Below are 72,089 nucleotides of genomic sequence, written 5' to 3' on the forward strand. Positions count from 1 at the left end.
CGAAACTGCCGAGCACATGGAGGTGCTAGCCACTGCCGCTTTAGTTGACCAGTTCACCGAGCACCAAGAAGCGCTCGGATAAAAATGCCGACGAAGGGCATACCGAGCACCTAAAGTACTCGTGAAGTGCTCGGTAAAGTGGGATATGCCGAGCAAATTTCCCTTTTTGCCGTGCACTTTGGTGCTCGGGAAACCGCTCTTTTTTTGTAGTGTTAATTAAGTGTACCTATATTACACTTTTAAAATGTTGATTTAATAATACTAGTTAGTCATTTCAAATTTACGTGTCAAAATGAAACAGTACGGAGGGAGTAAAAAATAAGGAATTTTACCTTCATGAATTACTTCATGAAATTCAATTCTATAAATTTCCTGGTCTTCAATTCTTGTAATATATTAACAACTAAATTTTTCTATATAAATACCATTGGCCAATGAGAATTCCATGTATTCTTCATATTCACTTTACTCGAAACATTAATCTTCAAAATACTAAATATTACTATTTGAGAAAACCTGAAGTCGTATCTTAAATATAATTCGAAGTAATAACAACAACTAAGCCTTGTTCATATCACCACAATTCGTTGGACATTTATCCAAACACTCTTCAAACTTCAAACCATCTGTCAAATAATAAATCAAAATTATCACACAATAAATATATAAAATCATACATGTAAAAAAATCAATTACATAGTTACAATATTACCTGATGCAAATTTTGTGCACTAAGAATTTGCACATTTATTTGTACATTGGAAATCAATCTCTAAGATTTTTGGTATATGACATTTCTTCAAGCATTCAACCACACATGGAGGACACCTCCTAAATTTACATTTCGATTCACAAGATTTTGCCTCAACTCTTGATAGAAGAATCATTATCAATATTATCCCAACATAAATTTTCGAACTCATTTTAGTTTCCTTCCTCTAGATCTATTTTTACTAATTTGTACAACTATCTAACTTTTCTCTCTATTGCTTTTTTCTTTGTGATGGGGTTTATATAAAGTTTTTGTCACAATTTATAGAGAAAAATTATAGTAATTGTTTTTACTCAGAAAGTGTTGAGACGATCTTCACTCACTCACACAATTTTCTCTAATTAAAACCTCTGATTTGGTTGATAAGATTAGAGAATATTGAGTAATTAATTATTGTAACACAAATAAAAATAGGAAAAACGCATTTTTTTGTCATGTTTATAAGTTTATTACTTCATTCGTTAAAAAAAAGACTAATTTTACTATTTTACGACGTCCATCAAATTAAATAGGCTAGTTCTAAGGTTTAAATAACTAATAAGGACCCCACAATCCACTAACACTATTTTCACTACATTTTCCCCATCTCTTACTTTATCAATTGCGTATCAAAAATCATTGTCATTTACAAATTGGTCTATGTATTGTGGACGAATGGAGTACTTTTTTAATTTTTTATCTATAGTTGTTATAGAACTGATTTTATATTTGGATAGATGAGGCCCGATAGGCCGATACATATAAAATCCGTTTTTCATTTATTGATACACTGATTATTTTTACGTACTCGATCTTGTATTAAAAAAAATACACTGAATATTTATTGAAAATAGCAATTTTCGGAAAATTTATAGAGCTTAATCAAACTTTGGGTGAAAACGATTCTAATGCATCTGTCAAAATTATTATTGTTAGCAATTTTTCCACATACTTAGAATTGAACAAACAATTTATGTATAAGAACATATATCCACTATAAACATACAAAATGAGCAAAACAAAAACCTGAAAGAAAGAGTGGGGCGGTAATGAATTAGGCTCTGAATTCTTCTATTTGTTTGTTTTTTTAAAATCTTGTTTTATATAAGATTTCAGTTGTTTGTTAAATTTCCCCAACGACAATGTTGTGAAACGTGGGTTGTTATTGACTTAAGGGCCCAAAAGGCTATCAATTTTTTTTTCAATACTTTAGTATTAAGAGAAGGAAAAATATTTACGGGCGCAAAATATAGCACAATCTGTAAGATTGAAAATCTTTGGGAACAAATTAGCGGGCAAATTATAAAATCATTTTATAATGAAAAAATTTAATTTTGTCAAAATAGGATCTCTATTAGAGTAGTTATCTATACAATATAAAAAGGCGAGTTTTGGGCTGTTATTGAATATTTTAAAATATTGGCCACAATTTTAGATAATTATGAATTTTGGGCAAAATTTAAAATATTTTATAGTTAGTTGGGCATGATAATATATATTCCTACATAGTAGCATTTATAATTCATATTAATGCTTTAATAATCGACGAAGGTGGGAATCTAGTTAGGTTAATTATGCCTAATTAAAGTGGATTGAAGGTGTAAACGTGGGAATCACAATTAATTTATTTAGGCAATCTTATTTGACCATATACAATATACATACTATAAAAATTTTATAAAAGAAATAAACTGAAATTAATGGGGTTGTGACTAGGAAATATAAATCACATTTAATGTCATTATGAATAATATAATCAAATAAAAAATAGCTAGCTTCCACTAGATAAAAAATATCAATATCATCGGTATGATCTTCATTGTAATGTTAATGCTATTAACATAGTATCAATTTTCTCTTTACTCTACCATCAATGTTCATTAAAAGGCAGGTTTTGGGCCGTGTTTTTAAATCTTGGCCATAGTTTAAAATAATTATGTGTTTTGGGCAAAATTTAAAATATTTCTTAGTTAGTTGGGCATGATAATCAATACACCTACATAGTAGCATTTATAATCCATATTAATGCTTTAATAATGAACGAAGGTGGGAATCTAATTAGGTTAATTAAAGTGGATTGAAGGTGTAAACGAGGGTATCACAATTAAGTTATTTAGGCAATCTTATTTGACCATATATCATATACATACTATAAATATTTTATAAAAGAAATAAACTAAAATTAATGGGGCAGTTACTAGGACATACAAATCGCATTTAATGTCATTATGAATAATAAAATCAAATAAAAAATAGCTAGCTACCACTGGAAGAAATATCGATTGGTATGGTCTTCATTGTAACGTTAATGCTATTAACATATCAATTTTCTCTTTAGTCTACCATCAGTGTTCATTAAAAGGCGAATTTTGGGCCGTTATTGAATATTTTTAAATCTTGGCCATAGTTTTAAATAGTTATGAGTTTTGGAAAAAATTTAAAATATTTCATAGTTAGTTGGGCATGATAATCCGACGAAGGTGGGAATCTAATTAGGTTAATTATGCCTAATTAAAGTGGATTTAAGGTGTAAACGTTGGAATCACAATTAAGTTATTTAGGAAATCTTATTTGACCATATATCATATACATACTATAAATATTTTATAAAAAATAAACTAAAATTTATGGGGCAGTTACTAGGACATACAAATCGCATTTAATGTCATTATGAAAAATAAAATTAAATAAAAAATAGCTAGCTACCACTGGAAGAAATATCGATTGGTATGGTCTTCATTGTAACGTTAATGCTATTAACATATCAATTTTCTCTTTCTACCATCCGTGTTCATTAAAAGGCGAATTTTGGGCCGTTATTGAATATTTTTAAATCTTGGCCATAGTTTTAAATAGTTATGAGTTTTGGGAAAAATTTAAAATATTTCCTAGTTAGTTGGGCATGATAATCAATACTTCTACATAGTAGCATTTATAATTCATATTAATGCTTTAATAATCGACGAAGGTGGGAATCTAATTAGGTTAATTATTGATGCACTATTTATTAGCACTATAAATACCTGCATGTATATAGAGTAGGAATAGTATAGCTAAAGGTCAGTACTGAGATATCGAACACGGGGAATATAATTGCAACTGGCTATTATGTACTAAGCGTCAAATACTATCTAGAGAAATAAGAGAATTTTGGAGTTTTGAAAATTAAAACAATTAAAAGCAATCAAACAACTAAATGCAATTAAATCACGAAGATAAAATATAAGAGATAAGAGAATTCCATGAATGTGCGTTCCCAATTATGGTTATGCAAATTCCAACTACAATACCCTAGCACAGTTTATACTTTGAAAGGACGAGTCACTTAGCTTATGCTCATGCGATGCAAACGTTGATTACTAACATTAGGGTTGTCAATCCAATCCTAACACGTAACTCCGAAAAGCTCCTAAGACCCTTAAAAAGTCCTAATTCTCAATTAACAGTGCCGTTTTAAAGGAAACTAATTGTAGTGTCTACTAAGTGGACCTAACTCGCTAGAACTCTCTCACAGTTATGAAGCAAATTATGGTGGATTAACACAGAATGTGTCACCCAGACGTGAAGCGTCAAGAATAACTTAGGGAAGAAACAAAGTAAAAACAAAACGGATATTAAATAGAAAATGGAATTGTATAACCAAAGTCGTTACTAACACATCCAAAGAATCCTATGAATTTAGTTAAACATAATTGAATAAGCTAATTACATAGATTGAAGTGAAGACAAAATAAACATGAGTGCTAAAGCAAATAAAACCCAAAGGTTGAATCCTTGTAACTCTTTGGTGATCTATTGCTTCGTTCTCCAACCCCTTGCTCAATGAAGAACTCTCAAATTTATGCGCTATGGAAGTAATTGGAAAAAATATGATGAAGAATTAGGGTTGGAGAAGGAGCTATGAAAGCTCCCCTTTTTGGGGGCTATGGAAGGTTGAATTCTATGAATGAATTAGGTTATGGGGTATATATATATATATATATATTCTAATATTATGTTCTATTGTCCTTTTTAATCTTGGCCTTCCATTTTAGAGATCTAATGGCCCAAAATAGAGGCTGATTTATTTATTTTTAATCATTGAATTTGACGAAAAGGGCTGATTAGGAATACACAATATAGTTAGTTATGGTAAGTCCTTGATTTTCTCTTCTCATGATTGTATCGGTTTTTTCTACAGAAATAAACGATTCTACCCAAATTTTCTTTGCAATCTTTTCTCCCTTCTTCTCCGTTGAAGATATTTCATCGTCCAGAAAAAACGCTGTTGAAACATTAGTACGTAAATTGCATTTGCGCGTTTACGTCATTGCATTAAATATTAAATTCTATGCATCATTCGTTTTATTTATTCCATTACTGGAGTCATTTGTTAATGTGCATTACCATGTTTATATTATTGCATCAAATATTATATTCTATGCATCATTCCCTTTATTTATTCCATTACTGGAGTCATTTGTTAATGTGCATTACCGCGTTTATATCATTGCATTAAATATTATATTATATGCATCAATTCCTTTATTCATTCCATTATTGCATAAATTTGTCAATGTTCATTACCGCGTTTATATCATTGCATTAAATATTATATCCTATGCATCTTTCGCTTTATATATTCCATTACTGGATAAATTTGTTAATGTGCATTACCACGTTTATATCAATGCATTAAATATTATATTTTATGCATCATTCACTTTGCCGGGAAGTCAGCTTCTGTCTACATGAAATGAACTCGGTGGGGTTCTGTCGACAATACAGGTGGTCGGCTTTCTTCACCCTCGGTTTCTTTTTATCCACGTCTTCATTGCGTAAACTTGTTCCAGCTTCTTCCGCGGCTAACCTTTGTCGAAGTTTCTGAGCTAATGCTAAGGGAATAACATCGTCAACTGCTTGCTCGAACTCAATCCGATGGTGCTTAGACCCTGTCCAGAAAAGGAAAAACAATGGTTAACAACAAATAATCTATGCGTTACAGTAAGTAATGCATAGATCTGAAGATGTAATGTACAAATCTAGTTATACTACTCAATTATTTGCTACAGAACAGAACAATCACCTACCAAAAATGTTGGAATGATGCATAGCCTAAGCTAAAGACAAGTGATGCACGACCTCTATTCAACAATGCACAGATCTGAAGATTTAATGTACAAACCTAGTTATACTACTCAATTACTAGCTACAGAAAATGAACACCTTTTCCAACCAATAAAATGAACAATAACCTACAGAACAGAACAATCACCTACAAAAAATGTTGGAATGATGCATAACCTTGATTGGGTTCTGGCTGGCTTTTGTAGGCGCGAGCTCTTTTATTCATTCTATATCTGCGCGACGAGAGTGCCAAAATCGGTTAGTTTTCAACCATATATCAGTGTGGTATCGCCCAAAAAAAATGACCAACAGTGTACATATTGGCCAGAAATCAAGCATTCAGTACATAGAAATGCTCACAATATCGACTTCTCCAACAAAAAAACAACAACTTTTGTGCATTACACCAACTGTAAATTAAATCGATGAAACCCAGATCCAACTGGGTTTTCACGAATTTTTATAGCAAGTATGAGCAAAACCTTAACTCTAATAACCACAAATTCATCTTTTCCAACAAAATCGCGCCAAACACTTTTGTGAATTATTACGATTATAAACTATAAATCGCTGTTTAAGAGTGTTTCTGACTTCAATCGATGTTTAGGAGTGTTTTTGCCTACCAAACAAAAAAAACAGAACCAAACCTTTTTTTTGGAAGGCGACGCTTCGCTTTTCAACAGAGAGCGCGTAGTGATTTGACGGCGGGAATCGTCCACCGACGTAGATTCCACGGCGGGAATGGTCCACCAACGGAGATTTCGCGGCAGGCAGCGTTGGTAGAACTTGATTTCAACTTGATTTCGCGGCGGCGGCTAGGGTTTTGTGGAATTGGGGGAGAATTTTTGAGAAGAGAGAGTTGATGGGATGGAGTGAGAGAAAGGGGAGTTGAGAGGTCGATGAAAATGCTGCATAAATTTCGGACCTGCCGTTTCGAAACTGATTGTGTAGTGTGTTATTTTACTGCTTTATCCTTTTAATGCACGAAAATGCACAAATAATGCAATACGGGATCAGATTGGCCCTTTTAATCTAGTCCATCCATTCCATCAATCTAATGGTTGATATTAAGAAGAGGAAAGACTCTAAGAGTGTAATAGGACCCTAATGCAACCATATATAGGGATGTACTAATATGCTAACTAATTTTAAAGTGCTAACGTACATCCAATCACGTGCTGCCACGTGGCACGAAAAATGCAATATTATATACAGAAAAATGCAATACGAATTTCGACAGATTGCATTTTTGTTATATGAAGATTGCATTTTTTATTGTTGAGTTTTGCATTTTCGATATTGACTGTTTAATTTGCATTTTATATCTATACGGATTGCATTTATATATGTGAAAATGCAAAACTTAACAATATAAAATGCAATTTTGTGAAAATGCAAAACTTAACAATTAAAAATGCAATTTTCCTATAACCAAAATGCAATCTGCGGAAATGCATGAACAACTTCACAAATGTGTATTGCATTTTTATATATACAATATTGCATTTTTCGTGCCACATGGCAGCACGTGGTTGGATGTATGTTAGCACTCTAATTAAGGATGCGCCCTAGTGCTCCCCTATATATATATATATATATATATAGGCTTGAGAAGGATTTAAATTTGGTAAAAAGTTTCCTCCAAGCAATAGGAAAGATGGAATTTTCGTTCCCCATAGTAGAAAGAAACGATTTAGGTTCACAATGTAATATCATCTTTCCTTCTTTAAATTTCCGCCTAGACTGCAGTTGACAGCTTTGCGCGACTTTGGTAGAACGGCTATAACTTTCTCCACACAACTCCAATTGAGATGATCTTTGTACCAACGTGAAGCTCTTTCAAAGACAAAGAGAATGACATGTAGAACGCTCTGATCAGACTTCAGGATCTCCAGAAAATTGAGTTTGAACACAGCTGTCGTGCACCGCGTTTCTGTGGGCGGGCCGCCGCACCTTGGCCGACGGTCGCTGCGCGTTAATTAGAAGCTTCTGGGTCTTTTGTGGCGGTCTCCACGCACTCCCCGGCGGTCTGTGAGCTCCGGCGGTCGCCAGACGCCACCTGAAGCTACAGATTTTCAGATTTTGCGTTTTGACTCCGTTTTTAGACTCAAATATGCACATTTCTCACAAAACACGTCAAGATATCAAAATATATAAAATATGCAAATAAAGGACATGTAATGCAACTTTGACATTAAAAACTGACCAAATAATGGCCTTAAAACAATGCAAAATCCGAGCGTATCAATTAGGTCTAATTAAAGTGGATTAAAGGTGTAAACGTGAGAATCACAATTAAGTTATTTATGCAAACTTATTTGACCATATATCATGTACATACTATAAATATATTATAAAAGAAATAAACTAAAATTAATGGGCAGTGACTAGGACATATAAATCACATTTAATATCATATTGGTATGGTCTTCATTGTAACGTTAATGCTATAAACATATCAATTTTCTCTTTACTCTATCATCAATGTGCATAGAATGAATACGCGCTCGACAACCGCCGGGAAAGGTGTGGAGACCGCCACCCAAGAGTCAGAGAGTTTCAGACCATTGTCTAGCGACCGCCAGCCAAGGTGCGGCGGTCCGCCACAAAAGAGCGACGAGCAGATTTGTTCTAGACTTCTCTCCAAGATTTACCATATTTTGCAGTCCTTTTCCTTCTAGGAGAGAGGCAATTTTCACTCTATAAATAGGCCCTTAAGCTTCATTAGAATAATCACCTTTTTGCAACATATTTTCTAGAGATTAAAAGTTAGAGTGCTTCATTGTGCAAGGAGTTAAAGAAGGAGTCAAGAGCATCAAAGCTACTAGGATTCAACCTTTGGGTTTATTTGCTTTAGTTTTATGTTCTAATTGTTTTCCCTTCAATCTATGTCTTCAGATTATTACATTATGTGCAACTAAAATTCATAGGATTCTAGGGATGTGTTAGTAACGACTTTGGTTATACAATTCATTTTCTTTTTAATATCCGTTTTGTTTTTACTTTGTTTCTACCCTAAGCGAATGAATGATGCTTCATAATTGAGTGACACAATTATGGATGATTTAATATAACTTGCTACATAGTCGTGATAGGAGGTTGACGAGTTAGATGTACCTAATTGAGTAGTTTTTTTTATGAGATCCGCTGATGTGTAAATTATTTCGGTCTTCATTACAAACTCATTTTACTTCATTGTAGAAGGTTTATTACTTCATTCTGGTACGTAGTAGTGATGCACTTTTTATTAGCCCTAAAAATACCTGCAAGTACACATGGTAGATCTAGTATAGCTAAAGGTCAGTACTGAGATATCGAACACGGGGAATATAATTGCAACTGGCTATTATGTACTAAGCGTCAAATACTATCTAGAGAAATAAGAGAATTTTGGAGTTTTGAAAATTAAAACAATTAAAAGCAATCAAACAACTAAATGCAATTAAATCACGAAGATAAAATATAAGAGATAAGAGAATTCCATGAATGTGCGTTCACAATTATGGTTATGCAAATTCCAACTACAATACCCTAGCACAGTTTATACTTTGAAAGGACGAGTCACTTAGCTTATGCTCATGCGATGCAAACGTTGATTACTAACATTAGGGTTGTCAATCCAATCCTAACACGTAACTCCGACAAGCTCCTAAGACCCTTAAAAAGTCCTAATTCTCAATTAACAGTGCCGTTTTAAAGGAAACTAATTGTAGTGTCTACTAAGTGGACCTAACTCGCTAGAACTCTCTCACAGTTATGAAGCAAATTATGGTGGATTAACACAGAATGTGTCACCCAGACGTGAAGCGTCAAGAATAACTTAGGGAAGAAACAAAGTAAAAACAAAACGAATATTAAATAGAAAATGGAATTGTATAACCAAAGTCGTTACTAACACATCCAAAGAATCCTATGAATTTAGTTAAACATAATTGAATAAGCTAATTACATAGATTGAAGTGAAGACAAAATAAACATGAGTGCTAAAGCAAATAAAACCCAAAGGTTGAATCCTTGTAGCTCTTTGATGATCTATTGCTTCGTTTTCCAACCCCTTGCACAATGAAGAACTCTCAAATTTATGCGCTATGGAAGTAATTGGAAAAAATATGATGAAGAATTAGGGTTGGAGAAGGAGCTATGAAAGCTCCCCTTTTTGGGGGCTATGGAAGGTTGAATTCTATGAATGAATTAGGTTATGGGGTTATATATATATATATATAGGCTTGAGAAGGATTTAAATTCCAGGGATGTACGTTCACAGTTGTTTTTTTTTTTTTTTTTTTAATTTATTTTATCAAACACCTTTACGGTGGAGGGTGAAGTAGGCCCCTCCTCCCCTTTATATTATCAAACGAAAGAGTACAAAAGACCATCCCAAAACTGGACTGTCCTACAACCAAACACCGACTATTACAAAACTAAATTCAACAAAACAAAAGGTTGAACTATCACCAGACCAATGGCAAAAAGGAACTAACACTCAGAATCGAAAATTTGGCAGTCCCAATTGATCCAGCCTGCACAGCGCCTTCACACGCGCAGGGGCCGAACTCCTTGTGTAAACGGTCATTCCCCAAGATGCCACTCCTACCCCAGCAAGGAAATCCGCCAGTTTATTTCCCTCTCTGAAAATATGAGTTACTTTCCAATCAACCTCATCCAGCTCTCTCCTGATTTTGGCCAGCTCCAAGGAGACTGAAGCAGCCCCCAGCTGATCTGTAGCTAGCCATCGCGCAACTAACTCCGCATTGATCTCTATCCAAATAAAATTGCCATGTTGTTTAGCCAACCAGATGCCCATTAGCACAGCTGACACTTCCGCCTCCAACCCCGAGCTACCCTCCAAACCTGCCGAGAACGCAGCCAAGATCTCCCCTCGTGATCTCTCACCACACCCCCCCACCAGCACTCTGCGTCGATAGCAAGAAGGCTCCATCGACATTTAGTTTAATCCAATGCTGATCTGGTGGCCTCCACAGAACCCTCCCAACATTCCTTTTTCGAACCTCTCGAGCTGGCCTGTTCCTAAAATCCAGTTTTGGGCAACAATCCCTCCACTGGTCAGGTCCTATCACCAAGTTCCTCACTTGTGAAGTCACCCTCTTGATTATATTCTCCGATTTGAACGCCTTATCCCAATGAACACTACCATTCCTTTCTGACCAAATAAACCAGAGGATCAAGCAAGGCAAAATAACACAAAGATGATGGCTCATCCGAGCGCCAAAATGTGTATGCCACCATCTAAATCTACGTTCCATATTCTCCCCTACTTCCTCAAACCGCGGCACTTGAGGGAACCAACTCGCAAAGTGTTGCCAAACCCTTCGCGCCGCCTTTCCATTCATAAACAGATGCAATCTAGATTCAACTTGCGGCTTCAAACAACACCTACATTTCGAAGCTAAATAAATCCCCCTCCACTGCATCTTTGTATCCACCGGAATTCTGTTGGCCAAAAGCCGCCAGAGGAACATAGAAACCGACGGGCTGATACATTTACCCCATATAAGCTCATATATCAATCATTTCTCAGATCTATTTCTCACCAAGTCACAGGCTGACGCTAAAGAGAAATTACCAGATCCGGTTAGCTTCCACCTAGCCCTGTCCTTCATACTCCTGTCAAAGGGAACCTGAAGAATCATCTCCACCATCTCATTCGGCAGGCCCACCTCGTCTTCTAGAAGCCACAGCTCCATCTCGTTCCATTGATTTCCCTCCCATAAATCCTTTACTTTTATCGCCGGAAGTGCTGTTCCTGGACTACACATATTTGCCAAAGGGGAATTTGCCACCCAAGAATCATGCCAGAAACTTATATTCCCATCCCCAACCACCCATCTAACCTGTTCTCGACATAGACTACCAAGCTTGAACATCCTCCTCCACATCGGGCTAAAACGATTGGAATGGTATGCCACCATAGGGAAGGAGACCGAAAAATATTTCTGATGCATATATTGAGCCCACAAGGACCCCTGTTCCCGAAACCTCCACCACATTTTAATACCAAAAGCCTGAACCGAATCTGCCAAACTTCTTATACCCAAGCCACCCTCATCCGTGGGAAGGCAGATCCGCTGTCATTTGATCCAGTGAGTCTTCTTTGAGGAGTCACAAGACCCCCACAAAAAGCGAGCAAACATCTTTTCAATCTGCATCAAGGCTCCTTTTGTAGGATCTAATACCTGAAATATATGAATAGGGAGAGCTCCAAGCACACTTCTTATCAAAGTCAACCGTCCTCCAAAGGACAAATGCCTATGGCTCCAGCTGTGAATCCAAGCCGAAATCTTGTCCCGAATGAACATAAACAGGCTTGTTTTCTTTGGACCCCGAAAGACTGGGACTCCGAGATACATGAATGGAAGGGATCCATGTTGAAAACCACTAACTTCCTTAACCTCCCTAGCCCATGAAAAATGTTTCTTATCAAGATAAAAACAACTCTTTCCCACATTAACTTTCTGCCCCGAAACCTCCATGTAGTGTTCTAAACATTCGGTTAGGCTGAGTAAAGCTGATCTCTGTGCCTGCGAGAAAATAATGATATCATCCGCGTACGCCAGGTGAGACACCCCCATTGTGTATCTCGTTGTACGGTACATCAACTCCTTACGCCCCAGAATAAGGCGATCTAAAAGCCTCGATAAATAATCTGCCGCCAATATGAACAGGGATAGGGAAATAGGATCACCTTGTCTAAGCCCCCTTGACGATTTGAAAAATCCAGCTGGGCATCCATTAATTAACAGCGAGAACCAGCAAGGAGATATACAGTTCTCAATAAGACTCACCCATTTTTCTGAGAAGCCCATTCGCCTTAAAACTTTAAGCAGGAACGGCCATTGCACTCGATCATAAGCTTTTTCCATGTCCAACTTGAGGACCATGTTTGGTGACGTCACTCATTTCCAGATTTCATGAAACATCTCCTTTGCCAATAGCACATTGTCGCTTAAGAGACGCCCTCTGACAAAGCCACTTTGGTTTGGAACTATTAGCAAAGGTAAAAGAGGCGCCAGCCTCACAGCCAAAAGCTTAGAAATTATTTTGTTCATCACGTTGCATAAACTGATCGGCCTATATTCAGCCCAACTCGAAGGATTTTCCTTTTTCGGCACAAGCACAATTAAAGTTGCTGCAATACCTATCGGGATGGGAGCACCTATAAAAAACTCCAACACAACAGCCACAACATCTTCCCCAACTATATTCCAACACGCCTGAAAAAACAAAGCAGAGTACCCATCCGGACCAGCCGCCCCCTCTGCATTGATGCTAAAAACGATCTGCCTAACCTCCTCTGCTGTCGAAGCCTTATCCAGCAGCTCCATATTCACATGTGGGGGAAGAGATGCAAGAATATCCAGGTCTGGATCTCTCAGAGGGCCCACATCTTCAGTCAATAATCTCCGGAAGAAGCTCTCGGCTGAATTCCTAATATCCAACTCCTTAGTAAAGGTCTGCCCTCCATCCTCAATCATATGGATTCTTGACTTAACTCTCTTTTGTTTCACCCAACCTTGAAAAAACTTTGTGTTCCTCTCCCCCTCGACCACCCACTTTATGGCAGCTTTTTGTCTCCAGAAATCCTCCTCCATTTTTAGCATCAAGATGAATTAAGCTGTTGTTCTGTTCATATCAGATCGCCGCCTCGGAGAAGGGTCTTGTTCATATTTTTCCAAAGCTTCCTTAGCCTCTGTCTCAGCTCTGTTTAGTCTTTCGAAAACATTTCCAAAGACCACAAGATTCCAAAATCCTTAGACTCTTCTTTAGCCAGCTCAGCTTAATCTGTATATTAATCATCCCCCTCGTGCTTGTTTCTACACTCCAGCATCTTTCAACTTCTTTCAGGAAAAGGTGATGTCTCACCCACAAAAACCAAAAGAAGGCCTAATTCGTGGCCCCGGAACTCGGCAGGATATAAGAAGGGGGCAGTGATTGGATAAAATTCTCGAAAGGTTTGTCATTCTGGTGTCTTCGAACAGATTCATCCACCCTTCACCAAGAAGACCTTTATCCAGCCTTTCAAAAATATCCCCTTTGGCCCACGTAAATTTAGGGCTATATGCTCCTACATCTAAGAGCTGACAATCGTTAATAACCTCAGCAAAATCTGCCATCTCCCTGGTTCTTTTCTTGTTACTCCCTTGTCTCTCTTCCTCTGACACAAAGATATTAAAATCCCCTCCCACGAGCCAAGGCACCATCCATCCTTGCTGCCAGCTCACGAAGCTTATCCCATATCACAACCCTTCCTGCTCTACTACATTTTCCATAGGCTACCGAAATAAAAAAGGAAGCCGGTAAAAGAGGTGAAGCAAACCGGGCGTGTAAGATCTGTTCTGAATCGTCCCACTCATCCACCTCTATTCCTTCCGCTGCGGAAATCCAAATCTAACCATTGAAATTATTTCCCCCGAACTGGAGTCTGAAGATCTTGCTAAAGAAATCCAGCTTCGGTGTTATTAGTTGCTCAATTATTGCTAACACCGCAATCTTGTTATCTCTGACCATTCGTTTGATGATGCTCTGGGTATTCATATTAGCAACACCCCGAGCATTCCAAATTAAAAGATTTAGGGACATTTAGACAGCAGCAGGTGAAGTCACCCCCTCAAGCCTTCCCTTCTTCAACCTAGGATCCACCTCTACAGACATTATCAGATCCGAAGAAGCCTCTCTTTTCTCCACATTATGTTCAATCAGAATCCTAGCTTCACCCTCCATTTCCTCCTCACAACCCTAGTCCTTTTCGTCCTCATAAACTTCGGGATCAAAGTCCCCATTAGGCAACATCTTCATGTAGCGAAGGCGAGAGATAGCCTCCATTGCAAGATCCCCAAGCGAGCCCTCAAGCGGTTCTAAGGATAACGAACTCAACACAGCGAACCTATTTTCAGAAGGACTTCGAAACGGCTCCCCACCTCCTTTTCCCTCCAAAGAACCACCCGGAACCCCCTTAACCCCAACCCTTGCAGGACCCCCAGCAGACCCGCCCCATTCTTAGCCCCTTTTCCCAGGCTCCCACGTCTCTTACCTTGCACCTGAAACTCCCCTTCCTCCATCTCCAGAGACCCCAGCAGATTCGACTCAAACCCCTCCCCACCAGAAGGCCCAGAAGAATTAAGCCCAGACACCACCAAATCCTCCTTCAGCGATACCCCTCCCAACTCCTGACCCACGCAGCCATCATTCAGGCCCACAATCCCACCCTCAGAGCCCAGCCCCACCTCTCCAGCCCGAGAGCCAGAACCAGCAGCCGGCTTATAATCTCTTCTTGCAGGTTTCTCCCTTAGACCATTTGCATAACAGACATCCCTAGAGTGCCCAACATGTTTACACTCTTGACAGTATAAGGGAATGCGATCCCATTTTACCATCTGCCTTATCTCCCTCCCCGGTAAATCTAAGATAATATCCCCAACTGGGGTTTTGGAAATATCAATCTCGATACACAACCTGGCAAAAGACAATCTAGACCGTGAAATGGTCGCATAATCCACCATCAAAGGCTCACCAAGCAGACGTCCAATTGCAAACAAAGCTGATTTTTCAAACAAGTGAATTAGAAGTCCGATAAGGTTACACCACACCGCTGCAATAGGCGACCCAAAAAAAGGATCAAAGTCCGGAGTCCACTTGAAAACTCTCATTGGGTGACGATTAATAAACCATACAGGCATACCATTAGGTCCACTTAATAGCTTTGCATAATCATCAATTAAATGAAATTGAACTAGAACATGTTTAGCATTTATATATTTCCACGAAAATTCACCCAAGAACTTCATACCCATAAACGCCCTTTGAAGATGTAGTGAGGAAAGAATGGAATGGGAGAATTTACCAACCACAGCATACCCCATCTTCTCAGCCAAGAAGGAAGTTTCCAAACCCGAGAAATGGATTGAAGGGAGCCCAGAGCTCTCACCCGCTACGCCCATCTTTCTGATCTTCTCTGGTTCAAAGCTCACCGACAGATTTCCTCTTGTAAAACCACCATCTGCCAAAGATTCCTTATAGTTCATGCTCCCAGACCCTTTGTTCCCTTCAATTCTAGTGCCTTGTGTGCCTTTTTTCCCAACTTTGCTCTTCTCCAAAATTCCCCTAAACAAAAAGTTCGGCCCTTTTATCCCCTCTTTTTCCCATGACCCCCTATTTCTTTCCTTCTCCTTAGCAGACTTCAAAATCACTTTATTCAGCTCAGGAAACTCCTCACCCGTTCCAGACCCCATGGCACAATCTTCCCCACTTCCCTCCACCTAGTTTAACTCCAACATCATGGAATCTTTCTTTCCCTCCCTCCCAAAATCAAACGGGCTGATTTGTTCTCCGATAAAGTCCATCTCCTGAAGGGGTTGTGAGGCCACAAGGTCCAGCACTAGGTCCAAAGAAGTCCATGGCTGAACCGGCTCCTTCTGCCATGCTTGCTCAGAGCAGCTCCCCTCTCGATCTCCAGCATTCCTTACAACTACCACCTCCACGCTAGCGTCCTCCGGAAGTCCCTCATCTGACCCAACTCCAGAAGACATCTCCCCAACACCAGAAAACACCAAAGAGCTACCAGACCCCAGCACTCCAGCGCCAGCACCATCTCCAGCAAGCCCTTCCATCCCCACACCACCCAGAGACCCATCTCCAACCTCCAAGCCTTCCTGAATAACATCCAACACGCTCGACCCTTTTTCCCCAAAACCTCTCTCCCCCCCTCCCTTTTTATGATCAGACCCGCCGAACCCCTTCTTCCCCGGATGCCTCAACGCCCCACCCCTTAAACCCCCCCTTCCTCATCTCCGCCATTCGCATAAGAGGAGATTTAGGGCTCGATTTGGCTGGGCATCCCCGAGATGATAGAGATTTCGCCGGACATCCCCTTCTCCTCGGGGAAGGCCTCCCATCCGGCGCATCAGCTTTGCAATCGTCAGTTGAAACCGCCAAGTCCTTCTCTAAGACACCCATAGCCAACGGGGCCTCCTCTGACTCTCCTGACATTCTGACCCTGTTGCAGAGAACCCTACCCACCAAAGACGGAGCTCCCAAACAACACCTCACTAAGGAAATCCGCAGAATTCAGCAACGAAACAACAATCTGCAGCAATAACCGCCAAGACCAACACTCCGCAGCAGAAAACGACAAAGAAATAGCCGAAGAAAAACGCAGATCAGCCACTGTGTGAGAATCGCCCCTACACTATGTGTAAATCGCACACAGTGAAGGTGAAAAGGAGAACCATCCTCTTACTATCACCGGATGTGCGTTCACAGTTATGGTTATACAAGTTCCAGCTACAATACCCTAGCACAATTTATACATCGATAGAACGAGTCACACTAGTCATGCCCATGCGGTACAAGCGTATATTACTAACACTAGGGTTGTCAATCCTAGATTCGTAACTCCTAAAAGCTCCTAAGACCCTTGAAAAGTCCTCACTCTCAATTAACAGTGCCGGTTTTAGGAAAGCTAACTGTAGTGTCTATTAATTGGGTCTAACTCGCCAACCTCCTCTAGCGATTATGTAGCAAGTTATATTAGATCTTCATCGAATGTGTCACTCAAGCATGAAGTATTATGGAACAACTTAAGGAAGAAACGAAGTAAAAACAAAACGGATATTAAAAAGAAAAAGGAATTGTATAACCACAGTAGTTACTAACACATCCGTAGATTCCTATGAATTTAGTTACACATGATAGAATAATCTAAAAACTTAGTATGAAGGGAAAGCAAAGTAAACATAAGAACTAAAGCGATAAAATCCAAAAGTAGAATCCTTGTAGCCTTGATCTTCATTTGGATCCGTTTTCAACCTTTTGCACAGCGAAGAATTCTCTCAATTATGATATAGAATTATGAGGCAAAAAGTGTGTGTTGAATGAAGAGGTTTGAGGGGGTATTTATAGGGAATGGTTCGAATCCTATTAGTAGAAGGAAAAAGGTGGCTAATTTTGGAAAAATCTGGAGAGAAAATAGGTCAACTCATGCGCCGCATTTTCGCAGCGGACCGCTTCACCTTGGCCAGCGGTCCCTATGCGATGTCCGTAACTTCTGCCCATTTGGATAGTGGTCGCTGCATATGATGTAGTGGTCGCTATGCGATGTCCCTGCGTACTCCCCAGCAGTCTCTGGGCGTCTCAGATTTTTAGCACAACTTTATCTGGAGCGGGCCACTATAGGTGTAGCGGTCGCTAGGGTCCAGCGGTCGCTGTGCATGGTGCAGCGGGCCGCTGGACGGCTTGAACGCTCCAGACATCCATCTTTGACTTTTTTCCATCTTTTTAGCTCAAATATGCACAATTCTCACAAAACATGTCAAAATACCAAAATAGATAAAATATGCAAAATATAGACATGAATTGCGATTTAGACATTGAAAACAGACTAAATAAGGTCCTTAAAATAAAGCAAAATCCGAGCGTATCAAGTATCTTGAAACAGTATGTTTTTACTTATTTCCAGTAGGTTTTGAAATAATTCAACACATGCTTCATTCGAATTCATTAAACTGGATTTTTACGTACTTCTAGTAATTTCACTTAAGTCTTGGGGCATTTATATTTAATAGGTATTTGGGATGGACTATACTAGTTATGAGTTGGGCTGAAGTTTTGATTAAGTTTGGGCCTGCAGATTGAATAATAAACTTGCTCGGGATTAAATCTTGAAAAATTGATTTTTATCATGTAAATCAAGTATAAAATTAGTGTAATATCAGGTTTTAATCGTGTAATATTGGGTTCAAGTCATTCTCGTGTAGTGTCAACAAATATTATATCGTATCGTTAACGGGTTTGGGTCGTATTTAGATATGAAGGTAGCAGGTCGAGTTAGAGAAGATATCCAAAGACGTACATAAGGTAAAGAAATTCCGCCCCTCCAAAAAACATTTCTCGATCGGGCACCAAATTTAAGGATCTAATTGGAGCATTGCAACAATCATTACTACTAGACAGAAATATAACTATAAACTTAATTCCGTTTATTAACTATATAATTTTCTTCATTATCATAACTATATCAAGCTATAGAAATATCTATAATTTGAACGGTGGTGTCATTGCTTGCTATATTAAAGGGTGAATAACTATTCAGCTAATTTTCCAATTAAATAAAAATATAATATTGATCTTGGGTTCAAATTGCATGTGCCCGTGTAATTTTCATCTCATATGGTTCAATGTATAATATTGCAGCTTAAATGGCGGTGTTGTGATTCCACTGATTGTGGCATCAATATTGGAACATTATAATTTGTGTGATTAAATTGTTTCATGATTAATTGTTTCATATTTATTATGTTTCTAATTTCATTTAATTAATTTATTGTCCCATATATATCAATGTTAAAAAATATCTTAATCCATGTATCCATATATATTGGTGTGATACTAGCCTAAAAGTAAAAAATAAAGTTTTACATATAGGAGGAGGTTTTTCAAATTAATTGTGATTCTTTTAAAAATAAATGAAATATTAAAATATGAAGTATATTACTCTTCCTGTTGTATCAAGCTATTTTTTTTAAGCAAAGAACCTTTTCATATTTACTTTTACAAAATATTAAAAACTAAATAATGTTAAAAATAAATTTTTAGAGGATGGAGAGTTGGAGAGTAAGAGGATGTATTTCAATATTATGAATGAATACAAACTCCAAATATATATATCTATCTAATATGCGGTTCGACTCTTCTTTCGCGATCCGGGAAAGAACCAACAAAGAAAACCCGGAAATGAGCTTATCTATCACAATTATTTGAAGCATCAGAAGCTTCTATTATTATAGCAGTAAATTAACAAAAAATTAAACACCCAAACAAGCAGACATATAAGCTGATAATAATGGAAATTTAGGCTCCACAATATTCCTTGAGAGCATCAATCGAAGCCCTACCAGCATCTGTGAGGGTAAAATCATTGAACTTATAGTAATCAAAAGGCTTGTAGAGCAAAGGGTGATCTTCATCCACCAACTCTTCCGGAGTCTTAATCACGCACCCGTCTTCTTTCGCAACAATAAACATACCGCTAGTGTATCGAGTTTCATCCCCGCTCAGCACCACCTTGTGGATTGGAGCATGCAGTCGCCCGTTTGTCCATGCCTGTAAATGACGCGTATCGGTGAAGTAAAATATGAGATTCATTACAAATGAAAAGGCCAAAAAGTTATAAAAAAAAATTATGATCTCCATTCATGAAAAAATAGTCTCAGCGGTAGATGACGAAGGAAATAGATGTTTTGAGTACGTTGTTAAAAAATGGAAAAATAAGATTATTTTTTGTAAACGAGGATAGTAGTAACATACTTGGAGACAGGTCGCGACTAGGACAACGAATGAATCGAGTGATGTTGTATCTCCAGGGATCCAAGTTTTGCCATCTTTGGTAAGAATCTGCAAACCCTTAACATGACTGAACTCATGTATTGTGGTGATGAAGTTCTTGTCTATATGGTCACGTAATGCGAGCGTTGAGTGAGGCGTTCGAGGTGGGTCGTACTTCTGGAAACGAAAGAGGTAATCCGTGGAGTTGAAGTGTTCGTCTATGTATTTTTCCAATCCAAGACTCTCCAACACCATCCGCCTCACAATCTTGTCCATTTCAGACAGTTTCTTACAATATAATTGTAAATCTTTGCTGTTACAATAGTACAATCAAGAAGGAAATAATTTGTCTTAATGCACAATTTTTTTAGTCAAAATTTAATGTTAGATGAAAACTTAAAATATAATGCACCCCAGTTGATGTTTGCAAATAAACACAAACAATATTCAACAAAAATTTAATGTAAAAAGGAAACTATGTAGAACACTAGTATATAAGTATCATATGCGAAACTATTATATGAATCTCAATAGTCAATTCATCAAAAGTTAGCAACATTAACCTTTTTAGTAGATCCACATGTAAAAATGGCCATCAAGATGGTAATATTAATAAATTAAATTTTAAAAAGGATTAAACCTGAAAGTGGGATTGCCTTGATCAGGCCACATGAGGTTGGTGAAGGTGTCGACTACGTGAGGCGAGAGGGCGCCATCGATGCCGATACTTTCTATAAGTGGACCGGAATGATTATGGCCAACATAGCCATGTAAAGGTCTGTGTGAATTTTTGTTAAGTTCTTTGATGGCTAAAGGGAGATCTAAAATTTGTTGAATCCCATCACCAATTGATTTCCTCAACTCAAGAGGAATGTTACTGAATGTAGCTTCAAAACACCCATATTCTTGAAGGGCTTCTCGAATTTGGATTTTGGTTGATTCCCACCTTGGAGAATCATTTTCTCCTAGGTTGCTCAAATCAATCAAAGGAAGCTTCATGCTTACACCACTCATTTTTATGAATAAATACCTATGTAGCTCTCTTCTTGTAGGAAAACTCAAATGATCTTGGTCGTGGTTATGGTATAATTTTCATTTTATAGGGCTATTTATAGATCATGGTTGTGGTTATGCTTTGTTCGGTTTGCAAGATTGTACCCGAGATTAAATTTGTAGTGTGTTTGGTTCATGAGATTCAATCCCACAACTCAATCTTAGATAGATCATGAGGTAATTAGTCATAGCTAACCCCTACGACTAAAATAATCTCACAACTCAATCTTAGGTTATATCTTGGTATTATTTTATCTTGGAAACCAAACAGTTGGCGGTTAAATTATTAATTAAAATGCTCATTTAGTAGGGATTGGTAAGCATAAATACTTGTTGACATAGTACGGACCGAACTAACCTAATCTAATCTAATACAGGCTCAAATATGACCCACAACAACTAACTCTATACTACTACTACTACTATTTTAACTATTTGTACTTTAATTTTAATCTTTTTAAAATTATATTCGCTCAATTTATTTATATATTTTTCAAAATCTCTTTGCAATTGATTTTTTTTAAAATAATTTTAGGAAGATAAATTTGAATATGCATAATTAATGTTTAATCTGTCTCATATAAATAGTCCACTTCTATATTTGGTGACTTTTTTCTCTAATAAAGTGGAGTTCATTCTCCACTACTCCAATCACTTTCTCTCTCAATTTCTCTCATATTTTACCAATTTTGCATCAACCCATGTCATCTCAAAAGTGTCTAATAAATATATAAAATACAGTTAAAATTGGAAAATTATAGGAATGTATATGATTTAATTTTCAAATAAACCAATTTTTAATTTGGAGTACTACAATTAAATAAAAAAATTTCAAAAATACATTTTAAAAAAAATGATAAAACAATACTTTAATTTATGGGTTACCCAACCTAGCTTGGGCTAGATTGAGTCTAAATTTATAGAAAGATAATGCAGCCCAATCTAGCCTACTTTAGTCATGGACCTGGGTCTAGAATGGTCTGGGCATGCGCCGCCAATTGACAACTCCGAAAAAGATGTAATGTGATGGTTGAAATTTTATTTGCATTGAAAAAAGATATTAATCGAATCTCAATAGATGTTCTTAATTTTATTTTATTTTTGATAAAAAGAAAAATACTAAAGTCAAGCAAGTAAAGGGAAACAACCCGCAACACACAAGAACAAAACACACCCAACCCAAAAACACACACCAACCCAAAAATGTTTACTTGCTTGCTGTTGATAGTTTTGGAATTTTGTTTATAATTTAGTGGGCAGAAAGTAACTCTGGAAGAATTTTGTCTATGTAACTAATTATACACATTAATATGAGTTTGGTTCTAATACAGTACTAGTGAATTGTTATCAATGTCGAACTAATTATAAAGCCCGAATTAGAGACCAAATTAGGGCCACTAGATGTACCTAATTGAGTAGTTTTTTTTATGAGATTCGCTGATGTGTAAATTATTTCGGTCTTCATTACAAACTCATTTTACTTCATTGTAGTATGTTTATTACATCATTCCAGTACGTAGTACCTTGAAACTGCAGTATGTTTTTACTTACTTCCAGTAGGTTTTGAAATAATTCAACACATGCTTCATTCGAATTCATTGAACTGGATTTTTACTTACTTCTAGTAGTTTCAACTAAATCTTGGGGGATTTATATTTAATAGGTATTTGGGCTGGACTATACTAGTTATGAGTTGGGCTGAAGTTTTGATTAAGTTTGGGGCTGCAAATTGAATAATAAACTTGGTCGGGATTAAATCTTGGAAAATTAATTTTTATCATGTAAATCAAGTATAAAATTAGGTTTAATCGAGTAATATCAGGTTTTAATCGTGTAATATTGGGTTCAAGTTGTTCTCTTGTCGTGTCAACCAATATTATATCGTATCATTAACGGGTTTGGGTCGTATTCGGATTTGAAGGTAGCAGGTCGAGTTAGAGAAGATATCAAAAGACGTACATAAGGTAAATAAATTCCGCCCGTCCAGAAAACATTTCTCGATCGGTCACCAAATTCAAGGATTTAATTGGAGCATTGCAGCAATCAATACTACTAGACAAAAATATAACTATAAACTTAATTCCATTAGTTTATTAACTATATAATTTTCTTCATTATCATATCTATATCAAGCTATAGAAACTTCTATAATTTGAACGGTGGTTTCATTGCTTGCTATATTAGAGGGTGAATAACTATTCAGCTAATTTTCCAATTAAATAAAAATATAGTATTGATCATGGGTTCAAATTGCATGTGCCCGTTTAATTTTCATCTCATGTGGTCCAATGCAGAATTTTGCAGCTTAAATGGCGGTGTTGTGATTCCACTGATTGTGGCATCAATATTGGAACATTATAATTTGTGTGATTAAATTGTTTCATAATTAATTGTTTCATGTTTATTATGTTTTTAATTTCATTTATTGTCTCATATATAGCAATGTTAGTTTATTGTTTCATTATGAATATGTTTAGTCATGGTAACATTGTGGACATTCCTGCAGGTCCGCAAATAGAGGCCAATAACTTCAAGTTGGGGATATGCTTAATCATAGGGTTGAACAAAATTCCTTAACAGGAAGAGATACTAAGGATGCAAATTGACATCTTGATGCACTTTTTATTACCACTAAATAAACCTATAAGCATACAATGTATATATATAATATAGCTAAAGGTCAGTACCGAATATCGAACACGGGGAATAGAACTACAGATTGTCTACCTTCTACTAAGCTTCATTCACTATTTGGAAGAACAAAGATTTTTGAAAACTTTTTGAAAACAAGAACATTTGAAAGCAATAAACAACTAATTGCAACAAATTAAAGAGGTAAAAATATGAGAGATAAGAGAATTCCAGGGATGTGCGATCACAGTTATGGTTGTACAAATTCTAACTACAATACCCCAGCACAGTTTATACTTCGATAGAATGAATCACACAAGTTATGCCCAGGCGGTACAAGCGTAGATGACTAACACCAGGGTTGTCAATCCCATATCTGTAACTCCTAAGAGCTCCTAAGACCATTGAAAAGTCCTCACTCTCAATTAACAGTGTCGTTTTAAGGGAAGCTAATTGTAGTGTCTATTAAGTGGATCTAACTGGCCAACCTCCTCTCACGATTATGTACCAAGTTATATTAAATCTTCATCGAATGTGTCACTCAAGCATGAAGAATTACGAAATAACTTAAGGAAGAAACGAATTAAAAACAAAATGGATATTAAATAGAAAAAGAAATTGTATAACCAAAGTCATTACTAACACATCCCTAGAATCCTATGAATTTAGTTACACATGATAGAATAAGCTAAAAACATAGGATGAAGGGAAAACAAAGTGAACATAAGAACTAAAGCAATAAAACCCAAAGGTTGAATCCTTGTAGCCTTGATCTTCTTTTGATTCCGTTTTCAACCTCTTGCACAATGAAGAACTCTCTTAATTTTATGCTCTAGAATTATGAGGCAAAAAGAAGATGCTAATGAAGAGGTTTGAGGGGGTATTTATAGTGGGAAAATCGAATCCTATCAGATATGGTAAAAGATTGCTAAGTTTGGTAAATCTTGAAGAGAAAGTAGGTCAAATCTGTGCGTCGCGTTTTCGCAGCTGGCCGCTGCACCTTGGAAAGCGGTCGCAGCGTAATGTTCGTAGCCTCTGCCCTTTTGGATAGCGGTCGCTATTCTACGTTGTAGCAGTTTCTGCAAATATTCTAATAGCTTCGGAAACTCCTCGAGCGGTCGTCGGTCGTGTTCTCCTTTTCAGCACAACTTTATCCGGAGCAGGGCGCTATTGGTGTAGCGGTCGCTAGGCCCCAGCGGTCATTGCGCATGTTGGAGCGTACCGCTGGACTTCAGAAACGCTCAAGATTTCCAACTTTGACCTTTTCCTGCCTTTTTAGGCTCACATATGCACATATCTCACAAAACACATCAAAATACCAAAATATAGAAACTATGCCTTTAATGTCTAAATCGCAATTAATGTCCATATTTTGCATATCTATTTTGGTATTTTGACATGTTTTGTGAGATTTGTGCATATTTGAGCCTAAAAGACAGGAAAAAGTCGCGAAGTTGGAAATCTGGAACAATCATGCCGTCCAGCGGTCCGCTGCAACATGCGTAGCGACCACTGGAACCTAGCGACCACTATTCCTATAGCGGTCCGCTCCGGAGAAAGTTGTGCTGAAAAAGTGAAGACGCCTAGCGACCGCTGGGGAGCTAGTAGCGACCGCTCGAGAAGCTCCAGTAGCTACTGGAACATTTGCAGCGACCGCTACAACATCATGCAGCGTCCGCTATCCAAAAGGGCAGAAGCTACGGACAACGCACATCGGCCGCTGGACAAGGTGCAGCGGTCCGCTTCGAAAACGTGATGCACGATTTGACCTACTTTCTCTCCATATTTTACCAAAATTAGTCACCTTTTACCTTATACCAATAGGATTCGATTTTTCCCCTATAAACTGTCACACCTCAACTATAAATAAAATAAATAATCCACACGTCAAGTAAATAAAACACATATATTATATAATTTCAAAAACTACTATTTATCAGGGTGGGCTGATCTCACCAGTGTACTAGGACTTAAATAAAGAAGAAGGAAAACCAATCCCTCGAAGAAGAGGAAAAATCGTCTTCTTGCTAGAAAGAGAGAGGGACGATATTTTGGAAAAAAAATGTGTTTTTTTTTTCTGTCTCCTTTATTCTCCTATTTATAATAAGTCACATATTGGGCCCAGACAGGGATCTATGGAAGGCTTTGGATATGGACTCCTCCAATTAGCTTTTTACTAATTAAATTAAACCCAATTTAATATAAACTTATAATTGGAATATTACGAGTAGCCACTACAGAAGTAATATTGCACTCCCCATCCAAATCAGAAATTATAAGTACTTCGGGTTTCCATTACTTGATATTTATTTCCCGCGCTTAAGATAGAAACATCCATTAATTAATTATTGTGCTATGGACTTAATTAATTAATATTTTATTTATTCCAAGAGAGAACTCAGCAAGAAAAACTTATTTATTATTCATAGAGTAATTAAACTCCAACTAGCTAGGCTCCGAATAATAAAACCTTATTTCAAGCTTCTCTTGAGGATGTTATCAAACGAGACTCACCTCGCCCACGATTCAACATAATAGCAATCCTAGCACCGCTAGATATTAATCACCACTACCCAATATACCAGGCTTATTGGGTTGCGAAAAACCTGCACCATTTGGTAAGTCAAAGTAGTGCATAATCAATACTGTATGCTCAATGCTAACGTAAATTGATTAAGAAATAACAATTTACAAGACCTCGTCTTTCAATAGATAGCATAAATATTGTCTCGCTGTTAGATCCATTCAGTGCTATACCACACCAATGTCATCTTATTTCAGTAAGGCTTAGAAATAATCAGACTGACATTGCACCCTTTCACGATAGGTAGTCTAAGCCTATCTAGGTTGTGAAATTATTCTTTTTCTTTGTTTAGAAATGACCGTGTTACCTTAAAGTGAACAACGCCCACAACCGGTCTACTAAAACAAAGAATTAGACTTTGTTAAGTTACTTATACATTTATACATGTAATAAACATCCATTAAATGTAAAACATAACAACATTATGACAAAAATAATCTGTTTATTCGTTTGGAAAATAAAATAAGAGTTTTAACAGTATTCAATCACTCGCAAGGTGATTTCTAGTAACAAACTCTAACAATCTCCCACTTATACTTAAAACAACTTTCGAGTATATATAAAAAAATGTGCACTACGTCTAATTCTCCCACTTATACTGAAAGCGAGTTGAGGTCTCGAGCGATTCGAACTCTCATTCCTTCTGCATGGCGCTTGAATGGTTTGACAGCCAATGCCTTAGTAAAAGGATCTGCCAGGTTGTTCTCTTACGCAATCTTGACCACTTGTATGTATCCTCTTTGCACTATATCTCTGATGATATGATACTTCCTTTCAATGTGTTTGCTCGCTTTGTGAGCTCTTGGTTCCTTCGAATTTGCCACAGCACCAGAATTGTCACAATAAATGGTGATGCTCTTGGGCAGATTCGTAACCACACCTAAGTCCATAAGAAAGTTCATGAGCCATACAGCCTCCTTTGCAGCCTCCGAAGCGGCCACATATTCGGCTTCCATGGTAGAGTCTGCAATGCATTTCTGCTTTATACTCTTCCAAATTATGGCTCCACCTCCTAAGGTAAACACATAACCAGAAGTAGATTTCCTCGAGTTTTGATCAGCTTGAAAGTTTGAATCAGTATATCCCAAAGGACAGAGCTCGCCTGGTTTGTAAACTAGAACATAGTCCTTAGTCCATTTAAGGTACTTGAGTATGTTCTTTACTGCAGTCCAATGTCCTTGGCCAGGATTTGACTGCTCTTGCTACCATGCCAACAACAAAGCAAATATCATGCCTTGTACAAAGCATAGCATACATGAGACTACCAACTGCCGAAGCGTATGGTATCCTTCTCATCTCTGCTATCTCAGATGCTGTCTTAGGACACATCTCTTGAGATAAATGGATGTCATGTCTAAAAGGTAAGAAACCTTTCTTGGCATCTTGCATGCTAAAACGGCTAAGTACAGTGTCGATGTAGGGCTCTTGGGATAAGCACAACATCCTTTTCTCACGGTCCCGTAGGACCTTGATACCTAGAATGTGTCCCGCGTCTCCCATATCCTTCATCTCGAACTGGTTTGACAACCACGTTCGTACTGATGACAACATCTTTTTATTGTTTCCAATTAGAAGAATGTCATTTACATATAAAACTAAGAACACCACATTCCCCTTCTCAACCTTCTTGTACACGCAGCTCTCGTTAGGGCATTTTTTGAATCCAAACTTTTGAACAGTCCGATCGAAACACTGATTCCATGATCTAGATGCTTGCTTGAGGCCATAAATGGCCTTCTTAAGCTTCCAAACCATGTGCTCTTTGCCCTTGACGGCATAACCCTCGGGTCTCCTCACATGTAGATGGTCTCCTCAAGACTACCGTTCAAGAACGCAGTCTTAACGTCCATCTGCCACACATCTCAATCCATGTAAGCTGCTATAGACAATAGTATCCGGATCGATTTGAGCATGGCCACTGGGGAGAAGGTCTCGTCGTAATCGACACCTTCCTTTTGGGTGTACCCCTTAGCCACTAGTCTTGCTTTAAAGACTTTAACTCGTCCATCGGGTCCACGTTTACGTTTGTATATCCACTTGCCCCCAATGGCAGTACAGCCTTCGGGTAGGATAGATAAATCGTAGACGTCTTTGTCTATCATAGATTGTATTTCCGAATCCATTGCACTTACCCATTGGCAATGATCGACATCCGCCTGCGCCTCTGCAAAATTCCAGGGATCTAGTACATTGCTGTCCGAGGAGTGATCCATAGATACTCCCAAACCAATGTACCTTTCGGGCTTATGAGAGACCCTCCCACTGTGGCGCGGCACTACAACTTTAGGTGTAGAAGTTGAAGGTTCGGGAACATTAGCTGGACACCCCCATATCTTGAGATGCTCTAGATTGGGCTTGCGCCCATTTCACAACTCATATGGAGTGGCAGGAACATATTTTGACGGTAAATTGTCTAAAATATGGCTTGCGGAAAGCAAGGCATGTTCCCAAAACGAAATAGGCAGTCGTGCATAACTCATCATCGATCGGACCATGTTTAACAAGGTCTTGTTCCTTCTTTCAGCTACGCCATTCTGCTGGGGTGTGCCCGGCGCAGTCAGTTGGGATTCAATTCCCTCTACCGATAAGTAGTCCAAAAACTCGGCACTAAAGTACTCGCCTCCGCGATCAGATCGCAGGCTTTTGATACATTTTCCATGACGCGTCTCAGCATAAGCCTTAAACTCTTTGAACTTGTCAAAAGATTCAGACTTAAAGCGCATCAAATAAACACATCCGATTTTCGAGTAGTCATCAATAAAAGTGATCAAATATCGAAAACCGCCTCTTGCCTCGGTTGACATTGGTCCACACACATCAGTATGAACGAGTTCTAGTACTTCCTTGGCCTTATTTCCTTTCACCCTAAAAGGTCTCTTAGTCATCTTGCCTTCCAAGCAGGATTCACACGTGGAAAATGATTCAGTATCAAGTCCTCTAATAAGGTCTTTATCCACGAGAGCTTGAATCCTCCTTTGGTTGGCATGACCAAGTTTAAGGTGCCATAAGTACGTTTCGTTCATTGAACTTGAAGGTTCTTTTTTTTTCTTTGAAATTTTCGATGCATTATTGAGTTCTAATTTGTGATTGTTAAATTGTGTAGATATGATCGTGTACAAATTATTTTCCATGATACCACGACAGATATAAGAACCATCTTTCTTAATAACACAACTGTCATTAAAAGAAATCGAATATCCATCAAAAACCAATTTAGAAACTGAAATTAAATTTCTTCTAAAAGAAGGTATCAACAAAACATTCTTCATAACCAAAAATCTATCACTACTAAAACGCAAATAAACGTCTCCCACTGCTACGGCCGCCACTTTAGTAGCTTCGCCCAGCTGGACATCGATCTCTCCATCATATAGCCGTCTTGTCACCTGCATTAAGTCAGGATCAAAACAAATATGATCAGTAGCTCCAGTGTCTATAACCCAAGTATGAGATGAAGTCGAAGCCAAACATGACTCAACAACTAGAGCTGGTGCATACCTGTAGCCTTGCCCTTTTTAGGGCAGTCTGGCTTCCAATGCCCCTTCTCTCCACACTTGAAATACTTTCCTGCTTGCTTCTTTCCCGACCTCCTCCTTTTCTTTCCCTTAGCTTCCTTAGGTGCGACCTGGTTCGTCACTTTCTTCTTTCATGCGCCAGGCCTAGGGCCAGAGGAACGATGTGACGAACTAACCATCGCAGCCTTATCTTGGTTCATGAGATCCTCTGCCGACTGAAGTTCAGTCAACAACTCAGCCAAGGTGTAATTTCTTTTGTTCATCTCAAAATTGAGCTTGAACTGCTGAAAGCTAAGGGGCAGACTCTGAAGGATGATAGTAACTTGAGACTTGGCATTAATGAGGCCTCCTACAACCTCAATTTGATTGAGGTGGCTCATCATCTCGAGGACATGGTCCCGCACAGACGAGTCTTCCTTCATAGTCTTGCACATGATACTCCGAAAGGCTTGAGACTTAGCTGTTCGATTCTGAGTACCAAAGAGATTTGTGAGATTTTCCATAATCTCGGTGGCAGTCGCCATGGCGGCATGCTGATGTCTAAGCACTTTTGACATGGAGGCCAACATATAACACTTAGCCATCTCATCTCGCACTGCCTGCGCGGCGTTAGCCGCCGGCACTAGGGGTCGTGGAGTAGTGAGCACAAACTTGTACTCATCAGTCGTGAGAACGATGTCCAAATTTTGTTTCCATTCCATGTAATTTTGGCCCTCGAGTTTGTTTTCTTTAAGAATTGCAGAAAGAGGATTGAGTGACATGTTGACGATTTAGTTTGCACTGCAAAACAGAATATTTGCTATTTGTCATAAACTTATGTGATGAAATTGAGTAGATTAACCATAAAACTTTTCAAATTCTCACAACTGTAAAATTAAAATTTTGTACCCTCAAGCAGAGGTCAATACGCATTAAAATTTTAACATTTTTACTGGTCACAACACCGACGAATAGTCCAGACACGGCAGCACGGCATGGCCGCCAAATGTTGCCTAAGCACGACCATCAGATTTAGCATTACAGAATCTCGTTTCTACAACACACTCTCATAACAATGCTCATGTGTTGATAACAGGACCAAGCTATCTCGTAAATTCTGTTTGAACTTCTGAAACTTGTAATTTCTTAGGATTATGGTCCCCACAGCATGGGTGGCGATAATATTGGAAAGTACTTTCTAGTCCATACTATTTACAATTGAGAAGTCCACCTATATGAACTCGCTATTTCTTAGGATTATTGTCCCCACATCATGGGTGGCGATAAGATTCAGAAATTAGCTTCATAAGTTGTCGACCAATCGATGGAGACCATATACAAACTTAGTTCGTAATTATCGCTTAGATATTTAAGTTATGGTTTTGCATTAATTATTCTTAGCCTTAGCGCAGATTAAAGGCTTAATTAAATTCTGTTGGTATTTAATTGACTGGATAATTAAATCTTTTATTATCTTTTATACATCTTATTAAAGGATGATATATTAATTATTAAAGTTTAATCCATATTCATGTCTTCTATAAGATTTATCTAAAATAATTAATTAATTATATCTTTGACGGACATGAATAAATAAACTTAAATTAATTCCTTATTAAGATTGAAAAGAGAATAATATATTTTATTATTTAATGAAATCCTACATATCTATCCTTATTAGGATTCTAGATATATATATAATATAATTAGGAAACTATTAAATTATTCTTATCCACATCATCTAGGATTAAAAATATCCATAGATATGGTCAATAATCTAAATATCCCTAAAATCTAGGGAAATCTTCCCAAAATATTTTATTTCCATTAAATAATAATAATTTAATGATGTCTTTTAATTTAGGAATCAAATAATCATTAAAATAATATTTCATCGTTATCTCGTGATCGAGGTTCGCATGATCAACAAAGACGAAGAGATCCGCCGGAGTTCAACCGTTGGACCGGCGAATTCATCGTCCAGCCACCTCCAGCAGCCCGCGCGACACGCGGCTGCTTCCTTTCTCTCTCCTCGGTGCGAAGACGCCGAGAACTCCCTCCGTCGACGTCGCTCAACCACGCAGCCACCGCCACGCAGCTCCGTCGACTTTTCTTCCGCCCTGGCGGTCTCGCGGGACGCAGCAGCCGCCGTGAAGGGCGTTGTTGATCTTGGTCTCGCGTCGCTAGGGTTAGGTCCGACTAGGGTTAGGGTTAGGTTTAGGGTTACGGTTCCGGGTTGGAAGAACCGCCGCTGCTCTTGGACGAGCAGCGGCTTCTGTCAACAGCCGGCAGCGTCGATCGCCGTGAAGTCTAGAGAAACCGTGAGGTGCGGTCTCGCCGGCGGCGTGGACGAGCCCACGCTCGTTTTCACGTCTCCGTGTGATCGCCTCAATTCTCCCACTCTACAGCTGCGATTCCCGAGGCATTCCGGGACCAGCGGTCTCGCCAGCGGCGCGCATGAGTCAACCCTCGTATGCGTGTCGCCGGCCGATCGCCTCCCATGCTCCCACTCGCTCGACAACCCTAATTGGATCGCATGTCGTGCGATTCGTCTCGGCGCAAGCGCCGACGAATTGCATGTCTCGTGCGTTCCATAATATTTGAGTTCTTTGTTTCGATAGTTCTTGAGTTCATCATGCATAAAAATATAACAACTAAAAACAAGAACATGCTTCGAAAACAAAAACTCATGCATACATGAATTTCGCGAAATTTAAATCCAAATAATCAAAGCCAAAGACTGGCTCTGATACCAATTGAAGGGGTTGGCAGCGGAAGCGCTCACATAAATCAATTACATAATAATTCCGATCTATTTAGCGGATTATTTAGACAAATTCTATTCGCGTAATTATTACATGTATCATGCTCATAACTCAAATAAAACATGCTTTATTTTAATTGAAACCTAAAACATGCTTTTCTAGGTTTTAGCCATTATACCTTGATGATTCTCCAAAGAATCGAAGATAGCTAGCGCCTTCTCCACGTGAAGATCTTAAGTACAAAACCACAGATCTTCTGTCTGGTTCCCGGACTGTAAACTGATATCAGGGTGGGCTGATCTCACCAGTGTACTAGGACTTAAATAAAGAAGACATAAAACCTTTCCCACGGAGGAGAAGAAAAAATAGTCCCTCTTCTATGAAGAGAGAGGGACGAAAATTTTAGAAGAAAACAAGTGTATATTTTGTCTCCATTATTCTCCTATTTATAATAAGTCACATATTGGGCCTAGACAGGGATCTATGGAAGGCTTTGGATATGGGCTCCTCCAATTAGCTTTTTACTAATTAAATTAAACCCAATTTAATATAAGCTTATAATTGGAATATTACGAGCAGCCATTACAGAAGTAATATTGCATTCCCCATCCAAATCCAAAATTATAAGTACTTCGGGATTCCATTACTTGATATTTATTTCCCGCGCTTAAGATAGAAACATCCATTAATTAATTATTGTCTGCTATGGACTTAATTAATTAAGATCTTATTTATTCTAAGAGAGGACTCAGCAAGAAAAACTTATTTATTATTCATAGAGTAGTTAAACTCCAACTAGCTAGGTTCCGAATAATAAAACCTTATTTCAAGCTTCTCTTGAGGATGTTATCAAACGAGAATCACCTCGCGCACGATTCAACATAATAGCAATCCTAGCACCGCTAGATATTAATCACCACTACCCAATATACCATGCTTATTGGGTTGCAAAAAACCCGCACCATTTGGTAAGTCAAAGTAGTGCATAATCAATACCGTATTCTCAATGCTAACGTACATTGATTAAGAAATAACAATTTACAAGACCTCGACTTTCAGTAGATAGCATAAAGACTGTCTCGCTGTTAGATCCATTCAGTGCTATACCACACCAATGTCATCTTATTTCAGTAAGGCTTAGAAATAATCGAACTGACATTGCAACCTTTCACGATAGGTAGTCTAAGTCTATCTAGGTTATGAAATTATTCTTTTTCTTTGTTTAGAACTGACTGTGTTACCTTAAAGTGAACGACGCCCACAACCGGTCTACTAAAACAAAGACTTAGACTTTGTTAAGTTACTTATACGTTTAAACATGTAATAAACATCCATTAAATGTAAAACATAACAACATTATGACAAAAATAATCTGTTAATTCGTTTGAAAAATAAAATAAGAGTTTTAATAGTATTCAATCACTCGAAAGGTGATTTCTAGTATACAAACTCTAACACATATGACTCTTGCCAACCAAAAATGTCACTGAAATCTTAATCCTGAAAAATATTAGTCGTTTATATGAGCAATAACTCAGTGTATATAAACCTTACCTTGAATTCCACATGCCAGATATCAAACATACTCTTTAACCAATATATAAAACAATAATCAACAAATATTAAAATTAATTCCATATACATATACACATGCCACTCTGTTCAGTTTATTATTATGTGACAAATCAAGCCTGGTATCTACCCGGGATTCCTCTATGACCCGAAGGTCCCCCTGTAATTGGACTCATAGGTCCCTCTATGACCCGAAGGTCCCTCCATATTTTTTTTTCAGATCCAGGGCAAGACCGTCACAGATCCTCTTTAATCATATGATTCATAAATAATTCCAAAATCATGTATAGATACATCAATTTCACCAATTACATATTTCTATCATATAATTCATTTACAATATATAAAATATATCCATTGCACCAATCACATATCCATACAATATTCCACCGTCTATATCAAATAACACACAATTATATCAGAGTCACATCATATAATCAAATTATTCACTTTATTTAACACCTAGCAAAGAAACACATAAAATATGTAAAATTAAAAGTGTGATTTATACACACCTAATCATAACACTCTCAAACTGAATGGTGTCGACTACGATGCCATAAGGGTAAGACTCTTCCCCTTTTCATTAATTGATTCTGCTAAAGAGTGGTTTGAATGTATGCCCAGAGAAAAGGTCTCCACATAGAAGGACATTGTAGCTGCCTTCCTCGATAAGTATTATCCGCCGGGCACAATTTTGAAGCTCAAAAGGGAGATCTTCCAATTCATCCAAGGCCAGGACGAACCCCTCTATGAGGCGTTTGCTCGTTTCAAAGCCCTTCTCCGAAAGTGCCCTAACCATGGTTTCACCGTGGACCACCAGGTAGGGATTCTCTATAATGGGTTTAACGAGAAAATTTGTTCTATGCTTGATTCAGGTGCAAATGAAGGGTTCTTAAGGAAGTCAGGTGAGGAAGCCATGGCAGTGATAGAGGAATTCGCCACCAACAGCAGGGGGTGGTCGAAAGAAAGGCATAGCCTAAAAAGGATAGCTGCAGTTGAAGAAGCCGAGGAAAGCTCCTTTGCATAGGAATTGGCCGAGCTTCGAGTTAGGGTGGACCAAATGGATTCATCAAGGAAGGAGGACCCGATTCCACCAACCTCCATTATAACAGTCTCTAAGCCTGAAACTCCTACCCCGACAGTGGAAGAAATCAACTACATGCAAGGAGGCGGCCCCAATAGAAATTACAATAACAACTATCGCCCTAACCAGGGGGGCGGTAATTTCAATAATTATAATGGAAACCGACCTCGCCTTAATCTCTCTTATTCTAACAATAATTACTTGCAACCCCCCACAGGATTTAATGTTAGCAAGGGAGGAGTAGTTGAGACACTCAAGAAGGAGGAAAAGTGTGAACAAGGAATCACAAGGATCTTGGAGGTAATCACACAAGACAGGAAGGTTAATGACACCAAGATCGGAGTGGTCGAAGCTAGGATAAACAACCTCGAGCAGGGAATGAACACGATCTCAACAGCCATAGCCAACATCAACACACAAATGGAGCAAATCCAAAAGAAATTGGATGAGGATAGGGCAAAGGCAGCCGCACTAGTGGACGACGTCAACAAAAAGTGGGTGGCAAAGCAGAAATCTAGGGACTGCCAAGACGCCGGCGGACCGCCGCACAGCACGTGGCGGGCCGCCACTGAAGCCCAGAATGCAGTCTGCCCAGCCGCCGGCGGACTGCCACCGAGAAAGCAGAAGCGCCCGCCTAACAGGGACCCGTGCGGCACAATGGGATTGTGCTACCTTTCCAGCCAAAGAGGAAGTTTAAGCTCGAAGAGCAGTTCAAACACTTTTTGAACATGTTTTGTAAAGTTCATACTAACATTCCTCTAGTTGAATCGTTGCAGGAAATACCTAAATATGCGAAGCTACTAAGGGAGGCAGTGATGAGAAAGAGAAAGCCGACAAAAGCCGACCTTAAGCTACCACATCATTGCAGGGAGATCATCCAAAAGGAGAAGGCAGTGAAGCAGAGAGATCCGGGCCAATTCATTATCCGATGCCGGATTGGAGAGGGAAAGGTTGACAAGGCCCTATGCGATCTAGGATCTTCCATCAATCTCATGCCGCTGAAGTACTACGGAAAGCTCAACATTGGGCCACTCCAAACTTCAGACGTAACACTCAGGTTGGCCGATAACTCGACCATAAAAAATTTTGGTATGATTGAGGATGTCTTGGTGAAAATAGATGATTTCATTTTTCCCGCCGATTTTATTGTGCTTGACATGAAAGTAGACAAGAATGTCCCTCTAATCTTAGGGAGAGATTTTCTCGCTACTTGCAAAGCTTTGATTGATGTAGGTCGTGGCGAGATCACAATTAGCGATAACCATAGCCAATCCACCTATAAGATCGAAAGCGAGATGCTCAAGTTTGAGGAAACAAAGCAGCCAAAGATGGAACGGCAGTGTTGGGCAATCATGGTCACGGATTTGACCAAACCTCAAGACCCCTTTGAAGTGGAGGATCCTACTACCTCCACTATCTACATTGTCAACGAGGTAAGACGTTCTACCAAAAAGGACGATACTAACCCCTCCACCTCTATCCCGCAGAAAAAGAAGCAAAAGAGGAAGAGGGCAACCAAGGAGGACCCCGAGATTTATGTTATCAAAACAAACAAGGGGAAATACAAGTGGTGGAAGAAGCTAGGGACCCAGCTGCTCCCTATGCCCATTTTCAACACTAGGGTCGCTGATCCGCCCAATTAGTGGGCCACTTCAAGTCGAGCTAACGACTAAAAACAAAAGTGCTTGTTGGGAGGCAACCCAATTTTTTTGTTGATTTAGTTATTTTCTTTTATTTTTTTCATTTTCGTTTTCGTAAAAAATAATAAAAATAATAATAATAATAAAATAAATCAATGCGTGGCGGTCGCCGCATTTAACACGGCGGTCGCCACACGTATTTTCACATGTGCAGGATAGGACGGGTTTGGGGCAGGCTTAGGGCGGGCCGGAAGAACCGCTGAATGGGCCGCGGCGGCCCATCAGAAATAGCTGTTTTAGAACGCCCGTGCGGCGGCCCGCCGCGCGCAGTCCAGAAGACGGGAATGCAGTTTAAAAGAATGGTCTTCCATTCTTTTTCTCATTCCTTCTCAAGTTCCTTCCTTGCACACAACCCCCACCTTTATAAATCACTAATTTCACACACTCACACCATAATTCTCTCAATTCTCTTCAAGTTTAGAGTTCTTCATTCAATTCTCAATCAACAAAAGGTATGTATCCTAACTAAATTTCTGAGTTTTGTTCTACTTCTTCCATGGATTTAAGTATGTTTTGGATGAATTGTTCGGTGAAAACTCTTATTTTATGATGGGGGATGATTGTGTATGCTTATTTATGGATTTCCATGGTGATATTGTGTTTTGGCAATAAGTTTTGAAGCTTCGTGAATAGTGATTCCTTTTTATTTCTACTTGTTTTTATGTTGCAATCATGTTCATAGCATTATGAGGCTATTATTACTTCCATGAATTGCAATACTTTAGTATCCTATAGAGATTGTTGATATTTATTGATCTACTGTTGATACGTCTCTGCATGGGGGATGAATTCACGTTGGGGGATAGATTTGTGTTTCCTAGTTTGGATGATTTTGTGCTATATGTTTCCACGCTACCATCTAGGAAGTTTTATACACCTAAGCTTTCACTTACATGTCTTACATGTTGATCCTTTGGTATTGATTATAAGAGTGCAAGTTTGGGGGAACCTTTGATTTTTCCATTATTGGTATACCTTCTAATTGTTGTACTTCTCGTTTGTAGGAATATGGGGTCAAAGGGAAAGCCCGAGAACACGAAGAACTACAACGTTAGCCTTACCTCGGATGAGCAAAAGGCTATGTGGAAGAAGTGGTCAGCACGAGAGTCGGCGCCTTCACGGTATCCCCACGATTTCCCTCTTCAAACTTTGGGGATCGCGGAGGACTTTTGGGAATTATGTGATGTAGGTGACGGGAATGGCCTTCGGTACATGTTTGAGAGGAAGTGGCCATCGTTTAGGAAGTATACTCTTGAGTTCTTAAGCTCGTTGAAGGTCACAAAGGATCGCCGGCAAAACATCCCACTTAGCATCGATTTCCGCTTAGGCAACCGATGGCACTCGCTCACCATGGAGGAGCTTTGCGGAATCTTCCATTGCTTCGACCCCGACCCCGAGACCGATAATGAATATGATTTTGATGAAGTTTGGGGTGCGATGACAAATGAGCACGAGCATGCCGCGGGCTACGCCAAGTCTTCCTCAATCGGCAACCCGGTTTTGCGGTACCTCCACCGAGCCATGACCCAACTTATGTTTGCTAGGGTCGACGGGGGAAGTGTCTCCCAAACGGAGTTAAATGTGATTTGGTGCCTCCTCAACAAGAAGGGATTCGACTATGGAACCCTTTTTACTATCTATGTGGATCGGATCACGAAGACGGATGACGGCGTCATATGTTGTGGTGGTTTGATCACGGCAATCGCCGAGCATTTGGAGGTGTCTTTTTCGCGGGTTTGACGGAAGATGGCGGGGAGCGCTTCATCACTTATGAGGTGCTATTTTCAGTGGGGCTCTTGAAGACCGATTATTGGGGGCAAGGATTTTTTCTACAAGTGGCGGGGGATCACTTCCCCGTTCCCATCCCGCAGTTGACTAAGGTCGACGTTTGGGCAAACCAAGCCAATTGGAAGCTCAACACCCCAGCGCACCGGAGAGCCATTGAGGCTAACCCCGTCAATTTGAAATTTAGGAAGAGGAACATCCCGGCTCGCATCCCCATCTTTGAGGCCGATGAGGACTCCGCCTTCGATGCTATCAATCACTACACCGAAGAAGAGGAGCACTCGCACGCCCAAGAGAGTCAAGTGCCGCCGCCACCGCCGCCCCAACGCCACCAAGAAGAAGAAGAAGAGGAGGAAGTCGAGGGACATCGCCGCCGGACTAGAGCAAACCGCCGCCGCGGAAGGCCGAACCCCGATGAGGAGTTTCAAGCAAACACCTCCGCCCAACTAGGAGATATTTACTCCTACATGCAAAACGTGTCCAACACTTGGGACACCCGTTGAGTGGAGCAACAACGGGAGAACGCCTACAACCGCCAAGGATGGACGGCTCAAGGCGATTGGCGCACGGTGGAGCAACAATTTTGGGAGCAACAAAGGTTAGAAGACGTGCATCATCGTCAACAAATTGAAGAGCTCCAAAGGATGGCCGCCGAGGCTCGACAAGAGCGCCAAACATCGCCTATCTTATTGGCGCATTCGACGACCTCAATGCCCATTTCCCTCCTCCTCCTCAAGATTGAAGAAGTCAAGCTCAACGACTATAATTGAGCATTTGTATCATACTTTTGGATGTTTCATGACAATTACTTTTCTTGTTTTTGACAATTTTTGTTATAAGTTAAGTATTTTTGGTTTTAGTTTAATTTTGTGCATTGAAATTTTTTTCGCAGGCTCTGACCTCTACGCGGCGACCGCCGCAAGTGCTGCGGTGGTCCGCCACCAGCTCGCTGGAACATTCTGTTGTCGCGCGGCGACCGTCGGACATGCTGCGGCGGGCCGCCGCCTGGGCGTATTTTTCCAGCGCGATTTTTCCAAAGTTTCTCAACTTTCACCCGGTCAAGCCTCGACACAAGAATTTTCAAGGTACGTTTTTTTTCAGTAGTTCACTCACGTCCCTACCGACTCTGCAAACTTATTTTACACTTTGTTGTAAATAAGTTTGGGGGGATGAAGTGGTGGACCGTGAGTTTAGGTTTTTGTTTTAAAGCTTTAAGTTTTTGTTTTTGTTTCAATAACCCCGTAGGTGAATTTTGTGTTCTAAAAAAAATGTTTTCTTGAATCCATGTCGTGAACTTAACATGAAGAACTTAGAAACACGCATGCTTAGGGACACACTTTAGATTGAGTTGTCGATGATATTACATTCCATCTATGTTTAAGTGTGGCTTAACGTTTTAATTTGATTGTTTGGTGAAAAGGTAGATAAATAGTGAATTGCTTGTTCGCCTTGAATCATGCTTATACCTTGTGAGGATTTGAGCCTATTATTTCATTCTTGTGTGATTTATCTGCATGCATGTATATGTTTCTAGAACTTGCTCCTAGTCTTGCGTAAGTTTACATAGTGTTTAAGTCGATTTAGGAGGATGATTGGCCATCTTTTCTTAGCCTGCTTTTATCTAAAATTTTGACCCTCTCAAAAATTCAAAATTTTTCCCTTTGGAGCCAAGTTTGAGCCTTTAAGCCTATTCTTTGGAAGCCAAAATAATGAGGGCAATTCCTTGGGTTAGTTAGTTTTTGCTATCTTATTTTGTAAAGGAATTGGAGAGATAAGGAGGAAAGTATAAAAAGTAGTGTGCTTAATATAAAGAAAGTGCAAGTTGTGAAATTGAGAAAAATTCCAAATATGTGCTTGATCTTAGAAAAAAACATAAAGGATGTGTAAGAAAGAAAAAAAAAAGAGAAAAAAATGTGTGAAAGGTTGTGAAAAGAAAAGAAAATCAAAGGATTGGAAAGTGAGTTGAAGGAGATAAATAAAGTGTTAAAAGTGTCTTGGGTTTAGAAAAGTGGAGTTATCTTTACTCTACTTGGGATATTTTTATTTTTAAGTCACTTTTTAGCCAAATATTCCTCACCTACCAAAGAGCCTACATTACAACCAAAGATAAAGACCTTTCGGACTTTTGAAGCTTAATCACATTTAGTAGAGGATGGAGTAGACTTTGAGAAAGCCTATGGTAAACTTTGCATGATGTATGATTTGAGTGCTTATATACACATTATCCTTATACACTTTGAGAGTGAGAGAACACTTCCCATCTTTGGAAGTTTGCCACGTGCGAGGGCTTGAATTCAAGGTGTTCCACGAGTTAGTAATGAAAGTGCACTAATGAGCCTTGCTTGATTTGATTGCGTTAATACATGTTTAAACTGTTCTTCCATCTTTTGAGGCAATTATGACATCTAGTCCTTGTGCATTCCGTGCGTCTATTCTTGTGTCTTTATTGTTTTGTTCGAGTACAAACAAAAATGTAAGTTTGGGGGAGTTGATACGCTAGGATTTTGCACTGTTTTAAGGCTATTATTTGGTCCGTTTTTTATGTCAAAGTCACTCTACACGTCCATTATTTGCATATTTTGTCTATTTTGCTATTTTGACGTGTTTTGTGAGAAATGTGCATTAATGAGACGAAAAAGGGAGCCAAAACACCAAGTTTGGGAATCTGGAGTCAGACGGCGACCGGCGACCGCCGCGGATGTGTGCGGCGACTGCCGGCGCCTGGTGGGCAGATCAATGCAGCGGTCCACCTCGGAAAAATGTGCTTGGAAGAGAAGTCTCGTCCGGCGACCACCGGAAGATGTGCGGCGGTCCGCCGCCAAGGGAACAGACTCTCTGGACTCCAACGCGGCGACCGCCGGCAAGGTGCGGCGGCCCGCCGGAGAAAGGCGGCGAATCCGAGAAGCCCTAGATTGGCGCCCAGATTTACCATATTTTGGAGATTTTTTTTCCTTCTACAACAAGGCATGGCTTTTCCCTATAAATAAGGCCTCAAGCTTCATCAAAAAGGGAGAACTTCTACTTGCAAAATATTTCATAGAGATCAAGACCTAGAGTACTTCATTGGTGCAAGGAGTTGGAGAAGGATTTCAAGAACATCAAGAACGACAAGGATTCAACCCACGGGTTTTATTTGGTTTAGTTTTATGTTCAAATTGTCTTCCCTTCAATCTATGTTTTTAGCTTATTCAATTATGTGTAACTAAAACTCATAGGATTTTAGGGATGTGTTAGTAACGACTTTGGTTATACAAATTTCTTTTTCTATTTAATATCCATTTTGTTTTTACTTTGTTTCTTCCCTAAGTAGTTTAGATTCACTTAGTAGACACTACAGTTAGCTTCCCTTAAAACGGCAAGAGTGAGGACTTTTCAAGGATCTTAGGAGCTTTTTGGAGTTACGTGTTAGGATTGACAACCCTAATCTTGTAATCAACGTTTGTATCGCATGAGCATAAGCTAGGTGACTCGTCCTTTCAATGTATAAACTGTGCTAGGGTATTGTAGTCGAAATTTTGTATAATCATAACTGTGAACACACATCCCTGGAATTCTCTTATCTCTATCGTCTTCTTCTTGATTTATCTGCTTTTAGTTGATCTATCCTCTTATTGTTTTTAGTTTTTCAAAGTTTTCAAAATCCAATTCTTTTTCCAGATAGTATTAGTTTCTTAATAGAAGATAGACACTTTGTGTTCGTCTTCCCCGTATTCAATATCCGGTACTAACCTTTAGTTATACTATATATACTCTGTATACTTGCAGGTTTATTTAGTGATAATAAAAAGTATATCATCTTTGATATTGAACTTTAAAATTTGCTCGAGCAATCTCTTTCTCATCTTTTTGTACTCTTCCACAATCTCTATTCTCTCCAAAACACTTCTAGTCTCGGCCCTTCTATTTTTCTTTTCCCCTCTATTTTTTCTTCGTTCTCCTCTGTAGCTGTTATTTTCTTTTTCTTATCATTAGTGAACTATTATTATATTAATATGCGCCAGCTTGATTAGTTGGACACTTGAAACTGATACACGACATCTACAAATTTTATTAGCTGGGCATATAAAACTCTTACACGTAGCAAATATATACATAAAGTTATTCCTTAATAATTAAATTAATAGGAAGTGTTGTGTATGGCTATATATACATTATTTACGTAACTGGTGCACATACATAATTTTATACTAACAAAAATTATTTAATTAGATAATTTAATATTCACATATATTTCTCTATTTGAGGCGTGGACTTTTTGGATATGTATATACTTCCATGCACACATGCACACACACTTTTAAATTTTCTACTCCATTTAATATGTAAAATAATTTATATCATACCATGGAGTATATATATATAGTACTCTCTCGAGAAACAAAAACTATATAGTGTTAGTAATATATGCTTGTACCACGTGGGCATAACTAGTGTGACTCGTTCTATTGAAGTATAAACCGTGTCAGGGTATTGTAGTTGGAACTTGTATAACCATAACTGTGAACGCGCATCCCTGAAATTCTCGTATCTCTCATATTCTTATCTCTTTTATTTGTTGCAATTAGTTGTTTACAACTTTGAGTGATCTTGTTTTCTAAAAAGTTTTTTAAGTTCTTTGGTTTTCCAAATAGTAAAAGGAACTTAGTAGAAGGTAGTCAGTCTGTGATTTTATTCCCCGTGTTTGACAACCCGGTACTAACCTTTAAATATACTAGATCTATGATACGCTCGCATTTTACACTATTTTAAGGCCATTTTGTAGTCCGTTTTTAATGTCAAAGTTGCATTACATATCCATTATTTGCATATTTTATCTATTTTGTATTTTGACATGTTTTGTGAGAAATGTGCATATTTGAACCCAAAAAGGGAGTTAAAACACGAAGTGGGAAAATTGGAGAGCTTCAGGAGGCGTCCGGCGACCGCCGGAGCTTAGTGGAGACAAAGACACGCCCGGCGACCGCCGGGAAGTGCGTGGCGACCGCCACAAGGAGTTAGAAGCTTCTAGACTGCACGCGGCGACCGCCGGCCGCCACAAAAACGCGGCGCGCGACATCTGTCTTCAAATCTCAATCGAAGTTCTGTGGAGAGAGTTATGGCAGTTCTACCAAAGTCGCGCAAAGCTGCCAGCTGCAGTTTAGGTGGAAATTTGAAGAAGTAATGAAGATATTACCTTGTGAACCAAATCTTTTCCTTCTACTATGGGGAACGAAAATTACATCTTTCCTAATGCTTGGAGGAAACTTATTACCAAATTTAAATCCTTCTCAAGCTTATATATACCCCATAACCTCATTCATAGAAGCCAACCTTTCCTTAGCCCCCAAAAGGGGAGCTTTCATAGCTCCTCCTCCAACCCTAATTCTTCATCATCTTTTTGTCAATTACTTTCATAGCATAAATTTGAGAGTTCTTCATTATGCAAGGGGTTGGAGAAGGATTTCAAGAACATCAAGAACGACAAGGATTCAACCTACGGGTTTTATTTGCTTTAGTTTAATGTTCAAATTGTCTTCCCTTCAATCTATGTGTTTAGCTTATTCCATTATATGTAACTAAACTCATAGGATTCTAGGGATGTGTTAGTAACGACTTTGGTTATACAATTCCTTTTTCTATTTAATATCCGTTTTGTTTTTACTTTGTTTCTTCCCCAAGTTAATCTTGATGTTTCATGATTGAGCGACACAATCGTGTATGATTTAATATAGCTTGCTTCATAACTGTGAGAGAGTTCTAGTGAGTTAGATCCACTTAGTAGATGCTACAGTTAGTTTCCCTTAAAACGACGCTCTTAATTGAGAGTGAGGACTTTTCAAGGGTCTTAGGAGCTTTATGGAGTTACGTGTTAGGATTGACTACCCTAATCTTGTAATCAACGTTTGCATCGCATGAGCATAAGCTAGGTGACTCGTCCTTTCAAAGTTAAACTGTGCTAGGGTATTGTAGTTGGAATTTGTATAACCATAACTGTGAACGCACATCCATGGAATTCTCTTATCTCTGGGATGTAGCCCTTATTACTTTTGCCTGTATGAGAGCGAGAATGGAGAGTGTGTAGAGATGATAAACGACATGATAGTGGAGTTCAACTATGCTATGAGATACATGGTCGGAAAACTCAACCACGAGCTTGAAAGGGCCAACATTGTCTTCTACGATGCATTTGAAGGCTCAATGGACATAATGAAGAACTCTGACCGTTATGGTGAGAATGTTAATCGCTCTGTTTCATATCGTGCTACGAGAACTTACGGCTAATTCTAGATTTCGGTTTCATTTCCAGGGTTTAATGTCACGAGTGATGCATGCTGCGGCCTAGGCCATTATCAGGGTTGGATACTGTGCATATCTCCTGACATGGCTTGCTCGAACGCCTCTAGTCATATATGGTGGGATCAGTTTCATCCAACGGGAGCTGGCAACGAGATCCTTGCTGATATTATCTGGTATGGCCTCCATGTCAACATGTGCTACCCCATGAATTTGCAGGAGATGGTATCACACTAATTCAAACTTTGTTTATCTGCTATTTTGATTGAAAAAATCTGGATATTGTGTAAATTGCTCACCTTACCAAAAAATGGCCTTCCCTCCTCCATACAGAAGCTGAGATGTCGTTCTAGCTATGAGGCCCTTTGCTACATCCCTGAGATTGGAGAGTTCTGAAAGAAACTGGTTGAGCGCCTCGGAGGCGAAGACGTACCTTACATTGCTCTTCACTTGAGGTAATTAAAGTATCCTACTAGTATTACTTTTTACCTTGGTAGGTTAAAGAAGATTAATTGTTGACCTAGTTTGATTTCGTCTGGATCAGGTACGAGAAAGACATGCTTGCGTTCACAAGGTGCAACCACAATCTTAGCTCCTCTGGAAGCAGAGGAGTTTCACGAGATGAGGTACAACGTGAAGCATTGGAAGGAGAAGGAGATCGACAGCAAAGAGAGACGGTTGCAGGGAGGTTGCCCCATGTGTCCGAGAGAGGCAGCTTTCTTGCTCAAGGCGATGGGGTATCCTTCTTCAACGAAAATCTACATCATTGCAGGAGAAATATACGGAAACAACAGCGTGGACGTGCTACGCGAGGAGTATCCAAATGTGTTCTCTCATTCAACCCTGGCGACAAAGCAAGAACTTCCATCCTCCAAGCCTTTTTAATGAAAAAATGTGTAGTTTAGTGTAATTTTGTATAACATTTCAGTTGTTTGTTAAATTTTCCTAACGACAATGTTGTGAAACGTGGGTTGTTATTGACTTAAGGGCCCAAAAGGCTATCAATTTTTTTTTTCAATACTTTAGTATTAAGAGAAGGAAAAATATTTACGGGCGCAAAATATAGCACAATCTGTAAGATTGAAAATCTTTGGGAACAAATTAGCGGGCAAATTATAAAATTATTTTATAATGAAAAAATTTAATTTTGTCAAAATAGGATCTCTATTAGAATAGTGATCTATACGTATATAAAAAGGCGAGTTTTGGGTTGTTATTGAATATTTTAAAATATCGGCCACAATTTTAGATAATTATGAATTTTGAGCAAAATTTAAAATATTTTATAGTTAGTTGGGCATGATAATATATATTCCTACATAGTAGGATTTATAATTCATATTAATGCTTTAATAATCGACGAAGGTGGGAATCTAGTTAGGTTAATTATGCCTAATTAAAGTGGATTGAAAGTGTAAACGTTTAGGCAATCTTATTTGACCATATACAATATACATACTATAAAAATTTTATAAAAGAAATAAACTAAAATTAATGGAGTTGTGACTAGGACATATAAATCACATTTAATGTCATTATGAATAATATAATCAAATAAAAATTAGCTAGCTTCCACTAGATGAAATATCAATATCATCAATTGGTATGGTCTTCATTGTAATGTTAATGCTATTAACATAGTATCAATTTTCTCTTTACTCTACCATCAATGTTCATTAAAGGCAGGTTATGGGCGTGTTTTTAAATCTTGGCCATAGTTTAAAATAATTATGTGTTTTGGGCAAAATTTAAAATATTTCTTAGTTAGTTGGGCATGATAATCAATACACCTACATAGTAGCATTTATAATTCATATTAATGCTTTAATAATGAACGAAGGTGGGAATCTAATTAGGTTAATTAAAGTGGATTGAAGGTGTAAACGAGGGTATCACAATTAAGTTATTTAGGCAATCTTATTTGACCATATATCATATACATACTATAAATATTTTATAAAAGAAATAAACTAAAATTAATGGGGCAGTTACTAGGACATACAAATCGCATTTAATGTCATTATGAATAATAAAATCAAATAAAAAATAGCTAGCTACCACTGGAAGAAATATTGATTGGTATGGTCTTCATTGTAACGTTAATGCTATTAACATATTAATTTTCTCTTTAGTCTACCATCAGTGTTCATTAAAAGGCGAATTTTGGGCCGTTATTGAATATTTTTAAATCTTGGCCATAGTTTTAAATAGTTATGAGTTTTGGGAAAATTTTAAAATATTTCATAGTTAGTTGGGCATGATAATCCGATGAAGGTGGGAATCTAATTAGGTTAATTATGCCTAATTAAAGTGGATTTAAGGTGTAAACGTGGGAATCACAATTAAGTTATTTAGGCAATCTTATTTGACCATATATCATATATATACTATAAATATTTTATAAAAGAAATAAACTAAAATTAATGGGGCAGTTACTAGGACATACAAATCGCATTTAATGTCATTATGAATAATAAAATCAAATAAAAAATAGCTAGCTACCACTGGAAGAAATATCGATTGGTATGGTCTTCATTGTAACGTTAATGCTATTAACATATCGATTTTCTCTTTACTCTACCATCAGTGTTTATTAAAAGGCGAATTTTGGGCCGTTATTGAATATTTTTAAATCTTGGCCATAGTTTAAATAGTTATGAGTTTTCGGAAAAATTTAAAATATTTCATAGTTAGTTGGGCATGATAATCAATACTTCTACATAGTAGCATTTATAATTCATATTAATGCTTTAATAATCGACGAAGGTGGGAATCTAATTAGGTTAATTATTGATGCACTATTTATTAGCACTACAAATACCTGCATGTATATAGAGTTGGGATAGTATAGCTAAAGGTCAGTACCAAGATATCGAACACGGGGAATATAATTGCAACTGGCTATTATGTATTAAGCATCAAATACTATCTAGAGAAACAAGAGAATTTTGAAGTTTTGAAAATTAAAACAATTAAAAGCAATCAAACAACTAAATGCAATTAAATCACGAGATAAAATATAAGAGATAAGAGAATTCCATGAATGTGCGTTCACAGTTATGATTATGCAAATTCCAACTACAATATCCTAACACAGTTTGTACTTTGAAAGGACGAGTCACTTAGCTTATGCTCATGCGATGCAAACGTTGATTACTAACATTAGGGTTGTCAATCCTAACACGTAACTCCGAAAAGCTACTAAGACCCTTAAAAAGTCCTCATTCTCAATTAACAGTGTCGTTTTAAAGGAAACTAATTGTAGTGTTTACTAAGTGGACCTAACTCGCTAGAACTCTCTCACAGTTATGAAGCAAATTATGGTGGATCAACACAGCATGTGTCACCCAGACGTGAAGCGTCAAGAATAACTTAAGGAAGAAACGAAGTAATAACAAAACGGATATTAAAAAGAAAAAGGTATTGTATAACCAAAGTCGTTACTAACACATCCCTAGATTCCTATGAATTTAGTTACACATGATAGAATAATCTAAAAACATAGTATGAAGGGAAAGCAAAGTAAACATACGAACTAAAGCGATAAAACCCAAAGGTAGAATTCTTGTAGCCTTGATCTTCATTTAAATCCGTCTTCAACCTCTTGCATAGCGAAGAATTCTCTTAATTATGCTATAGAATTATGAGGTAAAAAGTGTGTTGAATGAAGAGGTTTGAGGGGGTACTTATAGGGAATGGTTCGAATCCTATTCGTAGAAGGAAAAAAGGTGACTAATTTTGGAAAAATCTGGAGAGAAAATAGGTCAACTCAGGCGCCGCATTATCGCAGCGGACCGCTTCACCTTGGCCAGCGGTCGCTGTGCGTTGTCCGTAACTTCTGCCCATTTGGATAGCGGTCGCTGCATATGATGTAGCGGTAGTCCAGTGGCTTCAGGAGCTTCTCGAGCGGTCGCTGCGCACTCCCCAGCAGTCTCTGGGCGTCTTCAGGGTCCAACGGTCGCTGTGCATGGTGCAGCGGGCCGCTGGACGACTTGAACGCTCCAGACATCCATCTTTGACTTTTTCCTATCTTTTTAGCTCAAATATGCACAATTCTCACAAAACATGTCAAAATACCAAAATAGATAAAATATGCAAAATATAGACATGAATTGCAATTTAGACATTGAAAACAGACTAAATAAGGGCCTTAAAATAAAGCAAAATCCGAGCGTATCAAGTATCTTGAAACTGCAATATGTTTTTACTTACTTCCAGTAGGTTTTGAAATAATTCAACACATGCTTCATTCGAATTCATTAAACTAGATTTTTACGTACTTCTAGTAATTTCAACTAAGTCTTGGGGCATTTATATTTAATAGGTATTTGGGATGGACTATACTAGTTATGAGTTGGGCTGAAGTTTTGATTAAGTTTGGGCCTGCAGATTGAATAATAAACTTGGTCGGGATTAAATCTTGAAAATTTGATTTTTATCATGTAAATCAAGTATAAAATTAGTGTAATATCAGGTTTTAATCGTGTAATATTGGGTTCAAGTCATTCTCGTGTCGTGTCAACCAATATTATATTATATCGTTAACGGGTTTGGGTCGTATTTAGATTTGAAGGTAGCAGGTCGAGTTAGAGAAGATATCCAAAGACGTACATAAGCTATTTTTTTTAAGCAAAGAACCTTTTTCATATTTACTTTTACAAAATATTAAAAACTAAATAATGTTAAAAATAAATTTTTAGAGGATGGAGAGTTGGAGAGTAAGAGGATGTATTTCAATATTATGAATGAATACAAACTCCAAATATATACTATCTATCTAATATGCGGTTCGACTCTTCTTTCGCGATCCGGGAAAGAACCAACAAAGAAAACCCGGAAATGAGCTTATCTATCACAATTATTTGAAGCATCAGAAGCTTCTATTATTATAGCAGTAAATTAACAAAAAATTAAACACCCAAACAAGCAGACATATAAGCTGATAATAATGGAAATTTAGGCTCCACAATATTCCTTGAGAGCATCAATCGAAGCCCTACCAGCATCTGTGAGGGTAAAATCATTGAACTTATAGTAATCAAAAGGCTTGTAGAGCAAAGGGTGATCTTCATCCACCAACTCTTCCGGAGTCTTAATCACGCACCCGTCTTCTTTCGCAACAATAAACATACCGCTAGTGTATCGAGTTTCATCCCCGCTCAGCACCACCTTGTGGATTGGAGCATGCAGTCGCCCGTTTGTCCATGCCTGTAAATGACGCGTATCGGTGAAGTAAAATATGAGATTCATTACAAATGAAAAGGCCAAAAAGTTATAAAAAAAAATTATGATCTCCATTCATGAAAAAATAGTCTCAGCGGTAGATGACGAAGGAAATAGATGTTTTGAGTACGTTGTTAAAAAATGGAAAAATAAGATTATTTTTTGTAAACGAGGATAGTAGTAACATACTTGGAGACAGGTCGCGACTAGGACAACGAATGAATCGAGTGATGTTGTATCTCCAGGGATCCAAGTTTTGCCATCTTTGGTAAGAATCTGCAAACCCTTAACATGACTGAACTCATGTATTGTGGTGATGAAGTTCTTGTCTATATGGTCACGTAATGCGAGCGTTGAGTGAGGCGTTCGAGGTGGGTCGTACTTCTGGAAACGAAAGAGGTAATCCGTGGAGTTGAAGTGTTCGTCTATGTATTTTTCCAATCCAAGACTCTCCAACACCATCCGCCTCACAATCTTGTCCATTTCAGACAGTTTCTTACAATATAATTGTAAATCTTTGCTGTTACAATAGTACAATCAAGAAGGAAATAATTTGTCTTAATGCACAATTTTTTTAGTCAAAATTTAATGTTAGATGAAAACTTAAAATATAATGCACCCCAGTTGATGTTTGCAAATAAACACAAACAATATTCAACAAAAATTTAATGTAAAAAGGAAACTATGTAGAACACTAGTATATAAGTATCATATGCGAAACTATTATATGAATCTCAATAGTCAATTCATCAAAAGTTAGCAACATTAACCTTTTTAGTAGATCCACATGTAAAAATGGCCATCAAGATGGTAATATTAATAAATTAAATTTTAAAAAGGATTAAACCTGAAAGTGGGATTGCCTTGATCAGGCCACATGAGGTTGGTGAAGGTGTCGACTACGTGAGGCGAGAGGGCGCCATCGATGCCGATACTTTCTATAAGTGGACCGGAATGATTATGGCCAACATAGCCATGTAAAGGTCTGTGTGAATTTTTGTTAAGTTCTTTGATGGCTAAAGGGAGATCTAAAATTTGTTGAATCCCATCACCAATTGATTTCCTCAACTCAAGAGGAATGTTACTGAATGTAGCTTCAAAACACCCATATTCTTGAAGGGCTTCTCGAATTTGGATTTTGGTTGATTCCCACCTTGGAGAATCATTTTCTCCTAGGTTGCTCAAATCAATCAAAGGAAGCTTCATGCTTACACCACTCATTTTTATGAATAAATACCTATGTAGCTCTCTTCTTGTAGGAAAACTCAAATGATCTTGGTCGTGGTTATGGTATAATTTTCATTTTATAGGGCTATTTATAGATCATGGTTGTGGTTATGCTTTGTTCGGTTTGCAAGATTGTACCCGAGATTAAATTTGTAGTGTGTTTGGTTCATGAGATTCAATCCCACAACTCAATCTTAGATAGATCATGAGGTAATTAGTCATAGCTAACCCCTACGACTAAAATAATCTCACAACTCAATCTTAGGTTATATCTTGGTATTATTTTATCTTGGAAACCAAACAGTTGGCGGTTAAATTATTAATTAAAATGCTCATTTAGTAGGGATTGGTAAGCATAAATACTTGTTGACATAGTACGGACCGAACTAACCTAATCTAATCTAATACAGGCTCAAATATGACCCACAACAACTAACTCTATACTACTACTACTACTATTTTAACTATTTGTACTTTAATTTTAATCTTTTTAAAATTATATTCGCTCAATTTATTTATATATTTTTCAAAATCTCTTTGCAATTGATTTTTTTTAAAATAATTTTAGGAAGATAAATTTGAATATGCATAATTAATGTTTAATCTGTCTCATATAAATAGTCCACTTCTATATTTGGTGACTTTTTTCTCTAATAAAGTGGAGTTCATTCTCCACTACTCCAATCACTTTCTCTCTCAATTTCTCTCATATTTTACCAATTTTGCATCAACCCATGTCATCTCAAAAGTGTCTAATAAATATATAAAATACAGTTAAAATTGGAAAATTATAGGAATGTATATGATTTAATTTTCAAATAAACCAATTTTTAATTTGGAGTACTACAATTAAATAAAAAAATTTCAAAAATACATTTTAAAAAAAATGATAAAACAATACTTTAATTTATGGGTTACCCAACCTAGCTTGGGCTAGATTGAGTCTAAATTTATAGAAAGATAATGCAGCCCAATCTAGCCTACTTTAGTCATGGACCTGGGTCTAGAATGGTCTGGGCATGCGCCGCCAATTGACAACTCCGAAAAAGATGTAATGTGATGGTTGAAATTTTATTTGCATTGAAAAAAGATATTAATCGAATCTCAATAGATGTTCTTAATTTTATTTTATTTTTGATAAAAAGAAAATTACTAAAGTCAAGCAAGCAAAGGGAAACAACCCTAACACACAAGAACAAAACACACCCAAACTAACTCCAAAAGTAAAGATAAGCTAAAAAAGAAAAACAACTATGTCAGGGCTCTAGCCTCTAGGTATAAAAAACACACACCAACCCAAAAATGTTTACCTGTTGTTGATAGTTTGGAATTTTGTTTATAATTTAGTGGGCAGAAAGTAACTCTGGAAGAATTTTGTCGAATTAATTTTAAAGCCCGAATTAGAGACCAAATTAGGGTCATTAGGTGTACCTAATTGAGTAGTTTTTTTTATGAGATTCGCTGATCTGTAAATTATTTTGTTATTCATTACAAACTCATTTTACTTCATTGTAATATGTTTATTATATCCTTCCAGTACGTAGTACCTTGAAACTGCAGTATATCATTCGAATTCATTGAACTGGATTTTTACTTACTTCTAGTAGTTTCAACTAAATCTTGGGGGATTTATATTTAATAGGTATTTGGGTTGGACTATACTAGTTATGAGTTGGGCTGAAGTTTTGATTAAGTTTGGGCCTGCAAATTGAATAATAAACTTGGTCGGGATTAAATCTTGGAAAATTAATTTTTATCATGTAAATCAAGTATAAAATTAGGTTTAATCGAGTAATATCAGGTTTTAATCGTGTAATATTGGGTTCAAGTTGTTCTCTTGTCGTGTCATCCAATATTATATCGTATCATTAACGGGTTTGGGTCGTATTCGGATTTGAAGGTAGCAGGTCGAGTTAGAGAAGATATCAAAAGACGTACATAAGGTAAATAAATTCCGCCCATTCAAAAAACATTTCTCGATCGGTCACTAAATTCAAGGATTTAATTGGAGTATTGCAGCAATCATTACTACTAGATAGAAATATAACTATAAACTTAATTCCATTAGTTCATTCACTATTTGGAAGAACAAAGATTTTTGAAAACTTTTTGAAAACAAGAACATTTGAAAGCAATAAACAACTAATTGCAACAAATTAAAGAGGTAAAAATATGAGAGATAAGAAAATTCTTGCAATTAAAAGAGGTAAAAATATGAGAGATAAGAGAATTCCAGGGATGTGCGTTCACAGTTGTGGTTGTACAAATTCTAACTACAATACCATAGCACAGTTTATACTTTGATAGAACGAGTCACACAAGTTATGTCCAAGCGGTACAAGCGTAGATTACTAACACCAGGGTTGTCAATCCTAGATCTGTAACTCCTAAAAGCTCCTAACACCATTGAAAAGTCCTCACTCTCAACTAACAGTGTCGTTTTAAGGAAAGCTAATTGTAGTGTCTATTAAGTGGATCTAACTGACCAACCTCCTCTCACGATTATGTACCAAGTTATATTAAGTCTTCATCGAATGTGTCACTCAAGCATGAAGTATTACGAAATAACTTAAGGAAGAAACGAAGTAAAAATAAAACGGATATTAAATAGAAAAAGGAATTGTATAACCAAAGTCGTTACTAACACATCCCTGGAATCCAATTAATTTAGTTACACATGATAGAATAAGCTAAAAATATAGAATGAAGGGAAAACAAAGTGAACATAAGAACTAAAGCAATAAAACCCAAAGGTTGAATCCTTGTAGCCTTGATCTTCTCTTGATTCCGTTTTCAACCTCTTGCACAATGAAGAACTCTCTTAATTTTATGCTCTAGAATTATAAGTCAAAAAGAAGATGCTAATGAAGAGGTTTGAGGGGGTATTTATAGTGGGAAAATCGAATCCTATCAGATATGGTAAAAGATGGCTATGTTTGGTAAATCTTGAAGAGAAAGTAGGTCATGCGTCGTGTTTACGCAGCGGGCCGCTGCACCTTGGAAAGCGGTCGCTGCGTAATGTCTGTAGCCTCTGCCCTTTTGGATAGCGGTCGCTATTCTACGTTGTAGCAGTTGCTGTAAATATTCCAGTAGCTTCGGAAACTCCTCGAGCGGTCGCTGGACGTGTTCTCCTTTTCAGCACAACTTTCTCCGGAGCAGGCCGCTATTGGTGTAGCGGTCGCTAGGCCCCAGTGGTCGTTGCGCATGTTGCAGCGTACCGCTGGACTTCAGAAACGCTCAAGATTTCCATCTTTGACTTTTTCCTGCCTTTTTAGGCTCACATATGCACATATCTCACAAAACACATCAAAATACCAACATATAGAAATTTTTATGCAAAATATGGACATGAATTGTGATCTTGACATTAAAAACAGACCAAATAAAGGCCTTAAAACTAGGGATGTCAATCTAGCCTGAAACCCACGGGTCGATCCAAATTACCCGGTAAAATCATAGGGTTAGGGTCGGAAAATCGCAACCCATATTCAGAAGCGGGCTACATGGGCTAACCCGTTCGTGTCGGCGGGTGGCCCGAGTGGGTTGCGGGTTAGCCCACGGGTTGAGCATTTAATATAAAAATATAATTAAAATTTTGGATTATATACTTATATGAAGTACATTTGGTAATATCAATATTAAATACAAACATTGATATGAAGAATATATGGTAATTATGTCTTCTCTCTCCAATTGAAAGTTAAGGTTATATGAAATGCATTATTTCCATTTACTTGTAGTATGATTCATGTATGATATTAATTAAACGATATGTTTATCTATTTTGTTTCAATTTTCAATTGCTATTATTTTCTTTCTCTTAATCACTTTGATAATACTTTACTATTTACGACAATTTTCTTTTTAATAATTTAGAATATTGGATTGCATAGAAAGTAATATATAAGATTACTATTGACCCGAAAAGCCCGTGGGTTAGCTCGAAACCTGAAGATTTAGGGTTAGGGCCAAAAATTTATAACCTGAGAAATTCACAGCCCGAATAACCCGCACCCAAATAGCCCGACAACCCGAGTGGATTGGCCCAAACCCGAGCGGGTTAGCCCAATTGACATCCCTACTTAAAACAGTGCAAGATTCGAGCGTATCAACTCCCCAAACTTACATTTTTGTTTATCCTCGAACAAAACAATAAAGACACAAGAATAGACACACGAAATGCATAAGGACTAGACGTCGTAATTGCCTCAAAAGATGAAAGAATAGATTAAGCATGAATTAACGCAATCAAATCAAGCAACGCTTATTAGTGCACTTTCATTACTAACTCGTGGAACACCTTGAACTCATGCACTCACATGTGGCAAACTTCCAAAGATATGAAGTGTTCTTTCTCTCACTCTTAAAGTGTATAAAGGTTAGTTTATAGCACTCAAATCATGCATCATGCAAATTGTCTAATCCCTCATCTACTAGAATGTGATTAAGCATCAAAAGTTCAAAAGGTCTTTATTTTTTGTTGTAATGTAGGCACTAACAATAATTTCTTGCAACCCCCTGCAGGATTTAGCGTTGGCAAAGGAAGAGTAGTTGAAACAACCAAAAAGGAGGAGAAGTATGACCAAGGGATCACAAGGATCTTGGAAGTAATCCACAAGACAGGAAGGTTAATGACACTAAGATCGGAGTGGTTGAAGCTAGGATAAACAACCTCAAGCAAGGAATGAACACGATCTCAACTGCCATAGCCAACATCAACACTCAAATGGAGCAAATCCAAAAGAAGTTGGATGAAGATAGGGAAAAAGCAGCCGCACGAGTAGAAGACATCAACAAGAAGTGGGTGACAAAGCAGAAAACTGGGGACTGCCCAGTCGCCGGTGGACCGCCACCACCACCGCATCGGGCCGCCGCTGAAGCACCGAATGGAGTCTGCCCCGCCGCCGGCAGACCGCAACCATCACCGCGGCGGGCCGCTGAAGCTACTTGGGATGTGACAGTACAAGTGTAGTGTGTGTGCAGTGTTGCGATATTCAAATAAGGCTGGTTCCCCAGATCCAGCAAGTCCACTAGATCACTTGGTCTAGGAACTCATAGGTTGTGCGGAATCCCGGTCGTCGGACACACAAATACTTCCCCGCTTCAAAAACCCTCAACCACTTTACTAAACCTAGTATAGGGAAGTAGGGATCGATCCCACAGAGAAGGATGTGTAAGACTCGTAATCAAGGATTTGGGAGTATTTTTGGTGTTGGCTGCTGCCACGCATTTTCTTGGGTTGAGGAAAATTAAAATTAACTTGACTTGGGAATATTAGAAAGAAACTTAACCTAACAGCTAGACCTAGGAGATAATTCTACGGTGGGAACACATCTAAGAAAAAGCAGAGTACGACTGGAAAGTGGCAGAATAACTAACTCTCGTACTAACTGAAAGTGACATCGTCTTCTACAACCAAATTCGCATAAAACTTCTTGAGAAAACACATAAGCAAATCAAAAACAGGGCTACTAACTTGAAATCAAATCTATGCATAAATAACGAAGAACTTAACAGATCTGCATACCTAGACGAAGTGAAATAGAAAACAAATGAAATAAAACAAGTCTATCAACTACTGTTTCTTTCACACGCCAAAACCAACTTCAGACGCTAAATCCACTCCGGATCCAAGCGTCCGACACGGACTCCAAACAGAAGAAATTCTCCATCACGTCAGATTTACAAATTTAAGCTCCGAACACTCAATCAACTACAGATCTGTCACCAAATTCCACATCAAACACCTCAATAACGAAATAAGCAGAGATCGACATAGCAATTTAAGAATTACGCTAACAGCAGAGAGATCTAAGCAAAATAACTTGAAATTAAACAGCTAAACTCAGATCCATGAGCGATAAGCAGTTAAACATCATCAACATCAAAGTCGACTCCCAAAAGTGAAGTTCGACGGTGGAAACTAGCAAAAACAGCTGAAATTAAAACAATTGTATCTTCGCCCTCACTAGGACGGTGTTACCAAACTCGAGATCTTTAGAAAGTACCCCCCCCCCCTATCACGATTATCCCCAGAATTTTTCCCAAGTGTGTGTGTAAATGTATGAGCTAAGAAGAGTAAAAACTATCTATCATTGCGCTGCATGCTCCTCTCTATTTATAGGCGTTTTAGTGGGTCCAGCGAGGTATTGATAATGACTTTGTTGCCCTCAGCTGTAGACTCCCTTTATCACGTCAATTTCCTCGTAATTCCTGCTCATTTCGTTCCATTCTCCTGCTAGACCATCTCCTCCATAACTTCCTCGATCTAGCCATTTTCTTCACACACCTGGCTTAGGAAACGTGTTAGACCCAGCAAATTATAACATTACTTTGCACATACCGATGCATGAAATTAGCCTTATCAGCCGCCATTGAGACGGCAGTACCACCTACTCAACAGAGACTCGTGCGACACAACGGGATTGTGCTACCTTTCCAACCAAAGGGGAAGTTTAAACTTGAAGAGCAGTTCAAACATGTTTTGTAAAGTTCATACTAACATTCCTCTAGTTAAATCGTTGCAGGAGATACCTAAATATGCGAAGCTACTAAGGGAGGCGGTGATGAGGAAAGGGCAGTGAAGCAAAGAGATCCGGGCCAATTCATTATCCGATACCGGATTGGAGAGGGAAATGTTGACAAGACCATATGAGATCTAGGATCTTCCATCAATCTTATGCCACTGAAGTATTACGAAAAGCTCAACATTGGGCCGCTCAAAACTTCAGATGTGACACTAAGGTTGGCCAATAATTCGTCCATCAAAATTGTAGGTATGATTGAGAATGTCTTAGTTAAAGTCGATGATTTCATTTTCCCCGCCGACTTTATTGTGCTTGACATGAAACTAGACAAGAACGTCCCTCTAATCTTAGGGATCTTTCTTGACACTTGCAAAGCTTTGATTGATATAGGTCGTGGCGAGATCACGATAAGCGATAACTATAGCCACTCCACCTAAAATATTGAGAGCGAGATGCTCAAGTTTGAGGAGGCAAAGCGGGTGAAGATGGAACGCCAGTGCAGGGCAGTTATGGTCATGAATTCGACAAAACCTCAAGACCCATTTCAAGTGGAGAATCCTTCTACCTCCACTATCTACATTGTCAATGAGGTAAGACGTTCTCCCAAAAAGAACGATACTAACCCCTCTACCTCTATTCCGCAGAAAAAGAAGCAAAAGAAGAAGAAAACACCCAAGGAGGACCCCGAGATATACGTTGTCAAAACCAGTTAGGGGAAGTACAAGTGGTGGAAGAAGCTAGGGACCAAGTTGCACCCTATGCCAATTTTCAGCACTTGGGTCGCTGATCCGCCCAATTAGTGGGCCACTTCAAGTCGAGCTAACGACTAAAAACAAAAGCGCTTGTTGGGAGGCAACCCAATTTCTTTAATTTTGTTCTTTTCTTTATTTTTTTCTGTTTAATTTAAAAAAAAAATTACGAGTGGCGGTCGCCGCACTTAACACGGCGGTCGCCACATGTGTGTTCACATGTGCAGGATAGGTCAGGCTTAGGGCAGGCTTAGGGCAGGCTGGAGTAACCGTTGAACGGGCCGTAGCGGCCCGCCAGGACGCGTTGTTTATGAAAGCCCGTGTGGCGGCCCGCCACGCATCATGCGGTGGCCGCCGCACGCAGTCCAGAAATGAGAAGACATTATTTAAGGTATGTTTTCCATTCCTTTTCCCATTCTTTCTCAAATTCCTTCCTTGCACACAACCCCCACCTTTATAAATCACCAAAATCACACACTCACACTCTTATTCTCTCAATTCTCTCCAAATTTAGAGCTCTTCTTCTACAATTCTCATCAACACAAGGTATGAATCCTAACTCAATTTCTGAGCTTTGTTTCAATCTTTTATGGATTTTGGTTTATATTGTATGAATTATTCGGTAGAAACTCTTATTATGTGATGGGGGATGATTGTGAGTGCTTATTTTCAAATTTCCATGGTCAATTGGTGTTTTGGTGGTGACTTGAAGCTTGGTGAATAGTGAATCCCTCTTGTTTATACTTGTTAATATGTTGCAATCATGTTCATAGCATTGTGAGGCTATTATTACTTCCATGAATTGCAATACTTGTCATTTCAAAGAGATTGTTGATATGTATTGATTTATTGTTGATACGTCTCTGCATGGGGGATGAATTCACGTTGGGGGGGATGAATTTTTGTTTCCTAGTTTGGATGATTATGTTGTGCATGTTTACATGCTACCATCTAGGATGTTATGAATCGCAAACTTGCAACTAATTGTTGATTCTTTGTTATTGCTTATAAGAGTGAAAATTTGGGGGAACCTTTGATTTCCCATTAGTTGTTACACTTTTTAAGAATTGTATTCTTCTTTTGTAGGAAAATGGGATCAAAGGGAAAGCCCGAAAAAGTGAAGAACTATGGCATTAGCCTTGCCACGGATGAGCAAAAGGCTATGTGGAAGAAGTTGTCGGCACGAGAGACAGCGCCCTCGAGGTACCCCCACGATTTCCCCCTCCAAACTTTGGGGATCGCGGAGGACTTTTGGGTGTTGTGTGACGTGGGCGATGGGAAAGGCCTTCTATACATGTTCGGGAGGAAGTGGTCGTCTTTCAGGAAGTACACCCTTGAATTCCTAAGCTCGTTGAAGATCACCAAGGACCGCCGGCAAAACATCCCGCTTAGCATCGATTTCTGCCTAGGGAACCTATGGCACTCGCTCACCATGGAGGATCTTTGTGGGGTGTTCCATTGCTTCGACCCCAACCCCGAGGCCGACAATGACTACGACTTCGATGAGGTGTGGGGTCCGATGACGAATGAGCACGAGCAATGACCCAACTCATGTTTGCGCGGGTTAATGGGAAGTGTCTCTCAAACGGAGTTGAATGTGATTTGGTGCCTCCTCAACAAGAAGGGATTCGATTATGGAACCTTTTTACTATCTATGTGGACCGGATCACGAAGAAGGACGGAGGCGTTATATGTTGTGGGGGCTTGATCACGGCGATCGCCGAGCACTTGGACATATCTTTCGCCGGTTTGACGGAGGATGGTGGGGAGCGCTTTATCACCTATGAGGTGCTCTTTTCGGTGGGGCAATTGAAGACCAACTATTGGGGTCAAGGATTTTTCCTACAAGTGGCGGGGGATCACTTCCCCGTTCCCATCCCCCAGTAGACTAAGGTCGATGTTTGGGCAAACCAAGTCAATTGGAAGCTCAACACCCCGGCGCACCGAACAGCCATTGAGGCTAACCCCAACAATGGGGAGTTTAGGAAGAGGAATATCCCAGCTCGCATCCATATTTGAGGCCGATGATGACTCCGCCTTCGATGTTATTGATCACTACAATGAATAAGGGGGGCATCGCACGCCCAAGAGAGTCAAGTGTCGCCGCCACCGCCGCCCCAACATCGCCAAGAAGAAGAAGAAGAGGAAGTAGAGGGTCATCGCCGCCGTACTCGAGCGAACCGCCGCCGCGGAAGGCCGAACCCCGATGATGAGTTTCAAGCGAACACCTCTGCCCAACTAGGAGATATCTACTCCTACATGCAAAACGTGTCCAACACTTGGGACACCCGTTGGGCGGAGCAACAAAGGGAGAACGCCTACAACCGCCAAGGATGGATGGCTCAAGGCGATTGGCGCACGGCGGAGCAATAATTTTGGGAGCAACAAAGGCTAGAAGACGTGCATCGCTGTCGTGAGATTGAAGAACTCCAAAGGATGGCCACCGAGGCGCGACAAGAGCGCCAAACCATGAGTGGCGGCATCGTCTATCTTAATGGTGCATTCGATGACCTCAACGCCCATTTCCCTCCTCCTCCTCAAGATTGAAGAAGTCAAGCTCAATGACTTTAAATGAGAATTTGTACAATATTTTTGGATGTTTTCAAACAATTCTTTTTATGTTTTTGACAATTTTTGTTTTAATTTTAAGTATTTTTGTTTTAGTTTAATTTTTGTGTGTTGGAAAATTTTCGCAGGTTCTGACCTCTTCGTGGCGACCGCCGCATGTGCTACGGCTGTCCGCCACCTGCTCGCTGGAACAATCTGGAGCTGCGCGGCGACCGCCGGACATGCCGCAGCAGACCGCCACCTGGGCACAATTTCCAGCGCGATTTTTCAAAAAAAAATTATTTTCTCCTGTCAAGCCTCGACGCGAAATATTTCAAGGTACATTTTTTTTTTAAGTAGTTTACTCACGTCCCTACCGACTCTACAAACTTATCTTACACTTTGTTGTAAATAAGTTTGGGGGGATGAAGTGGTGGACCGTGATTTTAGGGTTTTCTTTTTGCTTTAAGTTTTTATTCTTGTTTTTCAAAACCCGTAGGTGAATTTTGTGTTCTAAAAATATTTTCTTGAATCCATGTCGTGAACTTAACATGAAGAACTTGTAACACTCATGCTTAGGGACACACTTTAGACCGATTTGTCAATGATATTACATTCCATCTATATTTAAGTGTGGCTTAACGTTTTGATTGATAGTTTGGTGAAGAGGTGAATAATTAGTGAATTGCTTGTTCGCCTTGAATCATGCTTTATACCTTATGAGGATTTGAGCCTAAATTTCATTCTTGTGTGATTTATCTGCATGCATGTATATGTTTCTAGAACTTGCTTCTAGTCTTGCCTAAGTTTACATAGTGTTTAAGTTGATTTAGGAGGATGATTGGCCATCTTTTCTTAGCCTACTTTTATACCCAAAATTTTGACCCTCTCAAATTGTCAAAATGTTTCCCTTTGGAGCCAATTTTGAGCCTTTAAGCCTATTCTTTGGAAGCCAATATAACGGGGACAATTCCTTAGGTTAGTTAGTTTTTGCTATCTTATTTTGTAAAAGATTTGGAGAGATAAGGAAGAAAGTATAAAAAGTAGTGTGCTTAATATAAAGAAGAGTACAAGTTGTGAAATAGAAAAATTCGAAATATGTGTGCTTGATCTTAGAAAGGATGCCTATGAAAAAAAATAAGAAAGTAAGAAAAAGAAAGAAAGGAAAAGAAAAGGTGTGAAAGGTTGTGAAAATAAGAAAAGAAAATAAAAGGATTGGAAAGTGAGTGAAGGAGATTAATAAGTGTTAAAAGTGTCTTGAGTTTAGAAAAGTGGAGTCAATTTTACTCTACCTGGGATATTTTTATCTTTAGTCACTTTTTAGCCAAATATTCCTCACCTACCAAAGAGCCTACATTACAACCAAAGATAAAGACCTTTCGGACTTTTGATGCTTAATCACATCTAGTAGAGGAGGGATTAGACTTTGAGCAAGCCTATGGTAAACTTTGCATGATGCATGATTTGAGTGCTTATATACACATTACCTTTATACAGTTTGAGAATGAGAGAACACTTCCCATCTTTGGAAGTTTGCCACATGTGAGTGCGTGAATTCAAGGTGTTCCACGAGTTAGTAATGAAAGTGCACTAATAAGCCTTGCTTGATTTGATTGCGTTAATACATGATTAATCTATTCTTTCATCTTGTGAGGCAATGACGACGTCTAGTCCTTGTGCAATCCGTGCGTCTATTTTATGTTTCTTTCTTGTTTTGTTTGAGGACAAACAAATATTCAAGTTTGGGGGTTTGATACGCTCGCATTTTGCACTATTTTAAGGCCATTTTGTGGTCCGTTTTTAATGTCAAAGTTGCATTACATGTCCATTATTTGCATATTTTATCTATTTTGGTATTTTGACATGTTTTGTGAAAAATGTGCATATTTGAGCTTAAAAAGGGAGTTAAAACACGAAGTAGGAAATCTGGAGAGCTTCAGGTGGCGTCCGGCGACCGCCGCAACACATCCGTCGAATGCCGGTGCTTAGCAAAGACAAAGACACGCCCGGCAACCGCCGGGAAGTGCATGGCGACCGCCACAAGGAGTCAGAAGCTTCTAGACTGCACGCGGCGACCGCCGGCCAATGTGCGGCTGCCCGCCACAAAAATGCGGTGCGCAACAGCTGTCTTCGAACTCAACTTTCAGGTGATCCTGAAGTCTGATCAGGGATTTCTACACACTATTCTCTTCATCTTGAAAATAGCTTCAATATGGTACAAGAATCAACTCAATCGGAGTTCTGTGGAGAGAGTTATGGCCGATTTACCAAAGTCACGCAAAGCTGTCAGCTGCAGTCTAGGCGGAAATTTGAAGAAGGAAAGAAGATATTACCTTGTGAAGCCAAATCTTTTCCTTCTACTATGGGGAACGAAAATTACATCTTTCCTAATGCTTGGAGGAAACTTATTACCAAATTTAAATCCTTCTCGAGCTTATATATACCCCATAACCTCATTCATAGAAGCCAACCCTTCCTTAGCCCCCAAAAGGGGAGCTTTCATAGCTCCTCCTCCAACCCTAATTCTTTATCATCTTTTTGCCAATTACTTCCATAGCATAAATTTGAGAGTTCTTCATTGTGCAAGGGGTTGGAGAAGGATTTCAAGAACATCAAGAACGACAAGGATTCAGTCTACGGGTTTTATTTACTTTAATTTTATGTTCAAATTGTCTTCCCTTCAATCTATGTGTTTAGCTTATTCCATTATGTGTAACTAAACTCATAGGATCTAGGGATGTGTTAGTGATAAGGCTAATTTCATGCATTGGTTATGGGGTAAAATTCTATGATTTCATGGGTCTAACAAGGTTTTATAAGCCAGGTGTGTAGAGAAATCGCTAGCCCCAGGAAGAAGATGAAGATTGTCGGGGAGAAGAAGCTAGCGGGAAAAATGAGCGGAAAAAAGAAGAGCTACTAGACTGAGGAGCATCAAATTGGAGGGTAAAATGGAGATCACCGGAACAGTCTAGAAGCTCTATCCACTATAAATAAGAGCATGCGCTTAACATGAAGCGGACGTTCCATCACTTTTCAGCTCTTAGCTTAGTTTCCCACTTCTCTACACACACTATCACGGGGAATTGGTGCGGGGGTCTACGTTTCAGTTTGATTATGGAGCAACACCGTCTCTACAGAGGCGAAGAAACAATTATCTTTTGCTTTCCTGTTTACTTTCGTATTTTCCAAGTCCTCGTTGTTCGAGGCTCGGCTCTGTTTCGTTATTATCATTGAATACTTCGTATTTTGCAATGGATATCGCTACTTTTGTTTCGTTTATCTTATTGTGGTGTTGTTGGTTTGATTTGCTGATTATTGTTGGTTGATTTGAGTTTGGAGTTGGATTGTGTGGAATTTGTTGTTGATCGGTTGAATCTACGTAAACTTGTGAGGATCGAAGATGGAAATGATGTTTGATTTTTGTGGATGGCTTGGATCCGGAGTGGATTAAGCGTCCCGTGGATGGATCTACTTGTTTTCGCTTGATTTTGTTGTTTAAATTCCGCATTCTTGTTTTACCTCGTCTAGTAGTCGTAGATCTGCTTTAGTTTTACCTGTTCTTCGTTTCTATCGGTTTAATTTCGTTCACTTTGCTTCGATCTTCGTTTTGCTCTGTTTTTCACTGGTTGTTCTATGATAAAAGTTGGAGAAGATGATGTCGCTATTAGTTAGTCCTTAGGTTAGTTATTTTGCAGCTTTTCAGTCGTACTATGCCTTTTCAGAGAATGGTCCCCACGTCTAATTTTTCCCAAGTCTAGGTTAATTTAGGAAGTTGTTCGCTCGGTCTAGTAATTGTGTTGCTTTATTCTGGTTTATGCATGCTTAAAAGATCCCGTCTAGATCTAGCTGTTCGGATAAGTTCTTTAAATTCCCAAGTCTAGGAAGTAAGTCTCAACCCCAAAAATTGTGTGGCAGCAGCCAAAAATAGTTTTCGGGTCTTTGAACATGTTTACTTACGCATTCATCTCTGTGGATTCGATCCCTACTTCCATTTACTAATTTTCTTAGCTAAAGTGGGTTAAGGGTTTTGAAGGGGGAGTTAAGGCAGTGATTGTGTGCCCAACGACAGGTAGCTTAAGATTCTCTGAGTTCCTAGACCCAGTGTCTAGAGAATTTTCTGGATCGAGGGTTTTTAATTTTGAACATTCTTTCGCTGACCATTAAACATTCTAGCACTTCAGTTAGTAACGACTTTGGTTATACAATTCCTTTTTCTATTTAATATCTGTTTTGTTTTTACTTTGTTTCTTCCCTAAGTTAATCTTGATGCTTCATGATTGAGTGACACAATCATGTATGATTTAATATAGCTTGCTTCATAACTGTGAGAGAGTTCTAGCGAGTTAGATCCACTTAGTAGACGCTACAGTTAGCTTCCCTTAAAACGGTACTGTTAATTGAGAGTGAAGACTTTTCAAGGGTCTTAGGAGCTTTATGGAGTTACGTGTTAGGATTGACAACCCTAATCTTGTAATCAACGTTTGCATCACATAAGCATAAGCGAGGTGACTCGTCCTTTCAAAGTATAAACTGTGCAAGGGTATTGTGTTGGAATTTGTATAACCATAACTGTGAACGCACATCCATGGAATTTTCCTATCTCTCACATTTTATCTTTGTGATTTAATTGCATTTAGTTGTTTGATTGCTTTTAATTGTTTTCAATTTCCAAAGTTTTCATAATTCTCTTGTTTCTCTAGATAGTATTTGACGCTTAGTACGTAATAGCCAGTTGCAATTATATTTCACGTGTTCGATATCCCGGTACTGACCTTTAGCTATACTAGATCTACCTTGTATACTTGCAGGTATTTTTAGTGCTAATAAAAAGTACATCAATCTACCATGTATACTTGCAGGTATTTTTAGTGCTAATAAAAAGTGCATCAAGTTTTTGGCGCCGTTGCCGGGGAATAAAATCGTTTTGTGATTGATAACTTCAAACGGACGAATTGGCTACTTTGGATTTTTCTTACTCTCAGTTTTTAATTTTTAGTTTTTAATTTTTTTTGTCTCTTTGAAGCTCCCGATTTAAACGGTTTTGTTTAGACTGTGTGCACAGCAAGGAATAACAAGTCTCCTAGGTCCAGTGAATCCACTAGATCACAAGGTCTAGGAACTCATGGATCGTTAGAAGATCTCGGTCGTCGGACACACAAAATACCTCTTCAAAAAAAAACCCTCAACCACGTATACTAAAATTTAGCATAGGGAAGTAGGGATCGATCCCACAGAGATGAATGCGTAATGAACATGCTCATGGATTTGGGAACTATTTTTGGGTTGGCTGCTGCCACGCATTTTTGGGTTAAGGAAGCTAAACTAAATTTGGAATTGAAATTTGCTACTCTAACAGCTAGATCTAGGCAAAACGGAAATCATGCATGTAAACTAGAAACTGAGACAATCACTAGATCTAAGAAACTATTCTAAATTACCTAGACCTGGGAAATAAACTGACGGTGGGGACCATGGCTGAAAAAGCAGAGTACAGACGAAAAGCTGGAAAAACAACTAACTAAAGTACTAACTAACAGCGACATAATCTTCTTCAAATCAAATTGCATAAAAACTCAGTAGAAACAGGTATGAAACGTAATTGGAAAACAAAGCAGACTGGATTTAAGCAATTTAACGAAGAACAATTAAAAACTAAACAGATCTACGGCTACTAAACGAAGTAAAACAGAAAGGAAATAGAAAACTCAAAATCCATTCACAACTTGAATCCCCTGTTCAGATCCAACCTCGAATGCTAAATCCACTCCGGATCCAAGCATCCGACACAAACTTCAGCCAAAAACATACCCATAGCTACAAAATCGCCCAACAACTTCCGATCATCAACAACAACTTCCGTAGCCTCTTCCCTTTTAGATAGCGGTCGCTACAAATATTCCAGTAGCTTCGAAAACTCCTCGAGCGGTCGCTGCAAATATTCCAGTAGCTTCGAAAACTCCTTGAGCGGTCGCTGCGCACTCTCCAGCGGTCGATGGACGTGTTCTCCTTTTCAGCACAACTTTCTCTGGAGCGGGCCGCTATTGGTGTAGCGGTTGCTAGGCCCCAGCAGTCGCTGCGCATTTTGCAGCGGACCACTGGACTTCAGAAACGCTCCAGATTTCCAACATCGACTTTTTCCTGTCTTTTTAGGCTCAAATATGCACATATCTCACAAAACACATCAAAATGCCAAAATAGTATGAATTGTGACTTTGACATTAAAAACAGATTAAATAAAGGCCTTAAAACAGTGCAAAATCCGAGCGTATCACATCTCACCAAGTTCGTGGAAATAACTTATACAATCAAGATCAATGGTGTTGACGATGATATTGTGAGGGTAAGACTTTTTCCCTTTTCCTTAACTTGTGCTGCTAAAGAATGGTATGATTGTCTGCCTGCAGATAAAACCACCAATTGGAAGGATCTAGTGGTACTCTTTCTCGACAAGTACCACCCGCTTGGCACCATCCCAAAGCTCAAGTGTGGGATCTTCCAATTCATGCAAGGACCCGATGAGCCTCTATATGAACCTCTCGCACGTTTCAAAGCTCTTCTTCGCAAATGCCCAAACCATGGTTTTGGAATAGACCATCAGATAGGAATCTTTTAAAATTGGTTTAAGGAAAAATTTTCTAATTTGTTGAATTTCGGGGCTAATGGGGGATTCTTGAGGAAAGGGAGAGTTTCTGCTATGGAGGTAATAGAGGAATTAGCCACAAACAGTCGAGGTTGGTCCAAGGAAAAGCACAACGCCGAGAGGCTAGATGCAGTGAAAAGACCATGTGGGAATGAGACATCTCAAGAATTGGCATTCATCAGAGCAAGACTTGAAAAATTAACAGCTCGAAGCAAAGAGGGGAATGACATCAAAAATGCCAAATATGTCCAAAATGGGGGTGATCCCAACAGGCTTTATGATAATAATTATCGCCTGAGTCAAGGGGGTGGCAGTTTTAATAATTATAATGAAAATCACCCACATCCAAATGTATCTCATGCAATAATCATAATTTTGTCCGGTTGACATACTTGGATTTTTCATGGTTTTAGAGGGTGGTTTTGTATGAATTTGATCATATTTGTCTATTATTGGACGTGTTTATATATACTTCTCTATTATGTTGTTATGTTGACCATTTTGTTAAGAATGTGTAGAAAAAGGTACAAACTATGTGGATGTGCAGCAGCCTTGGTTTGAGACTATTTTTACTGGAGATTTTGAAGTCCAATCAGCCTCATATGCATATCAATCTCTTCGTCTTTGAAAGAGCTTCGCGTGGGTATCTTACACGCTTCAATCGGAGTCCTGTAGAAGAAGTTATGACCGTTTTACGAACACTGCGTTGTCCAAAAAATTACACGCGGCTGGGTGAATTAACCACCCGGCCGGGTACTGTGTTTATGCGCTGAAAAGGTCAGAAAATGGTCGAAAATCATCACCGGCCGGGTAAATTTTACTCTTTATAATTCTACCCAGCCGGGTACGTTATTTTGACGTATTTTCTTGCCAAAAATGCGATTTTTTATGGAGGAATAAAGGGAAAAACGCCTAGGGTTCATGAGATTCTACACTTACCACCTCCAACACTCACACACACTCCCAAGAACATTTTGAGAGAGAGAATTGAAGATTGAAGACTCTAGATCGGAAGATTGAAGACTTCATTCCTAGATTCATTCCATAGGAGTTCTTAGTATCCATCTCTTATATATTATGATTGAATAAATTTTATATATTAAAATTGCACTATGACTTTATTGATTAATTATTAATTTATAAAATATAATAATTATTATTTATTATACTATTTATATTATAATTATATTTTGATACTTTATATTTAAACTATCCATAATAATAATAAATATAATAATTATTATTTATAAATAATAATTTATTAAAAGTTTTACAATATTATTCTTTTTTATAAATAATAAGTATATTTTTAGTTTGGTGTTTAAATTAAATATAAATTTAAAATTTTGATATTTTCTAAACACAGGATAGTAAAATTACTAGGAATCATATTCCCGGGATTCATTTTCCTGGGATTCATTTTCCTTGCCAACTTTACTTTCCCGCCATGTTTGAAATGGATTTTGATTTAATCACACATGAATATTAAACAAGGAAAGTGGCATTTGATTAAGACTATAGTTATATTTTTGTTTTCCATTAACCAAGAAAATGAGTCTCCATTGTTTGAATTTTACAACAAAAGTTACCGGAGTTTGACACGAATATTATTGATGGCTAAGCATCTCTTTCAGACATTTCATCAAACGGAAAAGGATCATCATTCAATTTCTCATTCCGAAGAAATCATTGGATAAATTCCGTAAAAGCTATTAATGGAAATGTGGGCTTCATGTATTGATAAAGGCCCAATCTAGTGATGGCACAATCATGGATCCCACTTTATACCAAGAAAATGGAAATATCCAATTCGAACTAAATCAAATTTTGAAATTTGGTTTAGAATTTTTCTTATTTTGGCTTGGTTTGGTCTGGCTTAAATTTTTTATCCGGTTCAATACAAAAAAAGAAAATCCTACTATTTGATTTGGTTTGTATTAATAGTGTATGTTTGATAATTAGATTTTATAAAATTTGTAGTTGTTCGCATTTATTAAATACTCCCTCCGTTCTATAGTAATATAGTAATTTTGTCATTTTGGTACGTTCCATAGTAATAGTCATTTTCCTTTTTAGTAAAAGTCAACACATTTTTCCACACTTACTTTACTCTCTCTTACTTTTTCCTCTCTTCATCTCTCTACCTTTTTTCATTTTCCACTTTATTCTCTCTTTATTTAATTCACCTAACACAATTTTCTTAATCTTCGTGCCGAAAAAAAACGCCTTCATTACTATGAAACGGAGGGACTAGGTAATAGATACATGATATTTTCACTGCCGGGCTTAAGCTCCTACTATGGTAGTAGGAGTACTTTTTATTTTGTTTGTATACATATGATATTGTCAATTTTTTGGTATTTTGTGTTAGAATATTGTGCAAAATCTCTTCTCACAAAAATGTATGAAAATTATTGCCTCAAAATTTGATATTACAACCTCTATCAAAAGTATGTACCTTAAAAATAAAATCTATTTTTCAATTTTGTTTCGTGAGATTTTGGTTTTTCGGTTTAGGTTTGTTAAGTAGTTTGTATTTTGATTTTTCAGGTTTAATTTTTTCGATGATTCGATTCGATTCAATGTTGAGATTTTTTTTTAAATCTCAAATTTTCAATCAATTTGATTTGAAAAAAAACAACGGGAATTATGATTTTCACCCCTCTTTCATCTTCAGCCGGGCCGAGATTAATATGGGCTTTCAGCCCGCACAAGAGAAGGAAGACCTCAGCCTCAACCTCCAACCAATACATTTACTAATATTTAAATTTTATTTTAATAAAATCATGTTTTTAGTGGAAATTAGTACTACTATTTTTGTCAAATGAAGATCTCTATTTAAGTAGCGTGATAACTCTATTTTTATCGCAGCAAAATTACGGCCTCAATCACTCTTCTAAAGTAGACCAAGACGAAATTAAGTAAGCTATGGCCCAATGTCTTGGCCCATTCCATTTGTTTTTCTTTTTTAATCATTTAATTTAGAATGCGCCCATGCTAAAAGATGGTACTAACACTTTTCCAATTTTATATAGTATTTCACATTTAATTATCTTTTATTTGAATGTCAAAGAAAATTATACAAAAAGACGAAATGAAAAAAATAAGAGCTAAATATGCTAATAACTTGAAAATACATGTATTATAGGCCAATGTAAGTTTTTACCATCAACTTTTAAGTGTACTGAAAAAATATTAGAACTTTTAGTGTGTAGTCAGTTTTTCTACGATCAAGTATTCTGACAAAAATTAATTCATATGTGATATATGTTATATGAGAATTTTAAATAACGTGGAGATGACATAACAAGTCAATACCTCAAAATAATGTCGTTTTAATAATTATTTATGCACATTTTTAATAATTGAATTTTTATGTAGTTTGTGACGAAATAAAAGTTATTTTGGTCTAATTAAACATTTCGACATGCTATCTTATACCGCAAAAACTATTGTACTACTTCCTTTTTTGTTAGCTTAGCATGACTCACGCTCTTTGATTATCTCACACACTCTCAGTATGAACAATCGCACACACACACAGAGAACACACACTAGAATCTTGATGAAAAGTAGAGAGGATTTCTTGGAGAAAAGGGATTCTCTTATTGACTGAATTCTAGCTCTACAAGATACAATAACCGAGCTATTTAAAGCTGGCATGAGAGTGGTAACTGCCACTAACTAACTGAAACAAGAAAACAAGAAACTAAGCCTCCAACGGCTATTTCCTAACAAACTAACTAACTCCAACGGCTAGTTTCTGGAAGCTATTTCTTCTCTCTTTTGCATTTCCTTTTTTTTTTTTTCTAAGTCTGAGACTAAGTGTGCACTCATTCTTACAATTCTCCACCTGAGTATACACACTTCAGTCCTTACAGCAGATCTTGATCAAAGCCTTGCAATGATCAAACTTGTCTCTCCCTAGAGACTTTGTTAGCATATCAGCTGGATTGTGTAAGGTGTCAATCTTGACCACCTTCACTCTTCCCTTCTTTGTTTCATCTCTAATAAGATGTAGTTTCACATCTATGTGTT

At 38.2% G+C, this 72,089-nt stretch overlaps 2 protein-coding genes and 2 long non-coding RNA genes across 4 annotated transcripts; 2 read left to right on the plus strand and 2 right to left on the minus strand.

Annotated features, from left to right (window-relative positions):
- The first annotated feature begins 18,626 nt into the window (after positions 1-18,626).
- LOC148923461 (uncharacterized) lies at positions 18,627-19,849 on the plus strand. Its single transcript, XR_016132349.1, has 2 exons — positions 18,627-18,727; positions 19,383-19,849. It is a non-coding gene; the product is annotated as an uncharacterized LOC148923461 (long non-coding RNA).
- On the minus strand, positions 19,477-21,282 carry LOC125204408 (putative 2-oxoglutarate-dependent dioxygenase AOP1). The gene is made up of 3 exons (XM_048103067.2): positions 20,835-21,282; positions 20,177-20,507; positions 19,477-19,972 (listed from the first exon to the last, which is right to left on the minus strand). The coding sequence occupies exons 1-3, from the start codon at positions 21,206-21,208 to the stop codon at positions 19,721-19,723; spliced, it is 957 nt and encodes a 318-aa protein (XP_047959024.1). The 5' UTR covers positions 21,209-21,282; the 3' UTR covers positions 19,477-19,720.
- Positions 21,283-44,202: 22,920 nt separating this feature from the next.
- LOC148923462 (uncharacterized) lies at positions 44,203-46,054 on the plus strand. Its single transcript, XR_016132354.1, has 3 exons — positions 44,203-45,073; positions 45,152-45,593; positions 45,683-46,054. It is a non-coding gene; the product is annotated as an uncharacterized LOC148923462 (long non-coding RNA).
- Positions 46,055-49,849: 3,795 nt separating this feature from the next.
- LOC125203734 (putative 2-oxoglutarate-dependent dioxygenase AOP1) lies at positions 49,850-51,656 on the minus strand. Its single transcript, XM_048102159.2, has 3 exons — positions 51,209-51,656; positions 50,551-50,881; positions 49,850-50,346 (listed from the first exon to the last, which is right to left on the minus strand). The coding sequence occupies exons 1-3, from the start codon at positions 51,580-51,582 to the stop codon at positions 50,095-50,097; spliced, it is 957 nt and encodes a 318-aa protein (XP_047958116.1). The 5' UTR covers positions 51,583-51,656; the 3' UTR covers positions 49,850-50,094.
- Positions 51,657-72,089: the final 20,433 nt, after the last annotated feature.

Source organism: Salvia hispanica, chromosome 6 (genome assembly GCF_029641045.1).
Source record: "Salvia hispanica isolate PSC_SH4W2 chromosome 6, Shi_PSC_v1, whole genome shotgun sequence".
Lineage (NCBI taxonomy): Eukaryota > Viridiplantae > Streptophyta > Magnoliopsida > Lamiales > Lamiaceae > Salvia > Salvia hispanica.

What these genes read in the sequence shown, in the direction of transcription:
- LOC125204408 (XM_048103067.2), bottom strand. Translation starts at nt 21,208, where the DNA reads ATGAGTGGTGTAAGCATGAAGCTTCCTTTGATTGATTTGAGCAACCTA. An exon ending in CAAGGCAATCCCACTTTCAG is followed by an intron (nt 20,508 to 20,834) that starts GTTTAATCCTTT and finishes CTATTGTAACAG; the next exon opens with CAAAGATTTACAATTATATT. An exon ending in TAGTCGCGACCTGTCTCCAA is followed by an intron (nt 19,973 to 20,176) that starts GTATGTTACTAC and finishes CGTCATTTACAG; the next exon opens with GCATGGACAAACGGGCGACT.
- LOC125203734 (XM_048102159.2), bottom strand. Translation starts at nt 51,582, where the DNA reads ATGAGTGGTGTAAGCATGAAGCTTCCTTTGATTGATTTGAGCAACCTA. An exon ending in CAAGGCAATCCCACTTTCAG is followed by an intron (nt 50,882 to 51,208) that starts GTTTAATCCTTT and finishes CTATTGTAACAG; the next exon opens with CAAAGATTTACAATTATATT. An exon ending in TAGTCGCGACCTGTCTCCAA is followed by an intron (nt 50,347 to 50,550) that starts GTATGTTACTAC and finishes CGTCATTTACAG; the next exon opens with GCATGGACAAACGGGCGACT.